The sequence below is a fragment of the Cyprinus carpio genome, chromosome B3 (genome assembly GCF_018340385.1).
Source record: "Cyprinus carpio isolate SPL01 chromosome B3, ASM1834038v1, whole genome shotgun sequence".
Taxonomy (NCBI): domain Eukaryota; kingdom Metazoa; phylum Chordata; class Actinopteri; order Cypriniformes; family Cyprinidae; genus Cyprinus; species Cyprinus carpio.
The window spans coordinates 44743970-44813071 of record NC_056599.1 but is presented as its reverse complement, the minus strand read 5'-3'; the positions used below and the strand labels follow the sequence as shown (position 1 = coordinate 44813071).

At 37.8% G+C, this 69102-nt stretch overlaps 2 protein-coding genes and 1 long non-coding RNA gene across 5 annotated transcripts; 2 read left to right on the top strand and 1 right to left on the bottom strand.

The window, feature by feature from the left end:
• The first annotated feature begins 22617 nt into the window (after positions 1-22617).
• Positions 22618-25393, top strand: LOC109056318. Of its 2 annotated transcripts, XM_019073526.2 has the most exons (5): positions 22618-23015; positions 23275-23595; positions 23739-24056; positions 24286-24579; positions 24661-25393. In XM_019073526.2, the coding sequence occupies exons 2-5, from the start codon at positions 23316-23318 to the stop codon at positions 24819-24821; spliced, it is 1053 nt and encodes a 350-aa protein (XP_018929071.1). In that variant the 5' UTR covers positions 22618-23015; positions 23275-23315; the 3' UTR covers positions 24822-25393. The 2 variants fall into 2 exon arrangements, with proteins under 2 accessions (XP_018929071.1, XP_018929070.1); XM_019073525.2 differs by lacking the exon at positions 22618-23015 and having other exon boundaries at positions 23109-23595.
• Positions 25394-35197: 9804 nt separating this feature from the next.
• On the bottom strand, positions 35198-43301 carry LOC122136661. Its single transcript, XR_006154301.1, has 3 exons — positions 42970-43301; positions 35912-36195; positions 35198-35833 (listed from the first exon to the last, which is right to left on the bottom strand). It is a non-coding gene; the product is annotated as an uncharacterized LOC122136661 (long non-coding RNA).
• A 4130-nt stretch (positions 43302-47431) lies between these two features.
• On the top strand, positions 47432-63904 carry LOC109050119. Of its 2 annotated transcripts, none has more exons than XM_042721053.1 (10): positions 47432-47738; positions 56140-56236; positions 56316-56459; positions 56536-56672; positions 56772-56908; positions 62090-62183; positions 62276-62611; positions 62706-62883; positions 63012-63133; positions 63250-63904. In XM_042721053.1, exons 2-10 carry the CDS (start codon positions 56149-56151, stop codon positions 63562-63564), a joined length of 1551 nt encoding a protein of 516 aa, XP_042576987.1. In that variant the 5' UTR covers positions 47432-47738; positions 56140-56148; the 3' UTR covers positions 63565-63904. The 2 variants fall into 2 exon arrangements, with proteins under 2 accessions (XP_042576987.1, XP_042576986.1); XM_042721052.1 differs by having other exon boundaries at positions 47433-47954.
• Positions 63905-69102: the final 5198 nt, after the last annotated feature.

Genomic DNA, 69102 nt, shown 5'->3' with positions numbered 1-69102 from the left:
GGACGGGCCCGCACTTGATACTATTGGTCACCCCAACCGCGGTGAAGGTCGAGGGTCGAGGAACGTGGGTGCACGCAAGCCACTGCAGAAAGCTGCCCTCTTGCGGCAGCGACCAGCCCTCTCCTTCGACACCAGGCGCCACTGGGGTCCTGACGACGAAGGAAATTTAAGGACGAGACGACTGGACACAGGATGGCCAGTAGCAGAACCAGTAGAAGACACTGTCATGGGTCGCGCAGCACTAGAATGTATGCTACAAGACAAGAGCATAATAGTCATGGGACCCACCATTTAGCAACCTCCATTTTGAGTCTGAATAATGATCACTACAGGTGGAAATCTCTCAAAGAAGAGCCTGTGGTGTGATGAAACTTGTCAGAGGATAAAAGGAGTGGAATGTTAGGGAAAATAAAATATAATCATTTCTGTGTGCAGTATGTGTACAATATAATCAAATGTTTTCTATTCGCAAGAGACGCTTTAAGGCCGACAGCCCTCACTTACAGTAATTCACAATAGCTGTTTTGTTCTAACCATGAGTGAATTGAAAGATCACGACAAGTGAGAGAATGGATAAAAACCCTGCTTAGCAAGCCATGGCAAAATGAGTCATTTGTCTTAGTACAAATGACATGTGTTTCACTAACAGCATTATATTTACTCATGTTGTCTGTACTATTTGCCAAGTTAGCAGAATTGAGAGAAAGATTAGAGTAAATGATGAATGTTTATCCTCTTGTGGTTTCCTCACCTTCTTTGAGAGTGACAGACAGCCCCAATAGGACACTCTACTCAGAAGACCAATAGAGTCAATCACTGATTCTACGAATTAGGGAACATTAAACATAAAATGGCCACGATTCTGCGAAAAGAGATTATTTCTGGACACGAATGTACGTGCAGAGGGGTGGGGATGCCATATAGAGGATGGAATATAATGTTGTGAAATGATGCTGACTTAACTCTCTGCTGTGGTGACACAAGGAGAGTTCCATGCGCATGTTATAATAAACATAGACCAAAGAAACATCTCTCTGACTCTTGTGCATTCCTCATCTGAGTGACTCTGAAATAACTTTTTCCACAACACCCTTTACCTAAATTCATTACTTCAGACTTATGTGCCTTCTAGAAGCTTGCGTTCAGCAAGTGAACGTCGCTTGATTGTGCCATCCCAAAGAAGCACAAACTCACTTTAACGGACTTTTAAATTAAATGTTCCCTCCTGGTGGAATGACCTACCCAACTCAATCCAAGCAGCTGAGTCCTTAGCCATCTTCAAGAATCGGCTTAAAACACATCTCTTCCATCTTTATTTGACCCTCTAACTTTTGCACTCACTATTCTAATTCTATTTAAAAAAAAAAAAATCTAACCTTTCTAATCTTTTTGTATTCTATCTATTTTCTTTTCATTTATTATACAATTATAAAAAAGACATCTAACACTAGCTTGCTCTATTCTTTCTCTATTCTATCTGTTTTTTTTTTATTTATTATTTTATTTAAAAGCCCTTGCTACGTGTACTGCGTTTAAGCTAACTGAGACTTGTTATAGCACTTATATATCATTGCTCTTTTGTTGTTTTTGATTGCTTCCATTGTCCTCATTTGTACGTCGCTTTGGATAAAAGCGTCTGCAAAATGACTAAATGTAATGTAATGTAATTTATATTGTAATAATTTCACATTCAATCTTCAAATGAATGTACAAACAACATAAAGACAGTATATCTTTTTAATATTTATTCAATGGCACCTTTTACTTTTTATGACTAAAGGCCAGTATCAGTGATAAATTAAATGAATCCTTAAAGCTATAAATATTCTTTATTTCCTCTTTTTTTATTTGTCCTTTGATTAATAGACATCACAGCAGCTGGTTACTAGGGTATTTTGGCTGTTATTTCTTTAAAGGGATACTCCACCCCAAAATGAAAATTTTGTCATTAATCACTTACCCCCATGTCATTCCAAACCCGTAAAAGCTTTGTTTGTCTTCGGAACACAATTTATATATTCTGGATATTTAAAAGATATTTCGAATGAAAACCTGGCAGCCTGTGACTGTCCATAAAAAAAAGTTTCAAGGTCCATAAAAGGTATGAAAGTCGTCGTCAGAATACTCCATCTGCCATCAGATGTGCAATCTGGGTTATATGAAGCGACAGGAACACTTTTTGTAAGTGAAGAAAACAAAAATAACGATTTTATTTAACAATTCCTTTGTCAACAGTCTCCTCTGTGTCTCTCCATATCACCATATACTGCGTATGCTCTTCTGTATCATCCAAGCCACAATGATGCACTGTTTTTTACATGTATTTAGCGTTGATTTGAAAGAAAACAGCGTAACAGGTAACCTTATGACTTAACTGACCACGAGATTGCATGCACATAGTTTATTTCGCACTTTGATATGAAAGAATAAAGGCTACAGTGCGAGCTGGCATCTTAAGGCCGTTCCACACTGAATGCGATGCGAAAAGGCGATTCACAGACAAATGGTGCTTTCACACCCAACGTGAAACGATTGTTCGTCTTCTATTAAGTTAGCATCATACAGTTTATGGCGAGCACATGCATTAATTTTTTTCATATATAAAATAAATATATTGGAACGGATCGTTGGTTTAATAATTCTTATCTTCATTTTATGTGTAGAAATGACATCAACAAATGTCACAGCCACCACAAAGGCCAAAAGTATGTATAAATAGCATAAGAAATATATGGAAATACATATTCTACTGTAATTTTAGTTATTTGTTGTCCCACCTATATTCAATCCGTCCGAAATCAACCACAGCTGCAAGGCTCTTTTATGAAGATTTAATCTATTATGGTTTAATCTGTGATTTTAAAAAAAGCACATCTACATCACCAATATCGATTAAAAACTGCTCAGTAAAGTGTTTTATGCTAAGCATGCTGGCTTACCTTAACAAGCAGGGGCAGCTGTGGCCTAATGGCTAGAGAATTGGACTTGTAACCAGAAGATCGCAGGTTCGAGTCTTGGTGCTGGCAGGAGTTGTCGGTGGGTGGGGAGTGAATGAACAGCGCTCTCTTCCACTTGAGCAAGGCATTGAACCCCCAGTTGCTCCCCGGGCGCTGGATATATAGCTGCCGTATATAGCTGCGAGTATAGGTTACTATACTTGGCAAATGTCACGACTTTCACTTTTTTTTCACTTTCAAGACCTTTGAATCCTGGGACATTTCAGTGTTTGAGGTACATCAGAGCTGTTCCAAGTCATCACTTCATAATGTTGACAATGAAAACGGTGTGCTTAAAAATCAGTGGATGGAAAAGTAGGTATTTATTCTCCATGAAAGAAGTCCCAAGACTGTGTGCCTCTGTGCTCCATTTGCAGCAAAGAAAACTAAATTGACTATTCCAAAACTGAGAAACAAACAAATAAATCACTTGTCCAGATCCTTTGTTGGAAATGAGGGCAGAGCAGGGCACAAAGTAACACTTTTTGGTTTTGGCCAAATAATGAACAGAGTAATAGGGTTAGACATTTACATTTACATTTAATCATTTAGCAGACACTTTTATCCAAAGTGACTTACAAATGAGAACAATAGAAGCAATCAGATCAACAAGAGAACAACAACGGTATACAAGTGCTATGACAAGTCAGTTAGTCTAGTACAGAACACGTATTTTTTTTTATAGGAATATGATAGACAAGAAAAGAAAAGGTAAGTACTAGTATTAGTTGGTTAAGTGCAGGCGAAAAAGATGAGTCTTTAGATGTTTTTTGAAAATGAGTAAAGACTCAGCTGTTCGAATTGAGATCGGGAGTGTTTTTTTTTTTTGGTAAAGAGTTTTTTGAAGGAAATTGAATGAGAAGGGTAATGTACTACACCGAACCCGTCTGTAATTTCAAAAGCTGGACCCGGACCCGTGTAGATCCGAGAAATGTCTACCCGGACCCGACCCAGACCCGTCTATTATTTAAAGGCTGGACCCGAACCTGCCGGGAAGACACAGACCCGACTGGACCCAATTGTCACATATTCCACCTTAAATTGCTATTACAAGTCAATAAACCTGTTGCGAAAAATACAACTTTTTGTCTTACCTAATTTAAGGAGCCGTAGTCTCTCTTCCTTGTACCTGACTGCCTGATGCATTACAATCCTCCGACAAGAAAGTTATCCATGTTATTCCTCTCGTTATTCCAAGTCCAAGCTTAATCCACTCATTACTTCAGCTTCAAAAGTCCACTTGATGTCACGGTGACGGATGACAAATGCAACTGTGCACATGTAACGTTACATTCTGACTCGAGTTAACTCGCATAATAAATTCGACTGTTTGCCCTTTTGAACTATAATAATGATTGCTCGTTCAGTGCCATGGCCGCTGACGTTATTTATTTGCTATTATCTCTGTGCTCTCTGCTCTGCGTCGAGTCTGAATCTGACCAATAAAACTTTAAGATTAAACGATTAATTTATATTATAATAAAAATGGGAGAAAATGTAAAGCGCGGTTTGGCGGTGTCCCTCACTGGTTGCCATAGAAACATGACACGCGCTTGAGACTGCACATGCGTGCTAGCTGGATCAACCTAAAATATGCTTTTTAACACAATTTGAGCATCATAGAAAACATTTATGTGACAGTTCACCTCAGATTTTGTTGGTGATTTGAAATATATTAAATATGAGTGTTTCAAGTCTGCAAGCATTATTACCGTGCGAGTCTGCGCGCTCTGTTTCTGATGGCAGAGAGAGAGAGAGAGAGAGAGATCGCCTTTCTTTTCTCACGCTTTTCCTAATTTTACAAGTTGCAAGTTACAAAAAACACAAGCAGTGTCTGATCACGGCCGGGTGTTCTCCGAGTCCGATGACTCCGATTGCACGGGTATTACACACAATGTTAAACAGACCCGGGACCCGAAGTAATAGATTCGGACCCGACCCGGACCCGGCTGGTCATTTAAAATATAGACCCGAACCCGTACGGGTCCCGGGTCGACGGGTCTCGGGTGCACTGTGAAGACCTCTAATCGGGAGGTCATTCCACCAGTTGGGCACAGTCCAGGAAAAGGTCTGTGAGAGTGATTTTGAACCTCTTTGGGATGGCACCCCAAGGCGTCGTTCACTTGCAGAGCACAAACTTCTGGAGGGCACATAAGATTGAACTTATGAGCTTAGGTATGTTGGTGCCGTGCCGGTGGTTGTCTTGTAGGCAAGCATCAGTACCTTGAATTTGATGCAAGCGGCTACTGGTAGCCAGTGTAACCTGATGAGGAGAGGAATAACGTGAGCTGTTTTTAGCTCATTGAAGACAACCCTCGCTGCTGCATTCTGGATCAGTTGCAGAGGCTTGATAGTACATGCAGGTAGGTCCGCCAGGAGAGCATTACAATAGTCCAGTCTGAAGAGAACAAGAGCTTGGACAAGAAGTTGGGTGGCTTGCTCTGACAGGAAGGGTCTAATCTTCCTAATGTTGTATAAGGCAAATCTGCAGGACCGGGTCATTGTAGCAATATGGTGTGTGAAGCTTAACTGATGATCCATCACAACTCCTAGGTTTCTGGCTGTCCTAGAAGGAGTTATGATAGACAAACCCAGCTGTATGGAGAAGTTGTGATGAAACGATGGGTTAGCTGGAACCACCAGCAGTTCAGTCTTAGTAAGGTTGAGCTGAAGGTGATGGTCATTCATCCAGCTAGAAATGTCAGTCAGATAGGCTGAAATGCAAGCAACTACCGTCAGGTCATCTGGTTGGAATGAGAAGTAGAGTTGAGTGTCATCAGCGTATCAGTGATAGGAAAAGCCATGCTTCTGAATGACAGATCCTAATGACGTCATGTAGATGGAGAAGAGACAAGTGGTCCAAGTACTGACCCTTGAGGAACCCTAGTAGCAAGTTGTTGTGACTTAGAAACTTCACCCCTCCAAGACACCATGAAGGATCTATCAGAAAGGTAGGACTTAAACCACTGGAGTGCGGTTCCAGAGATGCCCATCTTTCTGAGGGTGGACAGGAGAATCTGGTGATTAACAGTGTCAAAAGCGGCAGACAGGTCCAGCAAAATGAGTACTGAGGATTTTGAAGCTGCTCTTGGCAGTCGCAGGGCTTCAGTAACCGAGAGCAGGGCAGTCTCAGTTGAGTGGCCGCTTTTGAAGCCAAAGCATATTTTTATACAAACAACATACAAGCCTCTCCTACAAATGAGCACTATTTGTATGTTCATCGGACCTACCGTTTCTGTGCAGCATTGCCAAAAGCGCAAGGAGTAAAATGTTACTACTTACCCCACGGGTGGGGCTAGTTGTATCAGACAGAGGGTTAGTTGTAACACTTGCTGGAAGAGTCAGATTTCACACAAACAATTCAAATTCAGTTTAGTTTAAATTGGAATATAATTCCTCAGTTACTCTATATTTTTTATTCTGCATAGCACAGTATATCCATTTATTAATCTAATAAAACAATACACGAGTGTAGACAAATGGATTTATTTGCAACATTAGCAAACTGGTTCAATAAAATTGATTTTTATTATTACAACAGTAGATAAATAAATTAAAAACATGTCACTCTTAACATTTATCAAGACATTTCAACCTCTTCAACTGTATGATTTAAGGGAGATTAGACAATAAATTATGTCAAGCTTTCTTTTTAAACTTTAAAAACAGACCTGTATATAGGCCTATGTTTCAACTTGAACAGATAGGCTAACATTTCAAAATGATGTAACTTTCTTTTTTCACATTTAAACATTTTCTACTGTTTGCATAAACAACAAGGTAAATATTAAAAATTTAAGACATCTTTTCACTCTGTTTCTGTAGGTATATATAAACTTTTCAGTGTTTAATGTTTATTAACAAATTATAAATCTAACAAATTAACAAATTGTTCATCTCACTGTAAGTGGAAACATTTTCAACATACCACTGCATGCACAACGTGTAGAAACTACTCATTACTACAATTTACTCTTCATTACACACGTGACACACATAATGTTCATATCATTCGGTGCATAACTTATGTGCCCACCCATCATAAAAAACACATTTAACCCATTTCTCTCCAGGTGCAGAGGATGTAAAATCTTCACCACACACAAGACAGTTCTCTGAGTTACTTGCTTTACTTGGCTTTTTCACATCAAGGCTTCCTTTCTTGAGGGCCATTTGTTTGCTCTTTATTTATCTCTTTCTCTGCAACGACTGAAGTCTCTGTGAGGATGGTATTTGTACCCTCTATTTGGAGCTTGGCAACTGCTTTTCATGGAGGAGCCTTAGGGAAGGGCCTGACTAAAGCAGGATTGAACTCAAGCACAGAGGAGCCCTGGTGGAGAGCGGAGGAGCCCTGGTTGAAAGCAGACCCCTGGTGGAGAGGGGAGGAGCCCTGGTGGAGAGTGGAAGAACCTGCAGAGGATGCTGCCTGTGGCAACACTTTCGCAACAATCCCAGGGAGGTCGTATATTGTGGTGTTCTGGCCAGGGTGAGCTTTCATCCAGTGGTCTAGGTGCATGTTGACCCTCCCTTTGAAAGAGCGAAAAACAGTTCTGTCCAGGGGACAGAGCTTATGAGTGCAGTGTGGCAGAAACGTAAGTAGAACGATGCCCCGTTCCCTACAGAAATCCATGGCTGGGACAGATGTGATTGTCCAGCAAGAGAAGTACCTTGGAAAAAGTGGTGAAGGAACTGCAAAACTTCCTCTGCCTGCATCCAACCAGACCCATTTGTTGCTACAGCTGATGCAGGTGGCCCTTCGTGGATGAAGTGAGAGTAAAATAATTTGCGTGAAAAAACAAAAAATGGAGGGATCAAATTCCCCAGGGCATTAATGGCCACTGCAATGGTCAAAAGCTTACCCCTTTGTCCAGAGATCATTACTCCAATCTGGCGAATTCCTTTTGTGGCTTTTATCTTCTCTGGGGCCTGCACTGTGGTCACACCAGTTTCATCCATGTTCCATATGTTATTTGGGTTGAAATTGTGTGTATTGTAGACAGCAGTGGTATAAGTAACTAATTACAACTACTCACGTTAATGTAATTAAGAAGTTTTTTCTTTCGTTACTGTATTTTGAGTATATTTTTTGTAATTAAGAAGTTTTTTCACTTAAGTACAAATTAAGCTAAATAATCTACTTCGTTACTTTTAAATCATAGTTTGTTACTGAGTACGCCCACAATTTGAATTAATATTCAAACCTTTGACTTCATTAGCCAATAAAGATTTCCGATCGTAAATGGACCTATATCAGTCCTGATATCTGAATCGGGAAAAGCCCAGCTGCAGCAGGTGAAGAGCTGATCAGACAGTGATGGAGCTTAGCGTGATTTATGGACTCAAAGTTTGGAGAAACTAACTACATGGTAGTGTTATCAGAAATATCTATATTTTGATACCAATACTGAAATATTATCTGACAAGGTTCCATTACTCATTTTACACCGTATCTACCGAATATACACAGATACAAGCTGCGTCTCTCTCCTCTCCGACATTGAGTTTGAGACGCATCGCCTCCTGTCGATTACAGTCTGAATATCCGTGCAGGATTGCAGGTATTCTGCATAATTTTAATCCTTCCCATGCAAATGTGGAGAGCGCTTAATTGTAACATGAGAACATGAGATTAAACTTTGTCAAAAGTTATCAACCATTCAGAATAGATCCATGCCTGACCAATGAAAATCCTACTGCAAATATTTTTGACTGTAAGTGAAATGCACCAGAAAGTTTTTCAACAATTAAAGATGGAACTTTAATTTCTTTACAATGTAAGTTTATGCTAGAAATGTTTTGGATGGGATATTTGTCTGATTTGTACATATAAGTATCCTACACTGTCTAACTACATCACTACACTGTACAGTGCAGCTGTGGCCTAACGGTTAGAGATTTGGACTTGTAACCAGAAGGTCGCAGGTTCGAGTATAGGTGGTGGGTTTGAGTCTCGGTGCTGGCAGGAGTTGTAGGTGGGGGGGGAGTGAAAGAACAGCGCTCTCTTCCACCCTCAATACTCATGGCTGAAGTGCCCTTGAGCAAGGTGTGCTCCGGGTGTGTGTTCACGGTGTGTTCACTTCTCACTGCTGTGTGTGTGCACTTGGATGGGTTAAATGCAGAGCACCAATTTCGAGTATGGGTTACCATACTTGACAAATGTCACGACTTTCACTTTCACTTTTCACTACAGTCATGACAGGTCAAAGCCGTTCCTTTTAATCTAAATAAATATACCTAACATATATGGCTCTTAAATCACTGCTTATAAAAATTCACTGTTGTTATATTTCGAGTACCTCAACTGAATTGCGGACATTTGTTTTATAATTTTATTACTGATTTGTCTTTTTCCCAACTTTTTTGGAATCGGGTTTGTCATTGTGTGCATGTACATAGCCTATGTGTCTATGTGCACGTAGGCCTATTCACACATTAATTCATGTTAAGCATTCAAACAAACTGACCTACCATTTATAACAGAAACAGACACTTGAATGTATGAACAGAGTAAAAATCCTCCTGATCCTCCTGATCTGATGTAAAGACCTTTCTGTGTGGCCAGCAGCCCACTGGAGGTAGTGGTGAATTTTTACCCTGATGCTGCTCCTGCAGTTTTCGTTTACGAATGATAAAGCAGTGTAGAGTTACATGGCAGATGCCATAAGTATTTGCTACGCTCCATACGGACCTGCCTCTCTCCACCTCCCTGGCTGCTAAACTCAAAGCTTCCCTAGTCACTCACCTAGTTGTGGACCTTCTATGATTTCTCCCCCGTAAATGAAAGAAATGCAACAAGAGTTTTTGCAAAATATTTATCCTCCTGAGACCCGGAAAAATTACATTACATTGTTCAGAGCATAAAAAAAGTAAAAAAAAAAAAAATAATAATTCATAAGTTAAGCTATGTCTCAAGACTCAATTAAAAAAAATTAAAAATACTAATGAAAATGCATAGCCAAAAACAACTGATTTTTTTAAACCAATACATTTTTAGTTTTCAGGATTTTTTTTTTTAGCAAACTTTGTATAACGATGATTATCAACCATGCTGCTGAGGTACGGAGGAGAATGAGCTTGTGAGAATTTCAGGTGGATCTGTCTGAATGATTTAGAGAGGGACTTTCCCTTTCGCGCTCATAATGGCGGCGGACGAGAGAGAGCCTCGGGAGGATGATGTTATATCTTTAACACTTTCTGATACTGAGGTTAGTGCTCTGCTGGGTTTTTACCCAGGAAAAGCAGGAGATATTTGAGGATGATGAAGAAGCTGAGGCTGAGCCTTCTCAATGTTCCTGCCCTGCATATGTATAGCTGTTGGAGGTTATGGATCGCGCCACGGCAAGGTTGGACTTGCCATGACAGTACGCTAACAAGGTGACGCCATGAGGCCGCCTCGATGAGCGTTATCTTTCCGACCATAGGCCTCCAGCTCAGGTGAGCCTTCCATTTCTGCCTGATCTCCATACAGAGATCGAAAGGAAATGAAAGAGGCCGTTTTCTTCTCACATCCATCGGTTTCGGCATAAGAGTTTTGCCAACATCGAGGCGATGCGCGAAAACGGCTATGAGAGGATGCCCCCTATAGAAAGAGCTTTCTTTATGCAGGGGAGACATCCTATCTTAATCTCCCTCCTTGCCATATAAGCCCCTTCAAGAAATACATCTAGCTTAAATGGCAAGGCATATGCAGCAGGAGGTCAGGCTGTGGCTTGCTCCTCCCCCACCTGTGGGCAGGGGTAAGAGGAATTGTGGGTCACAAGGAGGTAAGCAGAACCTAAGGGATGTGATCCAGACGAGGCAGCGTTCTGGTTTGTGTGTGAGCGATACCGAGGTATCTACTCGTTCCCTTTAGGGATTTTTAACTTCTGCCTTTATCCTCCCCTTCCTAATTCCCCTGTAACCACCAGCTCTCCACCTGATCGAGGTTAGGTGGAAACCTCTCGCATAACAGTCTCCTATGCTGGACCTATAATGTTTTTGGCTGGTTCTATGTTTATAGCAACCACCTTACTGATGGTCTGGACTAAAAGGAGGCGCCCCTTGAGCGGGGCTCCAGCGCGGGACAGTGGGAATAACCCTTTCTGTATATACTTATGTGTAAATTGCTGGTGGTTATGTGTCTACTAATAAACTCTGTGAGTTTCCTTTGCAGTGCTCAGTTACAGTGTTTACTAAACACTCATCAGCACCAGCCATCCGGCTTCATGTTCCGGTATTAGGTGGCTGAGATCACAGGTTTCTGCGGGAGCCTTCTTGATCATCAGGCCTGGCACAGCACTGAAGGGAATTTCATGGATGTCCGGCCAGGTCACCCTGAGGGGTCTCCTGGCTGTTTAGCTGTGCTGTCGCATCCAGCGGGAAGTGAAGGTGGCAGTTACAGAAGTCTTCTTGTATATGCTGCCTCAGGTGATGCTCCCCTCGCTAGAGGTTTGTAAAATTTGAGCTTGCCTCTCCCGTGCGGTTCAGCGCCTCTGCAATGATTAGAAACCTTTAGGTACACACGCTAAGCTCTGTGTACTTTCTGAAAACCACATGGTGGTCAGTGTGCATGTGAACACTTTGCGCACTTTCTAAAAATCCACGTATTGGTAAGTGTGCACACAAGACTCTGCACACTTTCTGAAATCCTGTATGGTAAGGGTTACGCGCTCTGCCTCGTTCCCTTTCTTGAGATGATTAGACCTTGGTTCCTTGGGCTCCATTCAGCCAGTGTGTATTCGTTTATACACTTCAAGCATCTCTTCCCTCAAACATGAATGATGGGCTATTTGGGCGATTCTCGTGGTAGTTTAGCAGTGCTCCCCTTTTCCAAGAAGGGTCGCCTATGAGCGCGCTACTCTGGATTCAGAGTTCTCCTCTCATATGAGACTGAGTTCACTGTTTTTCCCCAGAGCGCTCCAGCATTATTTCCACAGAATTACTTTCTGAAATCCATACTGTGGTAAGTTCGCATGCTAGTATTCTGCATTCTTTCTAAAATCCTATATGGTGAGGGCTTCGCGCGGTTGCTTCGTGCCCTTTCTTGATTTGGTAGAAGGTAGTTTCGTCTTGGGCTGTCGCCGGCCAACTCGTTGGTGTTTTTTCAATATATGCTTCAGACCCGGGTCATGACGAGGTGTTCCCCATAGCGACCCCTAGAGGACGCAGTGTCTCGTTCCCTACTCAGGGAACCATGGTTACATTCGTAACCTGAGACGTTTCTTTCCCTATTCATTTGTTGTCTACCAAAATGTGTAATAAACATGCTTTCAGTCCTCATATCATAACACCATGTTACAACTAACCCCTCTGTGTCGTGTTTACCTCAGGACTGGCTAGCAGTCACTGTGTTTTTCACATCTTTTAGCCAAGAAGATGGTAATCACAACAATATAAGATTGGACTAACATGCTTTCACACATTATTCGAAAATCAAAAAACAACTACTATGCCAAAAAATACATACATGCTTCCAAAAGAGTTTCTCCTGTGGTTCTTATCCAAACTTCGCTGAATTTTCTCGAAAGACGGCGGCAAGACGTGTGCAAACAGTGTGGTGAAAAGCCCGGAAGTACGTCATGTTTAACCCTGTGCAACTATCTAAAAAGTCCCAGTACCCCACGTTACTTTGTGCCCCATGCCCGAAAAAGTCCAAAAAAAAAAAAAAAAAACACACACATATATATATATATATATATATATATATATATGTGTGTGTATAACAACCTTTAAATGTAAACAACATATTTGAAGGGTGATGAACTCCAAAAGATGTTATTCTGGCTTGGTGGTGATTGGGAGAGTTTTCTCACAGATGGTGATGAGAGAAGAGCGCAGAGCTCGAGAGACGTCAGCTGAAATCCAAGGATTTTTGGTGAATGTGAACAACATACAATAACAAAGTTTCTTATAGGAGTGATACTGCTTTTATTATTATTTTCCAATCAACAGGACCCAAAATATACATCATAAATAAGCTGTAGACCCCATTGTAACCAACAAGAAAATTGTGTGTTCTGTAGCCGTGCGTAGAGACTCGTGTGTGTGCGGGATGCGGGAGAATAAAATAATTTGTGGGACTCCTGCAAAATAGACATATCTAAATATAAAATATCTAAAAACAAATTAATTATTATTCGTCTGTTGCATAAAAGCTACAAGAACAACTAATATAACCTAAAAACAATTAGCAGGCAGAGTTTCTATTTATAACACGTTTGCAGCGTTGAGCAATGTTGATTTCTGGAACTTAATGGCCAATCAGAGAATCACCGCTCAAAACGCAGGAGCTCCTGTGCAGTGCTGAAATTTGCGTGCTCATGAAACCTCTCATTATAACACACAAATTGTAGAAAGATTATACATTATAAAAGAGCTTTTTGAGACTGTAATAAACTGAGATAAAGGGAGTGCCCTTTGCTGGCATTCTGCCATGCCAAACCATGTACGCAGCAGCCTATGCTTTATATTTAGTTAAAAGTGGTTTGTGAATGTTGATGCTTTAATAACAAATATTTATCAGGAGCGTTTATGTTGGGATGTTGTGGCTGGTTGACACAAAACTTACTTTTTCATGTAAATTTCATGGATAAACAGAAAAAAGAAAAATAACTAGTAATGTAACATTACTTTTTAAATAAAGTAATCAGAAAAGTAACTTGATTACTTTCAAAAGGAATAATCAGTATTTTAATTACATCTGTAATTACATTTTAATTAGTAACTTGCCCAACACTGCTTAAGTGATGTTCTGTTTTGCCTGTGAAAATATATGTAGTGATCAGTGTTTACTTTAAAATAAAATGTTACAAATTAAGTAAATATCTTACATAGTATAATAAATATTTGTACATGTAAATGGTTGTAAACAATTAGGTTGTGTCCTAAAAATGTCTAAAGTAAAGTTTTCCTAATAAAAGGCCTCTTCAATTTAGATTCAATGAATCTTTAAATATTTTCGGTCCCAATTCCACAAAAGGTTCTCCAGTCTGACAGACCCAGTGACTTTTTAAAGTCATTGGACAGATTTAGTCTCCGCTGTAGTTACTGCATGCTACAGCTAGCTGACCAGCCTCCTAGCTAGTTTAAAATGGGTTAATGGTTAAAAGTTTACTGAAAAATAGCTCAAGAATTTTATCTGCCCAACAGGACTAATAGCCTGATTAAAACTTAAGTGACAAAAAAATAACCAGTGAAGCATTGAAGTGTGAGAACGATTCTTTTGATTTTATTACATTCAACATAAACAGCAATTGATGGATAGTGTTTGTGGTATAAAGGTCTGTTTAGGCTCGCACTGCAGGTTTCTTTGTAAGACACTTTTATGGTAGTGATGTTACGTTCCACACCGAAACTTGGAAGCTTGTATCAAAAAAACAACACATTTCACATTTTAGCACTGTATCGGCGCTTGGTTCGTTTTGAGAAAAGCACGTGATCTATGACGTCCGAAGCTTCATTCGCCTGAAAACCATGTGACTGCTTCAGTATCTGGTTCAAACGAAGCGAACCTCAGCGCCGTTTCCTTAACATTATAATGTATTAGCACTGTTTTTTTTTTTTTTTTTATCGTAATTTATATATTGAGCTCAAAAATGAACTTTGGTTGAGTTTAAATAAACAGATCATAGATTTAATTTATGAATTTATGTTTTATTTATTTTATTATTTTAGTGCTAGTACACTGACACAAATGACTTTGACAAGAAACATCATTTATATAAAATATAAAATAAATAAATAAATAAATAAATAAATCAGTTGTAGAACCAGATGTGAAATCACTGGTTATAATGGAACATAACACTTTGGAAGATGTTATTTATTTTTATGACCACTAGATGGCCACAGCACAAACTGTTTTAAAAAGCTTTGAGTAATGAACCTTTTTTCCGTTATAATTGTGATGAAAGCTACACTGGTTCAGAATGCTTCACTTCGCCATCACTATTTTATGGAGAAATCAAATAGAGAAAAGAAACTCACAGAAGAAACATACTGAGATAAAAATTCAGAATGTTGAGTTTTTTTTTTATAACATGATGTAGTTAAGGATCATACAAGGGAGCTCGCCGAATATTCTCACGATTTGCAAATGTTACATTGATTTTAGTTAAATAAACAAGTAAATAATCACGTAATTAAGATAACGTGCACTTTAGACACATTATGGACTGTTTCACCAACTAAAATAGTTGGTGCAGATAGCGTACACTCTTCTGTATCAGCAGCGCCACAATGATACTGAGTTGTACGTGTATTTGCGCTTTGGTTTGAAAGCAAACGATGCATTGGCGCAGCATGGGTGACTCAGAAGAGTGTACGCCATCTGTGTACAGCTCAGAATTGCCAAAATGGCACTACGCTGATTTGGAGATACACAGAGGACATGAATTGTTGAATAAAGTTGTTATTTTTGTTTTCTTCATGTACAAATAGTATTCCCATCGCTTCATAACGTTACGGTTGAACCACTGATGGCAGATGGACTATTCTGACGATGCTTTTCATACTTTTCTGGATCTTGACACTGTTATTTATTTGGCAGTCTATGGGACAGTCACAAGCCTACCAGTTTTTATCAACAATATCTTTAATTGTGTTCCGAAGATAAACGAAGCTTTTACGGGTTTGGAACGACATGAGGGTAAGTGATTAATGACAAAATTTTCATATTGGGATGGAGTAACCCTTTAACCCTTTAGCGCGTACGATCACACCGGTGTGATCAGTCTTGGCTGGTCCCTGAAGCGTACGATCACACCGGTGTGATTAGAACTTTCAGTGCGTCACGTCATCAACTGCTGAATTTAAATCCGCTTACGCGCTCTGGCTGGCGCAGAGCCAGATCAGACGCGCTGAACGCTGGACATATTATCACAAATATTCAGTGTTTTCAACCATATAATGCTTATTTTAGGTTTCAGATATTTAAAAAACACATAGGTTCTAGCAAACCCATACACATTTACAGTTTGTAAAATACACGCTGATGTCTATGGAAACGGCAATAATGACCCTTACAAATATAATTTGACTACATGTTTTTGTTGATATCATATACAGATTGTGTAGGTAACTATAAAGTTTACTCTGCCCTTCTCCGAGTTTACCAGAGACCTACTTTAATGTGTTTCGGGAGGAAAGGATGAATTTGCGTGTTATAAATCCCACAGCTCGGATTCAGCGCGAACTAACATGGCGGCGCCCATCACCCGGTATAGATCAACTAACACGGTCGATATAAAAGTGTTTAAACTACCAAATATATTTACTTGCACATATTTTAGAATCGGAATATCAGATATACCATAATATAGTGAGCATGTTTGTGAATATTTTGAATAAAACAGGAAAAACGAAATAAAAGCGAGCCATGTGTCATATAGATCTATTTTGGCTTTGGTGTGTCACATGACAAGCATGACGCGTCGCCATGGAAACAGTAAGGCGGCACACTCTAAATAACGGTCGCCTGTAAAAGAACTCACGCCGGGGTCTCAGCTTGAATATTTTAAACTCACGTGCGAAAGGGTTAAGGACTCAATCATCAAGTGACTTACTGCCACCTACTGGTGGGTAGGTGGAGGGTATGTATTTTCCCCCAACATTTCTTATTTGTATATACAAAATTGTTTTTGAAAACATTAATCCTATAATATTAATAATTGCAATTGTAATTGTGGTTTTTGAATTTTTTTTATTTTTTTTTTTTTTTTTTGGTTTAGTGTTTATTGTATATTGAATGTGAATTTGATTCATTTTGTATTTTTAATAAGGTTGATTTTATGATTTTATTTAATATAAGGTGGTACTTAATAAGGTGGTCTTAAAAAGTCTTTAATGTAACTTGCTCAAATCTATAGACACCCTGAAAATTTCATGGTGCTTGAAGCGTTTATTGAACTGATTCATTCAAAACAGTTGATTCGTTCATGAACAAGCAAGAATGGGCCACTGAATCATTCAAACGATTCTTTCAAATTCTGGAAACTGATTCATTTTTTACATTTGATTGGTTGATTGGGTGTCTTGATTGTACAAACGATTCTTTCATATGCTTGGTTATAATCTTTAGTTTTGGGATATGCGTTGATGTTGTTAGCTGCGCTGAAAATATTACTAAATATCGTATGTAATAAATATAGTATTGACAACATATCTTGGATTCTGGGTGCAAGAGGAACATCACTAATCGATGAAACACTGTGGTTTCCGTGGTACAATTCCATATTGATTTACAAAAAGGGAGGCTACTTGACACTAAAGCACTGTTTTGAGAGGCAAACACCAACGAATTTAAAGTTTGACGTTGTTAATTACAAACATGAGATTAATAATTTATAATAACTTAAAATTCAGCTTAAGTCTGTCATTAAATTAAAGACCAATGCTGTTTTCAACAAACAAACAAGGTAACATACCTTTCCTTTTTGAAGTGCTGACGTCCTGGAGTTGTAAGCTTAATTTTGTCATTGAATTTTACATTGAGTTTTGAAGTTGTTTTTCAGTTTTATATGTGTTTATTCTATTGTTTCGTGTGATTTCTCTTTGTTCGTGTATTTCGCTGTGTTCCCGTTCTGTTTAAGTTTAGTTATCTTCTGTCACTGGTTCAGTGGGTTGCAATTTGTTCATCAAATTATGTCGCAAAGATTTATAATAATAATTAGAGTTGATATAAAGTCAAGTCCTGCCGAGTCATGAAGCTCAAGTCAAGTCTCAAGTCACTGGATCTCAAGTCCAAGTCAAGTCATTTTCTTTATTTAGTCAAGCAAGTCACAAGTCCTTAAATTTGAGACTCGAGTCAAGTCATGTGACTCGAGTCCTCCACCTCTGGTGATGATTGCTCACTCTCATTGGCAATTGCGGGTATCACATCAGAGGCAGACTGATTACGAGTCCTAAATATCAAACATGTTTGATTTTTACGATTTGAGTTCGGGGACACTCCATCTCAATCTGGATCTGATAGATGATAGTTAATGGTAATGTAAAATAGAAGAATTTTTTTTTTTTTTGGAATAGTTTTAGTTTGAATTTGAATTTTGCATTACATTTTTTAGTTTTTTAATGAATATGCATTGATTTTTATTTATAACAAACATGTACATTCATGCTGCTCACATATTATTGTATAATACTGTTTCTCCAACTTTTGACAGATTGTTGGCTTCCTTTGAGATTATGTTTACATGATTACATGATAAAATGGTATGCATTTGTTATTTTTAAAATGATAGAGCACATTATTTGAAATTGATTAAATGTCTTTCTTTATAGCCTCTTCCAAAACTTTGGGGCAGTTTCTGAAGTTCTGGACTGGCTGGGAAGTACCAACTAAATGCCTAGACACTGTGGTCGAGGGTGATGCCAACTTGCCAAACTCATTACCATGATTTTGTTTTCTGAAGCTGCCCAAAGGATATTATGAATATGAAAGGTTTGCAGAAGACATGACCATGGTTGTAGGCATGACTGATGCAGGATTTGGCCTAAATTAAAGGCACACAATTATTGTGTTCTAATGCAACAAATTCAAACCAATGAACACCTGACAAACTTCCAAAAACATTTAAAGGGGTCACTGGATGAATGCAAAATTCACTTTTATCTGAACATAAATGTGTGTTGGCAGTGTGTACACACCCTCACTATAATGATAAAAATAGACCCAGTGTTTTTTTTAATTCCTATATATAATATCCCTTTTCCTCCTCCATTCTCTGCTTCTTGGCGGTGTGACGTCACACAGACCCAGGCCCCTCCCACGATTGTTGATTGACACTGGTGTTTTACCTTAGACTCTCCCTGAGTGAGCTGTCATCAGTCTGTCATTGTTTCACTGCCGGAACAGATGTAGACAAAAATGTCTCCTAAGAGATTGAGGTGTTTTTGTTGTTGGATGTAATAATGAACATAGCAGTCGTCATTTAATAACTCCTGACATCTTAGCCGCTGAAGACGCAGAGTATTAGCTTTGTTTTTGAAGGGAATGCGCCTGAAAAATTCATGTAGTGACAACCGCATTTACTGAAACTCTATACAGTGTGTGCGAAACCAAACTTATTTACAAGCATTTCCAGCATGAGATACATCTGTGTAGTGCAGCCTGTGCCTACAGAAATTGTCATAAAAACAACACTTTATTGACAGGATTGTTGGTTATTTACAGTAGGATACAAAACATAGAACGTTAGGTAGGCTATTAATAGTGTAAAGAATGTAGTTCTAGGTATAAAGAAGCAGAAAATAAAGCAAATATGTAACAACTATTATTATTAAATTCGATGTTAACAGTTTAAAATAAACTTAAAATTTTAAATACAATTTGTAATATCAAGTACTGTAGATGGCAGTAAGTCACTTAATGATTGAGTCCTTTAAGGGTTACTCCACCCCAATATGAAAATTTTGTCATTATTCACTTCCCCCCATGTCGTTCAAAACCCGTAAAAGCTTGTTCGTCTTCAGAACACAATTTAAGATATTTGCCCACTTCTTTTAATTTAAGTAGGACTGAAACACAAAAATCATTAGTTGTTTAACAGACATGCACTTCTGCATGAATTTCTGATTGTTGGTGTAGTGTTAGATTGAAAAGTACTAACCGAGCTTTCAGTTTCTTTGGACGCTCAATCCTTATTTCGAAACAATCGATGATGCTCATCAGGTGGGGAAACTGGAATCTCATTTCCGATGGTATTGAATCTGGAGTGCACTCTCTATCAGGCCAGCGTATTAGGAATGCTTCCCACTTTGTGAACACACATAAAACAGTTGTTCTATTGAGCCAGCACAGGTGTTGTTGGGTTTTGGCGCAGCTTTAGCATTGTGAAGAATAACTGGTGTTCTGAGGTCAATTTGCAGAGCCGAGTGAATGCTATGAACTGAGCAAGAAATTTATGAATTACAACAAAAATGGTCCAGGAAACACTGGTCATTAACTTGCACTTCTCATCATTCTCTTTCAAACTGCTTGCTTTATACCTCTGTTGTGCTTCATCCCTCTCTCTCCTAAAAGCAACTCTTTCCTATTTTAAAAACTTAATCATTAAGTTAACGACTACTTTTATGTCCTTAACCCTCTGGGCCTCTTCGTTTAGGGGTCACACTTGGCTCCTTCACGGTCAAAACTGACCGAAGCCTTGAAATGAAACTTTTTTTTTTTGTTTGTTTTTTACAAGAAAATCAGTGTAATACATTTTTGTTTAGTAGTATTTTTTGATTAATATTTTGAATTTTGAAGGGATTTTATGATACTATGTAATATATATACAATTTTAATTAGCTATTTATTTCCATTAGAATTAAAATATTTGTATTATTTTTCAATAAATGCAATAATTCATGTTAAAACAGTGAAAACATTTAAAATAATTTTTTTGAAGTGAGAATTGTGCCATCCGGTGGCATAAAAAAAAAACTAAAAACTTGTGTAATGTAATGTGAAATCATTTATAGTTATTTTTTTGAAGTGATAATTGTGCCTTTTTGTTGCGATAATTTTTTTATATGGTGTTTTTTAATTTTATTTGATTTTTTTTTTAGATGTATTTTTATTGTTTTTTAGATACTATTTTTTGTTTTGGTTTAGATATTTTTGATAAGATAAATATCAGGTTTTGCATTATAATTTAATGAATATTTTCAAAATGTGCTCTGTTGTAGCAATTTCTGTGAGTGTGTGCGTGGGTGTCTGTTTTGCACTCAATATTTTAGAGAGTCACCCCATGATTGCTGTGCACTTTTGTTCTGCACAGTGGCTGATTTGTAGTTTGTACCACCAAAAGATTCTCTGAGTTATCGTATTTTTCCGTAATTCACATTCATTTTCTGTCTGTCATTTTTGACCGCGAAGGAGCCAAGTCATGCCATGATTTTTTTGTGTTCACATAGCTAATGTGACAAAAGTCACCATCACAATCGGATGAAGTCAAGATTTTTAACAGATGTCTTGAATGGTGACTACGATCATGAAGATGTTTTCTGAACCATAACATCTTCGAATGTGCTCCAAAAGCTATACAAATAAGAAATCTCTGTCTAAGTATTCCTTTTGTTTTGCAGGAAATAGGTTTGTCAGATCTCATGTCTCTGAGGGTCGCACATCATTTGGTTGGGAGAAGTGTGCCAGGACAATGCACACTGAGTGCTTTAAGAAGTTCCGTAACGTCTGAGGGAGGTGTCTTATCTAATCCATGAGTTCCACACCAGCACACAGTTGTGATGTTTTTTAAATAATTCTACTGTTATGTCTGAGGGAGGTTTCATCAGACTCGCAGCATATGCAGAGGAAGAGTTTGTCGACGAAGCTGCTGAGATGGAGACTCGCTACACACTTGTAAATGATAACAGTGCAACACAAAGCACGTCAGACATTACAGGCGTTCCCAAATGAAACCCAAACAAATAACAATTAAAATAAAAGACTGAACAATATAATGCAAGCACTATTAAAGGTTTACCACAAAGTCAACTTTATACAGATATTGTGAGACCACTTTTCACCTCAAGGAATAATTTTGCAAGATCTCGTGCGCTCCCAAAAGCCAGGTGAAATGGCTGTTTATTTATATCCGACGAGCTGTATCATTAATTTTGTGAGAAAAGATTAGAACTAATTTCATATTATACTGCCCTTTAAAAATTCAAGTACCTTTTCATAAATATGGTTATTCACAAAGTTTTAAAGTCTAATTTAATCTTATATATTACTTCTCAATCTTCTAACCTTGATGACTTTGCTTGTGGAGCAGGCTCTATACCCGGCTCAGGACTTTGTCTTATTTTTCTGTGACATGTCATTAGTAAAGGGGCCCATAATGATCTCCCCCAGGGCCCCCACAATTTCTACTGAAGGACCAATGCAGTACAGGGGGCCCAGAAAACCTAGATATGTTTCCATATTTAGAGACTCTCGTGGCATTTCTCAGTGTTGTCATTTTTATTTCAGATTCATGGGGTTGCTTAGTTTTATTTTTCATATTTCCTGCATTTAACCTGAAAATTAACAGTATAATTTGATTTCGGCAGATCACTTTTAATGAATGCAGTGAACATGATTATTGTCTATGAGCCTATTTACACCTGGTCACTTCATGCGTTTTCTCTGATCGGATCTCTGTCTGATTTGTTAGAACATTTCCATTTGCACTTGGCCACATAAATGTTACTTTGCAAAACTGATATAAATCTGTTTTTCAGGACGTCCACTTACGTCCGCATTTGGTCCTCTTTTTGACGTTCGCTGGTGGATGAAATTCATCCAAAACAGTTTGCAAACATGCCTCTTTTATCCCTCATCTGCCATTTCCATAAAAACACTTGAAAAATCCAGTCTTCCATGTGTGGGCTTTTATCATCAGACCTGACACCTTGCAAAAAAAAAAAAAAAAAAAAAAAAAAACTAAAATGTAAACCCATACTGTATTTTAAAGTGGATATGGTTATTCTTTAAAACAAAATTAATTAATTTAATTAATTTAACTGTGATAAATGGAATGCAAAATAAAAACATTTTTGTTTTGTTTGGTTTTGCAGATGGTATAATTTATTTATTTTTTCATTGTAAAACAAAGTTAATGTTAAAAATGAATAATTTTCATTGCTGGAAAAAGTTTATTGGAGTAACTTCTGTAATTAAAGACGTCATTAAATCACGAGTCTGTTTTCAGCAGTTAGTGCTCATTTGATCGACACTTGCTTATGTCTACACTATTAGATAAGAAAAACTGCTAAATTTGCAGAGCTGTGGGGCACATTAAGAACTACTGATATAAAGGAAGTTGTGTCTTTGCAGGAACTCAGTGTGTTAACATTTAGATCTTATGATATGAGGGATAAAAAGATAAAAAGCCACACGTCACCATCTTAAAGATGTATGGTTGTTTTCACAACACTTTTTTTACAGACCAGCTCTAACATCAACACATCTCGCATTTTATTACTAAACCTGTTTCGAAGAGTTTGTCTTTTCATATTTGACTGAAACTGTTAAAAAAACATGAACATGGTTTCGTTTGTGCTTGTGGTGTCTGGTTGGTGAGTTTTAAATATTTTTTTGAACAGATTTAGGGATTTTTTTCCCCCCTAAATGTCTTTTATGTAACACAATTGAAGCTCAAATACTAGGAGCACTAATTTTCATTGGATACATTGTCATCTGAAGTAAAAGTGTTTTCTGTTTATGATGTTCAGAGCTCAAATGAACTTCAGTGTTGTATTTCAAAGATTTCAAATGCAAACCATTTACATTAGTAAGTTATTCGTAGTTCTTACTCTGTTTCTGTTTGTTCTTCAGGTGCGCTTGGGGATACATACGGGCTGAAGGCAGTGTCAGTGATGGAGGGAGAATCTGTCACTTTACACACTGATAGAGAAATGAGAAACAATGATCTGATTCTGTGGAGGTTTGGACCGGAAAACACTTTAATAGCTGAAATCACTGTGGTGGACGGCAGCATGACTGTAAATGATGATTATGATGGACGTTTCGGTGGCAGAATGAAGATGGATCGTCAAACTGGATGTCTGACCATCTCAGACACCAGAATTGAACATGCTGGACGTTATGAAGTACAGACCAAACCTATGAAGAAGTTCTTCATTCTCACCGTCTATGGTGAGTTAAACATCAGTTTCATCTGTTGTGTCCATGTGGTAGTTTGGGATATTATTCCTTACTTTACTGAATTTAATACTACTATCATGAAGGTATTTGAAAGACTTAATCTGTGACAAACACTGTTTTTGTTTGTTCTGCAGGTGCGGCTGACGATAGAGATGAGATGAAGTCAGTTTCAGTGATGGAGGGAAACTCTGTCACTCTACACACTGATACTGAAATGAAGAACAATGATCCGATTCAGTGGATGTTTGGGAACTATTTAATAGCTGAAATCAAGGACACGGCCAACAGCATCATTATATATGACAATGTTCTTGAAGGGAGATTCAGAGACAGACTGCAGGTCGATGAGGAAACTGGATCTTTGACCTTCACAAATGCCAGACTTGAACACACTGGATTTTATCAACTACAGAGCAACCGTGCAAAGAAGGTTTTCACTCTCAGTGTCTATGGTGAGTAGGTTATACAGTTCTCAAGTGGGTCTAAAGAAGTAGCGTATCATTTACATTTAAATGATGAGATGCTTATTTAGATCCCTAAAATGAAAATGTTATTGATTCCCAAGTTTACATTTACCGGTAACTTTCTATATCAGATTGTTTTTACGCCGTTCTGAATGGTTCTTCCTCATCTACATCTATATCTTCATTCATCCTAGCTTTATTCACTCATGTTTTTTAGCTCCTCTGCCTGTTCCTGTCATCTTCAGCTACTGTCCTCCTTCATCATCATCAGCAGCAGCATCCAAATGTGTGCTGCTGTGCTCAGCGGAGAATATGGGTCAGGTGACTCTCTCTTGGTACAAAGAAAACCAATTATTGTCCAGCATCAGTGTGTCTGATCTCAGCATCAGTCTCTCTCTGCCTCTGGAGGTGGAATATCAGGATCAGAACCCCTACAGATGTGTGCTGAACAATTCATTCAGTGAGCAGACTCAACATCTGGACGTCAATGAACACTGTCACACATGTTCAGGTACGGTAGCGCTGGTATTAGTTAATGTCAGCAGTGATTTTACTATGTATTTAGCATTTATTTCATGTTTTTACTCCCCAGACTCAGGCCACGGTTGTGATACTGTTCAAGCTGTGATCCGATTGGTCGTCACTGCTCTAATGGGCGCGGCTTCTGCGGCTGCTGTTGTTGTTCTGTATTATGACATCAGATCCAGACAAGCTGAACAGAATCAAGCACATTCTTCCATTTCATCAATCTAAATGATTTAGTTATTTCTGATGTAACTTTTTATCATTTATTAATGATCATTTATTTTCAAAGGCTTTGTATTTTTATCTGCTCGCATCGATGTTGATTTATCAGCGCTCACTTTCACCCTAGAAGATGATTTGAGAACAAATAGCAATGTAAATATCAAATACGAGTATTTGTCAAAATAAATACAAAGATCAGGGTGGGGCTTAGGGCAATTGGTAACAGTTAACCAAGCCCAGGCCTGGTTCTAGAGGGTGTTAGAGGGTGATAAGCACTAAACTATCCAGTGCATATTTGCATTGTGATGTAAATAAAAGATTCATTGTGCAGTTTAGAGAGCTTCATTGATTATAATGGGACTTTGAGATCGTGATGAAGTAAGTTGAGTCACGGCTTTTAGTGATTATAAAGGGAGCACACTTTGTCTTTCTTGGCTTCAATCCATTCAGAGTGAAACTTTAGTTTTTCAGAATTTTGTTTTTTCAAACATGACTTTACGGTTGAGATTATATCGCCACCTGTTGGTTTGGCATGCTCTTGACAGTGTATCATAACATGTGTTTGCGTTTTCATGTGGACGGAGATTTTTTTTAAGACGGTAGAAGGAAAAACTCAGTTTATAAAAAGTTACAAACTGAAAGTGACACAGCCAAGTATGATGACCCATACCTGGAATTCGCGCTCTGCATTTAACCCATCCGAATTGCACACACACAGCAAGGAGAGCAGTGAACAAACACGCCACCGTGAACAAACTCAACACTGGGAGCAGTGGACATTAGCCATTTTATGCTGCGGCGCCCGGGGAGCAGTTGGGAGTTTGGTGGCTTTTTATGATTTTTTTGTTTTGTTTGTTTAATATAGCTCTTTATAGCCCTATGTTAGACTGTGTATCTGTAGGCCAGCAATGTGCGATATTACCGTAACATTAATTCAATTAAATTGAATTTAAAAGAAAAAAACATATACACATTTATAACACACAAACAAATGCAAACATTATTCTCTCAAATGTTTAATTTTTTTTGTTTTTGTTTTTAATGTCTTTTTGTTTTTACAAAATGCCATATGGAAACATTAAAATAAATGTTCTTTCAAATATCCGAATTTTTTTCTTTTTACAAAGTGCCACAGAGATTTGTCAGAAATATGCCACAGAAGACACCTAAAAGACAAGACTTAGAGTCAGATTGTAGTTATATATTATTTGAATGAATCAAATGTAAAAAAAAAAAATGTAAATAAACAGCAATATGGATAAATTATCAAGAGTAAAGCATGAACATTTGAAAACTATAATTTTTGACAATAACATTGAGTATATTATGTAACACTCAGTTGAACATAAAAGCATTAACAACCTATAAAAAATTACGTGAAACACATAGTCCAGAAGTCCAAAAAGCACAGTCCAGAATGTTGATCATGAACAAATTACAACAAATAATATCAGTAACAGAGTTGTGTATAATAGTCTTTGTATGTCCGTGCACATCTGGCACAAGTAGATGGTTTGAGCAGTGTACGTGGCTCTTTTGGATTTTATGCAATGCTTTTCGATTTGGTCTGTGGACATACCAGATGTCTTTTTTTCTGAAGGTTGAGGTTCTGTGGAGAGGGGCCTGGAGCTTCAGAGGAATCTTGTGTTGTCTTCAGTAGTGTGACAGAGGCTGGTATTGTCATCTCTTCTTGTGAGGGCACACCAGAGCTTTCCCAGCTGCTCAAGAAAGAGCCTTCTTTGGAAATTCTTTCCTGTCTCCCATGATGGATTCAACTCTTTCCACACCACAAAGGCATTTATAGCAGACACATCAAATATAGTAGGAGAAGACAACCATCGACCAACAAGGTGTTTTCTGCTTGCAACTATAGCTTTGCAACCATCTGAAATATTACTAACACACACACACACACACAATTTGTTTATCTGCTGGCAAAAGAAATTCATGACAATTGAACTCACTCTACCACCAACTTTGAATAAAAATCAGTAAATAATGCATAAAATAAAATTTGTAAATACCTTGTCAAGGTTGTCAACTCTGCCTTTGCATTGATTGCAATCCAATATCAAATCAGGCTTCTTTTCTTCCGTCACTCACTTTGGCCTCCTTGTGGCAACACATTTTTACCCTTAGTAACAGGGGTCTCCAACCTTTTTTACACCATGGACCAGTTATGTTTGGAAATTTTCCCAGCGCTGTTTTCTTTCAAATCAAATGTGTAAATATATGTAGAAAACGTATCCTTGTGGCGCGGCTGACACAGAAGAGCGTAAGCTGCCTGCGTACTGCTCAGATTTGCCCAAATGGCACTACGTTGATGTGGAGTGACACAGAGGAGACAAATTGTTGAATAAAGTAGTCATTTTTGTTTTCTTCGTGTACAAAAAGGATTCTCGTCGTTTCATAACGTTACGTTTGAACCTATGATAGCAAATGGACTGTTCTGATGATGCTTATCATACTTTTCTGGATCTTGACTGTAATTTATTTGGCAGTCTATGGAACAGTCACAAGCCTCCCGGTTTTCATCCAAAATATCTTAAATTGTGTTCCGAAGACAAACAAAGCTTTTACGGGTTTGGAACGACATGGGGGTAAGTGATTAATGACAAAATTTTCATTTTGGGATGGAGTATCCCTTTGATTTTATTTTGTGTGATTTCTGAATGCTTGAGACTATAAAATCAATCAGACAACTGTATTAATAAAATCATAGCCATAGTTAACCGTCTAGAGCAACAGTTGTAATTTATAAATAATACAATTTAATTACAAATTATTTATTTATTTATAAGTTCTATTTTGACCCCTTATAGTAGGTGTTTCATTCCAATATTTCATCCCAATTTATTAGTCTTTTATTATGAGTAAGTCAAGAAAACTGACTTGACAATCAATAGTGAATTTAAGATATTCACTACTATAAAATAGTTTGAATTCAAGTCATTCATTCTTCAAGCAACACCATATAAATACCGTCGCCACAGGTATATGTTAGTTAAAAAATAAAAATAAAAATAACTTTAGGATTCAGTACGCATTCATGTTTAAAGTGACCAACATACAAATTCACATAATAAGGGCTATTGTACTTTCCACAGCTGTTCCTTTAATCGACAATCGTCATACATAAAAAAAATAATTAGTCAATACCAATTTAGTCGATTCATCGAAACAATCAATACAAGGAGTTAATAGCTTGTATACCACCACCATGTGGGATGTTAGCATACAGCGATTCAACACCTAGTATCGCAAGTTATACATTATTGTGAGGCAATTTAACAGACCGTAGTGTTTTAATCATATCCATAGAGTCCTGCACAAAAGAAGGAAGACTTTGAATATAAGATTTAAGAAATTAGTCAATAAACACTAATTTAATAACTTTTAAAAAATTCAAATTAATTTCTCTAAATATGACCTCTGAAAATAGTTTGACCTTTCACCAAACAAGGCGATCAAGACTTTTCTTTTTCTCGATTGAAAATCCTTGGACTAACCTCAAAACTGGCTATAACTGGACACCTGGACAGAGTATACAATTTCAAAGTAAATGTATGCACCATCTGCAACTTCCTTTATAATGTCATTTCTGTTTGTATGGAGGAGTGTCTTGGTATCTTACAACAAAGTGATACCATACTCCACCGCCCAGTTCATCAAGCTAGTAGTCAATATCTTCACAGTCACACACTGTCCAAGAACAAGCCTCTGCTGTGCATTCAGTTTCCTATTTACTGAGTTCACCAGTCCCAGATCTGTCGTCTCACGCAGCAACTCCATCACTACAATCAGCAACATAATCACCACGCTCAGCAATTTTTTTCAGGAAGTTGATGCACTTTCAGCAGGATCAGCTTTTTCATCTGTTGAGACATGTATGTAGAGTGATTCTAGATGTGCCTTCACTGTAGCTGTCGCCTTTCTTTGCAGATATGAGGTCTTAAATGTACTCGGACTAACACTCAGTCATTATGCCCAAGAGGTTGAAAAGACTGTAAAATTGCAAAGATGCCAGACTAGCACCACAAAATGTAAAAACATAAAAATTAAAAATGGCCACATTCGCTATGTAGACAGCTTCATTGAGCTTCAGATGCAATGTGTTGATATGAAGCTCTTTGCACAAGTTATGGGTGATACCACTTTTATTTTCTATCCGACACCAGTACTTTAAAAGAAAATATCACCAATATTGATACACACCGATACAGACACCTCTAAACTAAAATGAACTATTCTAAGAATAAAATCAGTAATTATACTGAATTATATATATGCGTGTATGTATGTATGTGTATGTTTAGTATTTTTCTGTACTGTACCGAAACCATACTGAACCATAACATCAAAACCACGGTACTGAACCGTCATGATTGTGTACCGTTACACCCCTAGCAGTTAATCAGGCTAGCTTTTGTCACATTTGTCATCTCACATATAGCATTTCCTCACAAGTCATAAGGAATTAACAATTTCTAGTCAGACATAATACAAGATGTTTAGTTATTGCTTATCTTTATTTGTATGTTTTGGGTTTAAAATGTAATGGCATGAACTCATGATGCCAGATTGAGAACATATTTTGCAGAATTTTTGGCCAGTGTAATGTTGCGGTAATGAGGTTAGTATATGAAAGGCCACATAGGAAAATACTGTAGTATACTGTATTATTAGATGTAGTAAATTGTAGTTTGCTGCAGTATGTTACTCATCATTACTCTGTATTAATGCATACTGCAGTTTTCTGTAGTATTAGTGAATTGATAAGCCATAGTTTTCTTAAATGTTTACAATGGTAAGGTTCAAAAACACTACTGTATCCAGGAATAATACTACAGTTTACTTTAGTAAATATAGAAGTCTACTACAGTATTTTTCATATGAGAGAGGTGAACGTAATGTTTTCAGGGCGCACATCTTTAATGCTGTTAATCACCAGATTCTCCTGTCCACCCTCAGAAAGATGGGCATCTCTGGAACCACACTCCTGTGGTTTAAGTCCTACCATTCTAATAGATCATTCAGGGTGTCTTTGAGGGGTGAAGTTTCTAATCACAACAACTTGCTACTGGGGTTCCTCAAGGCTTAGTACTTGGACCACTTCTCTTCTCCATCTACATGACGTCATTAGGATCTGTCATTCAGAAGCATGGCTTTTCTTATCACTGCTACGTTGATGACACTCAACTCTACTTCTCATTCCAACCAGATGATCCGATGGTAGTTGCTTGCATTTCAGCCTGTCTGACTGACATTTCTAGCTGGATGAATGACCATCACCTTCAGCTCAACCTTACTAAGACTGCACTGCTGGTGGTTCCAGCTAACCCATCGTTTCATCACAACTTCTCTATACAGCTGGGTTCCTCAACCATAATTCCTTCCAGGAAAGCCAGGCACCTAGGAGTTGTGATGGATCATCAGTTAAGCTTCACAGACAACATTGCTACAACGACCCGGTCCTGCAGATTTGCCTTATACAACATTAGGAAGATTAGACCCTTCCTGTCAGAGCAAGCCACCCAACTTCTTGTCCAAGCTCTTGTTCTCTCCAGACTTGACAACTGTAATGCTCTCCTGGTGGGCCTTCCTGCATGTACTATCAAGCCTCTGCAACTGATCCAGAATGCAGCAGCGAGGGTTGTCTTCAATGAGCCAAAAACAGCTCATGTTACTCCTCTCCTCATCAGGTTACACTGGCTACCAGTAGCCGCTCGCATTAAATTCAAGGTACTGATGTTTGCCTACAAGACGACCACTGGCACGGCACCAACATACCTAAGCTCATTAGTTTAATCTTATGCGCCCTCCAGAAGTTTGCGCTCTGCAAGTGAACGATGCCTTGGGGTGCCATCCCAAAGAGGTTCAAAATCACTCTCACGGACCTTTTCCTGGACTGCGCCCAGCTGGTGGAATGACCTCCCGATCTCAATTCGAAACAGCTGAGTCTTTACTTATTTTCAAAAAACATCTAAAGACTTTTTTTTTAGCACTTAACCAACTAATACTAGCACTTACCTTTTCATTTCTTGTCTAGCATATTCTTTAAAATTTAAAAAAAAAAAAAACCCTGGCTACATGTTCTTTACAAGACTAACTTAGACCTGTCATGGCACTTGTATACCGTTGTTGTTCTCTTGTTGGTCTGATTGCTTCTATTGTTCTCATTTGTAAGTCGCTCTGGATAAAAGCGTCTGCTAAATGATTAAATGTAAATGTAATATAGTAATAATTTAGTACTTTCTCCTGTTTTATTGTTGGCTTCCTCTTTTCTGATCATTTGGAATGAGAATAAAAAGACACACACACACACACACACACAAATTCAATTCAATATCTAATATTTCCAGAATATTATGAAATTTGAGATGGCCGCCCCCTGGTGACGTCATAATATGCAAATTAGATGAGTATATTTACACCCCACATAAACTTTCGTTCATGCCCAACATGCCCTTTAAGCCCTTTCAAGCCACAAGCTTTTGAAATCTTGATGTAAAAATACAGCATTTTTTCCAAAAAACCCTGGCGCCTTAAGGGTTAAAAGTGAATGTAAACAGACAGGCCAAAAAATCAGATATGCTAAAAAGATCAGATCTGTGCATTAAGACTTGCAGTTTAAATGCAGCCTTTTAGCACAGCCACAGAACCAGAAATGAGGGGCGAAGTTATTGACAATGAAAGCATGGCAGAGAGCATGGTATTGTATTGTATTGTAATTTAATGTATTTTCTTATTGAAGCTTGAATTTGTTGTCATACCTTATAGTAGGCCTATAGAACTGTTTTTCTGTGCATGTTTCGATTAATTTTTAATTAAGGTGTAACTCAAAAGGGCTTTGCTGTAAATTTTTGAAGACGTTTACTATTCAGTAATATAAATAGTGTGTTTTACTTTCCTCTGTTATATGCATTGTTTGTTAATTAATGTTACCTTATAGTTTAGTTAATTTAATCCCATTTGTCAACGTTGAGATAATTGTGTGGTGCTTTCATCTCAATGAAATGGCAAAATGAATGTTTGGAAATGTAAACTGATATTTCCTACTGACACTACAGCAAAAAATAATTCTGGCCACCACTGTATCAATCTACACTGAACAAAATTATAAACGCAACACTTTTGTTTTTACCCCCATTTTTCATGAGTTGAACGCAAAGATCTAAGACTTTTTTTATGTACACAAAAAGCCTATTTATCTTAAATATTGTTCTCAAATCTGTCTAAATCTGTGTTAGTGAGCACTTCTCCTTTGCCAAGATAATCCATCCACCTCACAGGTGTGGGATATCAAGATGCTGATTAGACAGCATGATTATTGCACAGGTATGCCTTAGGCTGGCCACAATAAAAAGACACTCTAAAATGTGCAGTTTTATCACACAGCACAATGCCACAGATGTTGCAAGTTTTGAGGGAGCGTGCAATTGGCATACTGACTGCAGGAATGTCCGCCAGAGCTGTTGCCCATGAATTGAATGTTCATTTCTCTGCCCTAAGCCATCTCCAAAGGCGTTTCAGAGAATTTGGCTGTACATCCAACCGGCCTCACAGCTGCAGACCACGTGTAACCACACCAGCCCAGGACCTCCACATCCAGCATCTTCACCTCCAAGATTGTCTGAGACCAGCCACCCGGACAGATGCTGCAATAATCGGTTTGCATAACCAAAGAATTTCTGCACAAACTGTCAGAAACCATCTCAGGGAAGCTCATCTGCATGTTCGTCGTCCTCATCGGGGTCTCCGCCTGATTGCAGTTCATCGTAACTGACTTGAGTGGGCAAATGCTCACATTCAATGGCGTCTGGCACTTTGGAGAGGTGTTCTCTTCACGGATGAATCCCGGTTTTCACTGTACAGGGCAGATGGGATACAGCGTGTATGGCGTCGTGTGGGTGAGCGGTTTGCTTATGTCAATGTTGTGGACTGAGTGGCCCATGGTGGCGGTGGGGTTATGGTATACAGGCGTATGTTATGGACAATGAACACAGGTGCATTTTATTGATGGCATTTTGAATGCACAGAGATACCGTGACGAGATCCTGAGGCCCGTTGTTGTGCCATTCATCCACGACCATCACCTCGTGTTGCAGCATGATAATGCACGGCCCCATATTGCAAGGATCTGTACACAATTCCTGGAAGCTGAAAACATCCCAGTTCTTGAATGGCCAGCATACTCACCGGACATGTCACCCATTGAGCATGTTTGGGATGCTCTGGATCGGTGTATACGACAGCGTGTTCCAGTTCCTGCCAATATCCAGCAACTTTGCACATCCATTGAAGAGGAGTGGACCAACATTCCACAGGCCACAATTAACAACCTGATCAACTCTATGAGAAGGAGATGTGTTGCACTGCATGAGGCAAATTGTCACACCAGATACTGACTGGTTTTTTGACCCTTGAGGACCCCCCAATACAGTAAAACTGCACATTTTAGAGTGGCCTTTTATTGTGGCCAGCCTAAGGCACACCTGTGCAATAATCATGCTGTCTAATCAGCATCTTGATATGCCACACCTGTGAGGTGGCAAAGGAGAAGTGCTCACTAACACAGATTTAGACAGATTTGTGATCAATATTTGAGAAGAATAGGCCTTTTGTGTACATAGAAAAAGTCTTAGATCTTTGAGTTCAGCTCATGAAAAATGGGGGCAAATTGTTTGAGTTGTTTGAGTTCCTTGCTGTACCCATGTTGGATTACTTTCTGCTTCCTGGATTTATTAAACTCCTGGACAAACAATATGACACCCTTCTCTATGGTGACACCTAGTGATAATTTTCAAGTGTTGTTCTTGAAACAGTTAAGCAAATTGAGGAGTTAGAATGTACAGGTGCATCTCAATAAATTAGAATGTCATGGAAAAGTTCATTTATTTCAGTAATTCAACTCAAATTGTGAAACTTGTGTATTAAATAAATTCAATGCACACAGACTGAAGTAGTTTAAGTCTTTGAGCCAAAATCATCACAATTAAAAGAACCACATTTAACAAATACCCATCAATTCATTCTCAACAAATTAGAATATGGTGACATGACAATCAGCTAATCAACTCAAAACACTTGCAAAGGTTTCCTGAGCTTTCAAAATGGTCTCTCAGTTTGGTTCACTAGGCTACACAATCATGGAGAAGACTGTTGATCTGACACTTGTCCAGAAGACAATCATTGACACCCTTCACAAGGAAGGTAAGCAACAAACATTCATTGCCCAAGAAGCTGGCTGTTCACAGAGTGCTGTATCCAAGCATGTTATCAGAAAGTCGAGTGAAGGAAAAAAAGTGTGGAAGAAAAAGATGCACAACCAACCGAGAGAACCGCAGCCTTATGAGGATTGTAAAGCAAAATCGATTCAAGAATTTGAGTGAACTTCACAAGGAATGGACTGAGGCTGGGGTCAAGGCATCAAGAGCCACCACACACAGACGTGTCAAGGAATTTGGCTACAGTTGTCGTATTCCTCTTGTTTAGCCCACTCCTGAACCACAGACAACGTCAGAGGCTCTTACCTGGGCTAAAGAAGGAAGAACTGGACTATTGCCCAGTGGTCCAAAGTCCTCTTATCAGATGAGAGCAAGTTTTGTATTTCATTTGGAAACCAAGGTCCTGGAGTCTGGAGGAAGGGTGGAGAAGCTCATAGCCCAAGTTGCTTGAAGTCCAGTGTTAAGTTTCCACAGTCTGTGATGATTTGGGGTGCAATGTCATCTGCTGGTGTTGGTCCATTGTGTTTTTTGAAAAGTCACTCTACGTTTACCAAGAAATTTTGGAGCACTTCATGCTTCCTTCTGCTGACCAGCTTTTTGAAGATGCTGATTTCATTTTCCAGCAGGATTTGGCACCTGACCACACTGCCAAAAGCACCAAAAGTTGGTTAAATGAGCATGGTGTTGGTGTGTTTGACTGGCCAGCAAACTCACCAGACCTGAACCACACAGAGAATCTATGGGGTATTGTCAAGAGGAAAATGAGAAACAAGAGACCAAAAAATGCAGATGAGCTGAAGCCCACTGTCAAAGAAACCTGGGCTTCCATACCCCCTCAGCAGTGCACCTCAAAAGGAGCCCCTACCAAGTATTAAGTACATGTACAGTAAATTAACATAGTTTCCAGAAGGCCAACAATTCACTAAAAATGTTTTTTTTTTTAATTGGTCTTATGAAGTATTCTAATTTGTTGAGATTTTGTTAAATGTGAGCCTAATCATCACAATTAAAAGAACTAAAGACTTAAACTACTTCAGTCTCTGTGCATTGAATTCATTTAATACACAAGTTTCACAATTTGAGTTTAATTACTGAAATAAATGAACTTTTCCACGACATTCTAATTTATTGAGATGCACCTGTATGTTGTGTAAGTTGATTCACTGAGTGATTTGGGGGAGTGGTTAGTGTTCTTGTCACCTTGGGTTCAAATCCTGAGTGAAGCATTCATATAATTATAATAAACATGTTTTTATTGTTTTGTTCTTGTAATGTGTTGTAACATTTATTCACACAAATTTATTCACAAAGATTTAAGAATTCAGATGTCAGACCAATGTTTTGGTCATGAAAAACATTAATAAAAGACATCAAGCCACAATGTCTGACTTTATTTTATTTGTATTATTTTTATGTACAAATATTAATTTGTTTTGCTGTTGATGGACATAGCCTACTTTTTTTTTTACATATAATTTCTCCAGCCTTTCAAAAAAAAAAAAAAAAATCTCTCACAAGGGACACTTGTCGCTGGCATTCACATATACTTTTGAGCTAAAACGTACGGATTAGGAAAAATTACTGCTCTCTCCTTCCAGTACTTTAGGAGATCATCTGTTCTGGACAAAAATCCATCTGTGAAGTACTTTTTCACTTCCACTGTGGCATCAGCTGTAGCACTGTGTGTTGTGTGGGATTCACAGACAAGATTATGAAAATGGTCCCATAAACAGTCCTGGCTTTCTGCTGGTGTTGTTGTTGATGATAGACCTGATGCTGACAATTGTGGCTCTGATAAAAAAGTGAAAATGGCAATTAGTTATGAAGTTTATAGCTTCATAAAGTCAGATGAAGACTGAAAGTTCTCACCATGAGTTGGTGGGTTTGAACGCATCAGCGGAGCGCACTCCAGTGTGAGGTGGACACACTGTTTTCCTAATTAATGTTGTTCAGTTGCTTTGACACAATCTGTTTTGTTTAAAGCGCTATATAAAAGTGACTTGACTTGAGGTGCTTTTCAGCTTCCTTGGCATTGGCAGGATTTCCAAAAGCCACAATTTTGAATCTTGGGTCCAGCAGTGTAGCCAATGCCAGGGCTCTGAATGACTCATATCCGCCACATCTGGACTGCAGACCTTCTTGCAGGTGTGAGCCTGTGCAAAACAGGAGCAAAAATATTAATTACATTAATGACAACCATGTGACACTTGTGGCCAATGACATTGGTAGTATTGCCATTGTGGCCTACTCAATTGTACAGTTGATTCCTGCTTTGCAAGGCCTTTTTTTCCTCTTCAAGCTTGTGCTGCAACAACCTGTAAAGCGGTTTAAGTTTTGAGGCAGACACTCTCTGTTCCTCTGACAACTCGCCAGCTTTGTTACAGTATGATTGTCAAACTCGGTTTGAGATTAGATCTTCAATGGAAGAGTCACATACCATCTTGCCAAGTGGATTTGACGCCCATCTTCCTCCTGCCTGGTGTCGGTCACTGAATTGTTTCTGTCGGCTGCCCTTCAATTCTCGCTGGAAAAGGCGTCGAAGACGCCGAACTCGAGGTGGCTTTTTTAGTCAAGCTAAAGGCAAGTCTATCCTCGCAGCTGCTGAAGCAAGGTTTTTCCCTGATTAACACTACAAAGGTAAAATGATTGTTCTATTGTTTTGCGCTCTGTGGATTATTAATCAATGGATTATTCCTGTGGTCCCCGGCACCCACGGTGAACTCCCGCTGCTGCGTCTCCCACAACTTTGGTCACAGGGAGTGAACTTCCAAAATCTACATAACCTGCGTCGCAAATTAGGTGAGGTGGAAGTTTCCACAGAGTTAAAATTTGCTCTGATTAACGTGCAGTCACTCTCAAGCAAAATGTAATGATCGGTCAGAAGCATGAGGATCCATTTGCAGCACTTTATTATAAAGCAAGATCAACAACAGGCAATGGTCAAACAACAATGGCAGGAATGTCAGAGGCAAGACGGAGGCAGAAACTATACCAGGCAGGAGTCAGGGAAACAAGTAGACAATCAAAGTTCCAGAAGGCAAGATCACAAGGGTAGGCAGCAGAGAATCAGAGAAGTCAAACAGTCCAGGGTCATACACGGAATCAACTCAGAATGTTGGTGAAACCGCTCAGAAATATGTTTCATAAGGGTAGGTTGTTGTGTATATGAGGAGTTTGATATTTTAGGTTCTACCTGTTCCTTTTTTGTGAATGGTGGGAGAGCAGAGCGTAGGTGGAAGAAGGATTAGTGACAGGTGTCATACAAAATTTTACGGGATGCTTTAGTTATCTGCCAGAATGCGGTGAAAACTGCTAAAATGAACTATTTTGCTGGGTTGATCTCGGTGTATAATGGGAATTCAAAAGTGTTATTTAATACAATCAATTCTGTACTAAATCCTTCTTCCACCTGTTCTGCTTTTCCTGCTAAGGCATGTGATGATTTGTTAAACTTATTTGTTCAGAAAGGTATCGATATTAGAATACGGATTGTGCCTGTTTTTTTTTTAACTCTCTATCTACTAGTTGCATGTCTGTGATATTTTATAAGTTTTATATTTTTTGATTTTTGTTTTTTTTTATGATATTTTACTTCAGTCTTTATCAAAGATAATTGGTCACTTAAAACCTACAAAAAAATTATTAAACAGACTTTTGAGATTATAGGCCCAAGCCTATTGACATTAGTAAATAGAAGTCTTACATTAGGAGTAGTTCCTGCAAGTTTTAAACATGCCATTGTAGAGCCCCACTTGAAAAAATCTACTTGGGATCAGAGTGTTTTATCAAATTACCATCCCATTTCAAAATTTACCTTTGAAGTATGGGAATAGTGAAGGTCGTGACATTTGTCAAGTATGGTGACCCATACTCGAAATTGGTGCTCTGCATTTAACCCATCCAAGTGCACTCACACAGCAGTGAGAAGTGAACAGTTTCTCACCGTGAACACACACCCAGAGCAGTGGGCAGCTATATCCAGCGCCCAAGGGACACACTGGGGGTTCAGTGCCTTGCTCAAGGGCAACTTCAGCCCATGGGTATTGAGGGTGGAAGATAAGCGCTGTTCATTCACTCCCTCCCACCTACAACTCCTGCCAGCACCGAGACTCGAACCTGCGACCTTGTTCTGTTTATAAGTCCAAATCTCTAACCATTTAGGCCACAGCTGCCCCCCAAAAATTACCTTTTTTATCTAAGGTCCTAGAAAAGGCTGTTTTAAATCAGCTACAGGCCTTTCTAGTTCAAAATGATATCTCTGAAAAGTTTCAATCTGGATTTAAAGCAAACCATAGTACAGAGACGGCCCTGCTCAAAGTATCAAATGACATTTTAACTTCAGTTGACTCTGGTGACTCTGTGATTTTAATTTTACTAGATCTAAGTGCAGCATCCAATACTATTGATCACAATATCCTTATTACTCGTTTAGAAAAGACTGTGGGTATCCGAGACATAGCTCTTGAGTGGTTCAGATCATTTCTTTCTAATATGACCTTTCTAAGTTAATATCAGTCAATCTTATTCTAAATCTGCTCCATTGAATTGTGGTGTTCCCCAAGGTTCAATTCTTGGTCCAGTCTTTTTCTTACTGTATATGCTGCCCTTGGGTTCTATTTTTCAAAAGCATGGAGTTTCTTTTCATTGTTTTGCTGATGACACTTAGGTGTATCTACCTTTACGAAAACAGGACAAGAGGAAAATCACTTCTCTACTAAATTGTTTGCATATAGACATAAACTATGGATGTCAGCCTTTTTTTTTTAAATCTAAATGAAAGACCAAGGTAATTTGGTTTGGAAACTCTGAGTTTCAAGTCCTTTCTGATTTGGATTTGAACTTGGCTCCCTTCCGTAAATCGGTAGTTAAAAATCTTGGGGTTCAGTTTGATGTCTCTCTGAAATTTGATAAAAAGATCAATTTGGTGGTTAAATCTTGTTTCTTTCATTTGAGATTACTATCTAAGGGAAAACCATTTCTGTCAACCAGAAATTCTGAAAAGCTTATTCATGCCTTTATTTTCGTAAGACTGGATTACTGTAATTCTCTATATGCAGGTGGGAGCCAATCGCTGTTAACTCGCTTACAACTAGTGCAGAATGCTGCTGCTAGTTTATTGATAGGTGTTCGTAAACACCAGCATATAACACCTATTTTAGCTACTTTACATTGGCTTCCAGTTCACTACAGAGTCGATTTTAAATAGGCATTTTCCCAGGACACGTCCTGGCCAGGATTTCTATATTGCCTAAAATATCCAGGTTTTTGGCTTTGGATTCCTGATTTTCATACTTAATGAATGTAATGATCATTTGACCAATAACATGCAGACATTGTACATAATCGACCAATCATGGTGCGTGAGAAGGTGGGATCTACAGAGAATGGTCAAAGCGATACAAATACGTGTACATATTAGTGTTTGACTTGACGCAGCACTGAGCATACCGATTGGTGTATGACATCAAAGTACCGTGAGAACGATTCAAAAGCACAAGAAGCCGTTTTCTCTCTAGAGCTCTCACGGTACTTTGTCATACAACAATTGGTCTGTGCAGAGCAAACAAAGCCAAAGTGTGGATATTTTAGTCAATATAGAAATCCTGGCCAGGACGTGTCCTGGGAAAATGGCACGTTTGGTCACCCTAATTTTAAACAACTTATCTTAGTATATAAAGTCTTACACAATCTGGCACCCTCTTATTTAACTGATCTTTTACATGTACATAAACCTCAAAGGAATCTAAGGTCATCAAACCAGATGATTTTAGATGTCCCTAGAACAAGATTAAAGCTGAGTGGTGATCGGGCATTTTCAGTTGTGCCCCTAAATGTTGGAATAGCTTGCCTTTATATCTTAGACTTTTACCTACATTGGGTTCTTTAAATAAAAAATGAAATTGTATTTATTGGAGTTAGCCTTTGGTTCCACTTATTGACTTAAAGTGGCTCACCTTTTTTTCTAAGATGTTTGTTTTACTTGCTTTTTATTACTCCTTTTCTTCCTGTGATGTTGGTGATGATGTTGGTTTCTTCCTGTGATGCTATTGTTAAGCACATTGGTCAACCCAGTGTTGTTTTAATTGTGCTCTATAAAAATAAATAAAAGAAAGAATAACGATTCTTGAATAATTATGAATGCAAACGTAAACTGCACTCAATGCAGTTTTTAAATTTACTTCTAAATTATACAATTTTTATCTGTTGTTTAAATTTATTATTAACACAGTGGCTGTCATAAATTGTTTCATAAAAAATTTATTTAATTATAGCCTACAATAAATAAATAAGACACCACTAACAAGTAAAAAATAATGGGTATATACAGTGGCACCCCCAGACAATTTTTATAGGGGTGGCCAGATGAGGCCACAGTTAATCTTGGGGTGGCACACCAAAATAAAGAAATAAAAAATAAAATAATTAAAAGTTCCACTTAATGTGTGTTATACATAATTACTTTTGTTTCTGGTTAATGTAATAATATGGTTTTAATTAGCAATTAATTACTTACTCTTTAAATAGTGTATGTCTTTTAAAGAATTATATGTCAACAAATATATAGACAAAACCAAAAAAAAACACTTTACAGTCCAATTATTTTCTACATACTTTTATTGTACAAAAACAGTACAAGCCATGTCTAAAATGAATAAAGAACAACTGAACAAAATGTATTAATATATAGACAATGAAATTTTAACAGAGCTTATTCACAACCAATCCATATTCCTGTTTTATTAGGCCACAAACTTATCAGTACAGATTTATAGACAAATATAGCATAGAGGCCATGTCTAAAGTGAGTAAAGAAAAACTAAACAAAATTCATTAGTATATAGACAATGTACATTTTAACAGGTCTTACTCATAACCAGTCCATATTCCTTTTTTATTAGGCCACAAACTTATCAATACAGCTTTATTCTTCTATTGCTGTGTCTTTTTGCAAACACATCCACAAAATCATCAAGATTTATGGCCCTTGCCCTTCTTGACTCTACACTTAACACCCCCAAATTGCTCAATCGTTCATCACTCATTGTGTTTCTCAAGACCGTCTTGATCATCTTTAGCACAGAAAAACTGCGCTCACATGCTGCAGTGCTCACAGGTAATTCAAGAGCAATATTGCAAAGTTTAAACATCTCATGGAAAACCTCCCTATATGGCTCAAGAAAGACGGTGAGGTCTACTAAATTGGATGGCATTTCCGCACCGCTGGTTTGCTTCCTTTCAAGAACTCGTTTAAGTTGTGGAATTTCATATTCTACAATCTCAGTGCTACAGTTGTATTGTGAGGCAAACAGAAACAATACATCTTTCTCACAAAACGTGGGGGTTCTTGGATTATTGGATTGTATTGTTTCCATTACGTTACGACTCTATTTTGTTTAGAATTCTTTTTATTTATGTCAGAGGTGTATATACAATTGGAATGAAGGAGCCTGTCTTAAATGATTCCTTATCTGTGCTGATCTGTCTCTGAGCTATTGGTGTAGAAATGTAATACCCTTCAATCCTAGAGCTTGGTGTGACGTGACGGCCTGAAGATACAACACTGACACTACATTACTCAGCTAGAGTCATTGTGTTGTCCCAACTTTCATTGAAGACAAAGCACTCTCTGTATCCATTCAGTGTGTCAACAAGTGAATCAACAAGAGTAACAACTATGCCCAAATTCATTTTTGAGGACTGTAAAATGTCAGACAGATGCTTGATCTCACCAACAATTTTGGTGAGTGTAATAAGAAGGCAAATGAACTTAAGATCTATTTGCGATAAGAGACCTCTTGCTTCAACAGCTCTGAACAGTCAACAGTCTTCAGATACTTAAGTAGTTGTATGATGGCTGGCAGTCTTTCCTTTACTGTTTTGAATGCATTATGCCTACATGCCCAACGTGTCTCTATCAACCTTTGTAATTCTCTTGGCACCCCCTGATACATGTCTCTCTGCACCTCTATCCACCTTTGGTGTAAATAAGACCCTGACATAAAAACGTAGAGCTTCTGTGACAGAGAAAAGAAACAGCTGGCTTCAGGAAGGCACTTCACACTGTCAACCAATACCAAGTTTAAGCAGTGTGCATTACAGTGTATATAGAAGGCTAATGGGGCCTCTGCTTAAATGCGTGCCTGCACACCTGTGTTTTACCACTCATAACAAAGGCCCCATCATATGCTTGTCCTACTAAATGGTTTCTGTAGTCAAGGCCATAGTTCTGCATTGTCTGTATGATTTTCTGAGTGCTGCAGCGTCCTGGCATTCAGCAGCTTCAAATGTTAGAAAACGTTCTACTATAGAGCCATTTTGATAGTATCTTATTACAAAGGACATCTGTTCCTTCTTACTGCTGTCTTTAGTCTCATCAACCATTATGCTGAAGGCTTCACTCTGAGTCACTTCGCTAATTATTGAACGTCGCACCATTTCAGCCAAACAATCAATAATTAATTTTGTGTTCTGTGGCCAAGGTATGTTGCATTTCTCTGACTAGTCATTTTCGTCTTGACTATGTTATCATACTTGGCAAGTAACTCCATAATAGAGAGGAAATTCCCTTTGTTCTCACCATTGGTTTCATTATTTACTCTCTGAGCTATGTTTTGTGTTGCTGTAAGAAGCAGGGGTTCTGCAATTGTTTTAATGTACTCTCTATTTTCCTTTACTAGTTTTTCATATTCTGCACTTAAAGAGGCAGAGAGAGATAGTCATTCCAGGCTAACATAGCATTGGTATGTGATTCTGATTTTGCATGGCAAGCAAATCCTCCATCTCTAAAGGTTGCTTTCTTCCAGTGTCGTAATCCTTCAGATGTAAATGCTGAATCATGTGAAGAAGGCAGACTTAAGTGCCGGCAGGCATAGCAGAAGGCAGCATCATTACTCTGAGAGTATTCCAGCCATTTATGAATACTGTACCACTCTTTCATGAAGCTCTGTCTTCAATCGCCAATGAGGGTCCGAGGGAACACCTTCAGAAGTGCCTGTTTGGGTCTCTTGGCTCTTGACTGGGATATGTCTACAATAAATTAAGAAGAGAACACAAAGCCTGATTTTAAAATGAACTATTAAAACAGTTACTACTAATAACAACAATAATAAAAATAGCCCTTCTCCACAGTAATTATTGATGACATTTGAAATTCAGGTCTGTAGACATTTCTATGTATACTCTTCCAACTCTACTAGCCAAAATAACATCAGAATATGAATATCTTGACTCTTCATTTAATGTAAACAATACATTAATATTAATACATTAACATTAATAGTAGTAGTGGCCCTTTATTGTCACTGGTCACAGGTACCAGCGAAATTAGCCATCAACATGTCCATACATACAATATGACAAGGGGGTAGACAGGACAGGAAGACAGGGAATGCAACATTAATGCATCCATTATTAATTTTTTTTAAATATTTTATGTCATTTGACTTCACTATAAACTTAAATTTAATGTTCATGGTATAGACCTACTATTCTTGTCTATTTAACTTCACCTGCTGGCCCTGGAACCATCACTGATTCTGCCTGTTCCTCGCTCTGCATTATCTTCAAGTCTATTCTCACCTTCCTCAGACCTACACTCCACTGTGCTACATTTTTTCTTGAAAAAATTAGAGATGCTTGTGGTTTTTCTCTTCATCCTTTGCAAATTGACATAGCACAGTGTGACTGGTCAAGTTAACTTTGCAGCTTAGCAGCAGCTCAAGGTAGGATGCAGATGTACATTTTTGTTCATTATCAAAATCAGTAACATCTGTAAAAACTGAAACAAACATTTATATATTGTGAAATTTAATTATTCTAACTGGCTTTATTAAACAGGGTTTCTGCATGCCTTTTAAGCTCAAATTTAAGACCTTTTTAAGACCTGCACAAATAAAATAAATACCATATGAGCAGGGTAAGGCATTGCCTATAATTTCAAATTAAACTGTAACATGACTGTAAAAAGCAAAATTTACAGTTCAGATACAAGTTTTCACATAATAAGTTTTTTTTTATTTATTTATTTTTTTTTTACATTTCAGCCTTTTAATTCATTTTTTTTATTTTGGTTTGTTTTATGTATTTTTTTTTTAATTCAAACAATTACCAATGAATTGTTATATCAATTTAATGACATAAATTAAGGGTTCGCAATATTGACAAAAAATTATATCTCTGTGATTTTCTGTAATTTTATCAAAAACGATAATTAGACAATATTTTTCCCAACTTCAAATTCTACTATTGGGCCCCACAGTTAAGGACTATCATCTTTTACTTTTCAAGCAAAAACAATCCACAAATTATGTCGAAATGGAGTCTCATGATTTAAAATTATCTCTCCCATTATTCATGGATTCTGACACGGCAAAAAACCTACAGAAACAAACTAGAAATCCAATACTTAAAAATAGTCTGATATATTTATGTCCTTTGAAGAGTTACAATCCAAATTTAAACTTGATAAAAAACACTATTTTAAATACCTTCAGTTGAGAAGTTTTTTGAAAGCAAATCATAGTAATCTAAGTAAACCTCCCCTTACATCGCTTGAAAAGTTGTTGGTTAAAAATAAATTGAGAAAAGGCATTATTTCTTTATTATCGCTTGGAGAGCAGGAGTGGGAAAGGGCTTGTGTTAAAACCCATACCATATCTATAAATAGCCGTCTTAGAATGCTACAATATAAATGGCTCATGCGCGTATATATTACACCTGTACAACTAAATAAATATAATAATAATATACCGGATGTATGCATAAAGTGTGGCTCTAAAGGGACTCTAATACATTGCATGTGGGAATGCAGGCAAATAAAAATCTTATGGGAGGAGGTAAAAAATTTAATTGAAAAAATTACTTCCAAACAGATAGTTTTGGACCCAAATTTTTTTTATTAGCTTTATACCCAGACAAACATAATTATAGCAAAACTGAATGTACTTTTATAAATATAAGTTTGTTGTCTGCAAAGAAATGTATAGCTTTGTCTTGGAAGAATGTGAACAGACCCAGCGCCACCCAGTGGTTAAAGCAGATGATGTCCAGCCTCCCCCTAGAGAGAAAAACATGCGTTAGGAAATCTAAACAACATTTATTCGATAGGATTTGGGGACCTTTCATAGACTTTATTAAGGACTTAGATTTGACAGATGATTTTTTGGACTTTTGAGACAAGGAAACCGGTAGTTCCACAATTTAAGCTTAAGTTTAAATTAATGTACACTTTGAGATAAGAGTATATGTTATACTATGTTTTTTATTTTCTATGATTAATGACATATGTTGAAGAGAGAAGCGTTGTTCACTGTATTAGTTCTTAATTGCTTATTTCTTGCCTTTTATTGGGTTTAAATTCATGTAATGCAGTCATTATGTTCACATGGACAAATTTGTATTAACAAGATTGTGATTGTATTTACATGAAGAAAATCTTAATAAAAATATTTTGGGAAAAAAATAAAAGCGTCTGCTAAATGCATAAATGTAAATGTACTTTTTTTTTATTGAGCTCTACATAAATAATAACTTTAATGTTTATGTAATTTTTTTTTTTTGGGTTATTTATAATTAATTAATTTATTCGTTTTTCTAATGATCAGTTACAAAAACAGAGCTTAATGACAAGTAATTTATATAAAGCATATTGACAGCTTCTATAAGAAAAGGACATGGAGATTATGACACACACTGAGCTATAACTTGGTTCATAGCACATATCTGGGAAAGCGCTTATGGGTAAAAGTATGTATTATAAAAAAAAAAAAGGTATAAACAGCATGTTTTATATTTGAATGTGACCTAATAAAATAACAAAGTTCATAATTTGTATCGTTGTCTAATTTATACATTTTTTTTTTTTTTTTTTACATTTTACGGAACTCTGAAAAGGCCTACGAAGCAGTATTATTGTTGTTGTTGTTATTATTATCATAAAAAAGGGTCAATAGTTATTTAAACGTTTTAATTAATACAAAGGAATGAATCATAAAAAGTGATCTGTTTCATAATTGATGGACATAATTTTTGTCATGTTTCTGTATACGGGAATGTGTTAAAAAAAGGCCAGATAACAAATTAGTATGTGCGACCTGCTGAAATACATCAGTGAATAATTAATGCAGATGGTGCCAGTTGGATTTCTTGCTTGACTATCTTGTGTCTGTTATGTGCAAGCCATAGACTGTCTGGGCTCTACACTTCTGAGCTCCACCTTTTGTGTTCAACATTACTGCTCTAAATAAACACCTGCCTTGCACCCAGAGTGCGTTTTTGAGTGAGCAATATATTGTTTTTCACAAAATTATGGATATTTACCATGTCCAAGAAGTGGGCCAACTGGTTCACATCTTCTAGCTCACATATAATGCAACAATGTCCTCTACTTGAATGTCTGAAGTGGCCACTAGGGTACCTGGGGACTTCTGGAAAATCCATGAAATACTATGAAAACTGTCATGGCTACTGCATAAAACATCACTCTTCCAAACAGACAAATTGTCAGTTTCATTTAACACTTTAAAAAAAAAAAAAATTTAAAAAAAAAAAAAAAAAAAAACCCTTGATCCCTCACCTTGACACTTGATCTCAATGCTTGTTTGCAGCATTGTTCATTGCTAGTTTTTATATAGTTTATAGTTTATAGTTTGAATTTAGTTACATCATGTACATGAAAAGGTTCCCCAAAAATAAAAATACTCCATAATCCTGGTCCTGGAGACTCCCCACTCTTTGTCCTGATTTAAGAATCTGATACAAAGACTTTTTGCATCTTATATCTTTACAGACATGTGGTGGTCCTTGATGATAAAATATTCAATCACCTAATCCACTAGATCACAAATTGTTGTCTTATCCTCCCCTTTCCTAAACAGCTTGCTCTCATTGTTTAGTTTGTCTCTTCCTGCCCCTCTCAGCTTCTTAATTCTGCCAGTAGGAAACTGCTTTAAAGTATAATATAAATTAATATTTCAATCAAAAACAATTAAAAGAAACATTCCATTGTCACAGTTCACACAACTGTATACAATACAGTGAATAAAAATAAATGTAAGAAGTATTGTACTAAAAATGGCATTGGCAAGCTTCTTATCCAAGGAAGGTTTCTCCCTTTCTGATGCAGAACAACTAAAGTTTTGTAGGTCTCTGATGGTTGCTTTGCATAAACTTTAATTAACTGTAACACCATCAGTTCACATACTAGGCATAATTTGTGGGTTGGATATGTATTTTTATTTGGTTGTTTATTTGTGTTTGTGTGTAAGTGTGGTGTGGGGAGAAGTCTCAGTGGAATTAATGGTGAAATTATTGGTGAAAATATTTATATTAATTATTATATATTAACTTATATCAATAATAACACTTTCTTTTTAATTTGTCCAAAAAAATAAAATGACTAAATCCATCACAATGCTGAACACAAAATACACAAAAATGATGAAGTACCAAACCTTCCAATTTTGACAGTTTTTATGAACCTGCCTGATAAACCTAATAGGAGTACATGGGTAAATTTGAGTTTGCAAAAAAAAAAGTAAATAAATATATTTTAGCAGTTCACTGAGAGGAGTGCCGCTAGAGAGATGAGATGAGAAACACTTGGACCTCCTCACACTACAACAGACATGCTAATAGCAATAGCTACAAAAAATGAGAGGAGTGCAGCTGGAGAGAGAGATGAGGAGCCACCAGACTGGTGAGAAACACGCTAACGCTAATTATAACAACCACACTAACACTCAGTGAAAAACAGCTCCTACAGAAGAGAGGAGGGGTGCAGCTGGAGAGAGTGAGAAACACAAGCTTCTCACACTACAACAGACATGTTATTGCTAATGCTAACAGACAAAGAGTAACAGTTATTATAGAAGAAAGGAGTGAAGCTGGAGAGAGATTAGGAGCTGCCAGACAGGTAAGAGAAACACTAACCTCCTCACACGACAACATACATGTTAATGCTAATGCTAACAAACAAAGAGCTACTATAGAGGAGTGGAGCTGCCAGAGAAACACTAACCTCCTCACACAACAACAGGCATGTTATGCTAATGCTAACAGAGAAAGAGCAACAGCTACTATAGAGGAGAGGAGCTGCCAGAGAAACCACACTAACCTCCTCAACACAACAACAGGCATGTTAATGCTAATGCTAACAGAGAAAAAGCAACAGCTACTATAGAGGAGTGGAGCTGCCAGAGAAACACTAACCTCCTCACACAACAACAGGCATGTTAATGCTAATGCTAACAGACAAAGAGTAACAGCTACTATAGAGGAGAGGAGCTGCCAGAGAAACACACTAACCTCCTCACACAACAACAGGCATGTTAATGCTAATGCTAACAGAGAAAAAGCAACAGCTACTATAGAGGAGTGGAGCTGCCAGAGAAACACTAACCTCCTCACACAACAACAGGCATGTTAATGCTAATGCTAACAGAGAAAAAGCAACAGCTACTATAGAGGAGTGGAGCTGCCAGAGAAACACTAACCTCCTCATACTACAACAGGCATGTTAATGCTAATGCTAACAGGCAAAGAGTAACAGCTACTATAGAGGAGAGGAGCTGCCAGAGAAACACACTAACCTCCTCACACAACAACAGGCATGTTAACGCTTAATGCTAACAGACAAAGAGTAACAGCTACTATAGAGGAGAGGAGCTGCCAGAGAAACACACTAACCTCCTCACACAACAACAGGCATGTTAATGCTAATGCTAACAGGCAAAGAGTAACAGCTACTATAGAGGAGAGGAGCTGCCAGAGAAACACACTAAAGTCCTCACACAACAACAGGCATGTTAATGCTAATGTTAACAGGCAAAGAGTAACAGCTACTATAGAGGAGAGGAGCTGCCAGAGAAACACACTAACCTCCTCATACTACAACAGGCATGTTAATGCTAATGCTAATGCTAACAGGCAAAGAGTAACAGCTACTATAGAGGAGAGGAGCTGCCAGAGCTTCGAGAGAAACACTAACCTCCTCACACAACAACAGGCATGTTAATGCTAATGCTAACAGACAAAGAGTAACAGCTACTATAGAGGAGAGGAGCTGCCAGAGAAACACACTAAACCTCCTAACACAACAACAGGCATGTTAACGCTAATGCTAACAGACAAAGAGTAACAGCTACTATAGAGGAGGAGGAGCTGCCAGAGAAACACACTAACCTCCTCACACAACAACAGGCATGTTACTGCTAATGCTAACCCAGACAGGTAAGAGGATAATTTAGATGATAGGAGTGAAGCTGGAGTGTTGATGTTAATGATAAAAAACATTATTATAGTCTTATACAACAGGCATGTTTGTTATTGTTATTGTTATAAGGCAAAGAGTAACAGCTACTATAGAGGAGAGGAGCTGCCAGAGAAACACACTAACCTCCTCATACTACAACAGGCATGTTAATGCTAATGTTAACAGGCAAAGAGTAACAGCTACTATAGAGAGGAGAGGAGCTGCCAGAGAAACACACTAACCTCCTCATACTACAACAGGCATGTTAATGCTAATGCTAATGCTAACAGGCAAAGAGTAACAGCTACTATAGAGGAGAGGAGCTGCCAGAGAAACACACTAAAGTCCTCTCACAAACAACAGGCATGTTAATGCTAATGCTAACAGGCAAAGAGTAAAACAGCTACTATAGAGGAGAGGAGCTGCCAGAAAAACACACTAACCTCCTCTCACAACAACAGGCATGCTAATGCTAATGCTAACAGGCAAAGAGTAACAGCTACTATAGAGGAGAGGAGTGAAGCTGGAGAGAGGAGCTGCCAGAGAAACACACTAACCTCCTCATACTACAACAGGCATGTTAATGCTAATGCTAACACACTAACCTGTAACAGCTACTATAGAGGAGAGGAGGGCTGCCAGAGAAACAACACTAACCTCCTAACACAAACAACAGGCATGTTAATGCTAATGCTAACCTAATGCTAACAAACATGCTAACAGTCTAGACAAAGAGTAGCTGGTGATATGATGTTACAGAGAAACACACTAACCTCCTCACACAACAACAGCATGTTAATGCTAATGCTAACAGGCAAAGGAGTAACAGCTACTATAGAGGAGAGGAGCTGCCAGAGAAAACACACTAACCTCCTCTCACACCTCATAGTACAACAGTGTTGTTGATGATGTTGATAGTGATAGAGTGAAAGGTGTTATAGATGATATGGAGGAGAGGAGAAACACACTAACCTCCTTTCACAACAACAGGCATGTTAATGCTAATGCTAACAGACAAAGAGTAACAGCTACTATAGAGGAGAGGAGCTGCCAGAGAAACACACTAACCTCCTCACACAACAACAGGCATGTTAATGCTAATGCTAACAGGCAAAGAGTAACAGCTACTATAGAGGAGTGGAGCTGCCAGAGAAACACTAACCTCCTCACACAACAACAAGCAAATGCTAATGCTAATATACAGTAACAGCTATTATAGAGGAAGGGAATGTTCTTTCACAAGAGATTCCCACTGAAACATTTCCTTGGATAAGTCTGCTTGTAGTTTGCAACCTTTTTTCAATCAAGTATCCATTTGCCAAATTAAGTTAATGTCACTAGACACTTAAGTTAAATTATATTGCATCATGCCTCAATAATTCTGGAAAATCTGTTTTATCTCAAGCAATAGAGGTAATTCAGCCTTGAAAATGAATAAAGTACATCCTACAGTTTGGTTCAAAAACACTATAGTAAAGTACTTTAATGAATTTGTTGTGGTAATAACAACTATAGTAATATAAACAATACTTAATCTAATACTGTACATCTTATGACTATAGGGTATATTTAACTACAATACACTACAGTTTACTGTAGTAAAAATTAAAGTTATAGGTACTACAGTATTTATTACACTTAAGTTCACTATAGTTAATACCTACAGTATGCAGTAGCATTCTTTAACAAAGTGTTGTAAATACTACAATAGTTGTGCTCATAAGTTTACATACCACTTGCAGAATGTGTAAAATGTTAATAACTGAAGCAATATATATGATAAGAGGGATCATGAAAATTGCATGTTATTTTTTTATTTAGCACTGTACTAAATAAGCTATTTAATATAACAGATGTGTACATATTAGCAGTATGTGTTAATCATTTTGGAGACGCTTTTATCCAAAGCGACTTACAAATGAGAACAGTAGAAAAAATCAGATCAACGCGAGAGAACAACAACGGTTATACAAGTGCTATGACAAGTCTTAGTTAGTCTAGTACAGAACACGTAGCCAGAGTTTTTTTTTTTTTTTTTTTTTAATATGATAGACAAGAAAAAGAAAAGGTAAGTGCTAGTATTAGTTGGTTAAGTGCAGGCGAAAAAGACGAGTCTTTAGATGTTTTTTGAAAATGAGTAAAGACTCAGCTGTTCGAATTGAGATCGGGAGGTCATTCCACCAGTGGGAACAGGTCCAGGGAAAAAAGTCAGTGAGATTGATTTTGAACCTCTTTGGGATTGGCACCACAAGGCGCCGTTCACTTGCAGAGAGAGCAAACTTCTGGAGGGTGCATAAGATTGAACTAATGAGCTTAGGTATATTGGTGCCGTGCCAGTGGTCGTCTTGTAGGCAAGCATCAGTACCTTGAATTTAATGCAAACGGCTACTGGTAGCCAGTGTATCCTGATGAGGAGAGGAGTAACATGAGCTGTTTTGGCTCATTGAAGACAACCCTCGCTGCTGCATTCTGGATCAGTTGTAGAGGCTTGATAGTACATGTCAGGAAGGCCCGCGAGGAGAGCATTACAATAGTCCAGTCTGGAGAGAACAAGAGTTTGGACAAGAAGTTTGGGTGGCTTGCTCTGACAGGAATGGTCTAATCTTCCTAATGTTGTTTAAGGCAAATCTGCAGGTGACCCGGTCGTCGTTGTAGCAATATGGTTGGGTGAAGCTTAATATACTCCACAAGTCCCTCAGTTGTCCTCAGTGTGAAGATCTCAAAATCATACAGTCACTTTTTGGAAAAGGTTCAAATATGCAGAAAATGCTGGAAAACCAAAGATTGTGCAGGAGCTGGAGGAACTGCTCAGGACCAACAAGGGACTCAGGAACAACTATCATAAAATATATAAACAGTCTTGGATCACCCAGGAAATGACACACAGTACTAAGATTCATGGGCATGTAAATTTTTGAATGGGGTCATTTTTAAAAAATTCAGTTATTATTTTGTCTTGTGAAGTGTATGTAAACAGCTGTTATGTGAAATAGCTTATCCAGGACAGTACTAAGTTCTATTCAGGTTTATTTGTACAGTGCTTTTCACGATACAAATTGTTGTAAATCAACTTTATTAAAAAAAATTCTACATTATTTAGTACTATCTTATCAGTGGTGACTAGTTTCCAAGTTGATGTCCATATGGCAGAAATGTACAGTAAAAGTCATGGTTAAACATACAATAAACACTATTTACAGCATTAACAGCAGTTGCGATCAAACTTATAGCAAAAATTTGTTTTATTTTTGTGTTGTTGTTGTCCTGTGGGGTTTTTGTATTATCTTTTCTGGTGTTTTTGTTATTTTGTGTTTTTGTGGGGTGTGTATAAATTTTAGACTGTGTAATTGCTAGTTACCTCGGGATTTAAATCATGTGGCAGAAATAGAGACAAAATTAGCATAGCAGCTGAATCAAGCAAAAATTGTGTGTTCAACCCAAGCAAAAGAATGATGATGTGCAATTGATCAGATATAACTGCAGTACGGGGTCATCAAATATATTATGTAAATGCTTGGCTAAAGAGATGCGTCTTTAATTTAGATTTAAACAGAGAGAGCGTGTCAGAACCCTGAACGTTATCAGGAAGCCTTTTCCAGAGTTTGGGAGCCAAATGTGAAAAAGCTCTACCTCCTTTAGTGATCTTTGCTATCCTATGTACTACTAATCCTCCTAGGTACTACTCTTCCTGTATCTCTGGATGTTTGATGAATAGCACAGGCTCAATCCGCTCAATCTCCGCGCACACATCGCCGATAACGCCAGCGGCATCAGTTGCAGGGGACGGTGCCTCACCATCTTTGAGCAGTTGAATGCAGTCCCTTTTGTTCCACTTGGCTTTTGGATGGTGTTTCTCATCCAAGTATGTTATGCACGGGAAGTATTTGTACTCCTGCATACCCTCAAACAAACACAGGGAGACATCATGCCCCATGGATTGTGCCAATTCAGCCGCCCTCCCGAAAGTCAAAGGATGGTTGAAAGCTTTTCATTCCGGCAGTTCTTTGCAAAACTGCTGCTTGGTCCTGGATCCAACTAGTTTTGCCATGAATGGAGGAGTCTGGTCTTTGAACGATTGCATATTTATTCTGTCATTCCTTTCATTAATGTCTGCCAAGAGCACTTTAAGAAGGTCCTCACCCACCACTGCCGGGGACGCCTTCAAAGTGTCAGTCAGAGGAAATAGCCTCTCAATGCTTTGTATCTGAATGGGATCACTGACCCATAGTTTAAGTGGTGGCGGAGATTCACCGACGCTTGCACTTCCAACAGGTGACAGGCCCAGGAAGCCTCTTTGTCAGGCTGTTGGCATCACTTGAGTTTGTCCCCAGGCTGATGGAGTACGGTGCAGACTGAGGACATAGGACCTTTCCGTAGAATAGCTCCTCGAGTGCTATTTCGCACTGTAGAGAGGTCAAACTTTGGGTGAACCCACCTTTTCCCCGATTTTTCCTGAAAAGTGACTGAAGGGTGTCAGTCAGGCGGCTTGCAACCGGCCTCACCACTTGCCGAAGGCCCAGCTGGTGTTCGTTGTCCCTAAATGGGATGAGCAAGGGGGTCTCCTCAAGGAGGTGTTGTATTGCTGCTGTACAGAAGAACTCATTCGCTCTGAGTGTGAATCAACGTCTTCAGACATTAACCTTCATCAGCTGTCTTGGGCACATCCAGAATGGAGATTATGTGTCCATTGCACAGCTTGGTGCTCTCATGGGTGAGATGCCCCTAAGCCAGAACGAGCTGCAAAGAATGAAGATTTTATCTCCTTTAATACTGCTCCACTCACCTTCTGTTAAAAGACTTCATGAAACGGTACCACACAAGATGCCCCGACAGCAGCCAAAACCTCCACCTAAACCAGAAACACAGGAGGCTCCAAAAAGGCACCCTCTCCACAAAGGTCAGACCCAGAAGTCCAGAAGGAAGAAGCAGACCAAATCGTTAACTGGGTGGAGAAAAAATGGTACCTAGTAACCTTAATACATAGTGGTTGCCAGAAGAAATTCAACTTGCAATGGAAAACCTCCACTTGAGCCATGCGCAGGCATACAAAAAGTACCTACAAAGGTGCCAGGAGCTTGGGAGGCCATTGAGAACATTCCGGACGTTCAGGAGCAAAAGACAAAGAACAAGCTGAATTTGCTTTTTACAAACGCTATATGGTAAGGGTTGACTCTTTGTGTGAAAGGAGATTGGGAGGCCATTGAGAATGCCCTGTTAATTTGGGTTACTTGTTTGGTTTACATTATTGATAGGAATGTTGTTTTTATTATTTGTATATAAATTTAATTTTGTGGTTTATTTTTCTTGTCTAAGGTGCACATTAGGTCAAGGAAAAGAGACACCCTTCATTTCTGTATTTATTTATTCAGAGTTTATCAGTTTTATTTCCTTACCTTTTTTTCCTTCTTGGCTCTGACTGCAGCAGTGGTTTTAAGAGGAAGTGCGGTTCCTGTTTCCCTTTGGGCATCCTGGGAGGAGGCATAGTCACTGGCTACTTTAATGTCGCCATCGTTTATGTTATTGGGAATGTGTGTATATAAATGTATTGTTCAGTTTTTGAATGTGTTTTTGTAATGTTGATCTTATTTAATTTTGGACTGCAATGTAGATGTTTATGTGTCTATGATTTTCCTTTTTTGTGGTTTTTCCTGTGGTTGGGATGGTTTGACCCTTGAGTGTAAAAGGGGCATACTTGGCCTCTCAGGAGTTAGTTCTTCTTTGGGCCTCCGTGAGGAGGGTCAACTTTAATGTCGCCAATGTAATTTGTGAGTCAATAAACTCTCTTTTGACTGCAAGCAAGTGTCTCTCACCCCGCCTTAGGTACGCAGGAGCTAAACCAATAAGGGCCTTAACTAAAAAAACAACATGCAATTTTTTCTTATTTTTTTCAATTATTTACATTTTGCACATTCTGCAAGGGGTATGTAAGTTTATGAGCATACTGAACTGCATATACGATATATTACAATTTACTATAGTTTACATATGGGAATAAATATATAATGAGAAAAAAAAATTATTCTGTACAAATTTGTAAAATCGTTTTAATTTTCAAAATTGTTCGTTATATTTTTTGCGTCCGAACTGCGCTTTGTTTGTGTCATCAAACCAGAAGCTGTTTACTCCGTTGCTTAGTAATGATGGCGCAGCATGGCAAAAAACAGCGCTGCTCTCCTCAATTTTATTTTTTTGATTTTGAACCGTCGGTTTTGTTTCCAACGCTTTGTAACATAAGGCACTTGTGTCTATCTGCCATGAATATACTGCAAATGCTCCAAAAAATGCAGAAGGCCTGAAGAAATTAGATATACAGCTCTCTGCTTGAAGTGCGTCAGCCACACTCAGTGAGTGAGTGAAACACACACACAAGCACACATTTTTATCAAATAATACGCCATTAATAAAGATTAATTTCAACAATTTGGTACGTTTACATTTATTTCAGCAGCAAACCGTACCAGAGTTCACTTGAACTGTTGTACAGAAGACCACCTTTTTAAGCGGACTTGGTTAAGTTTTTGTGTGTGCACACAAGTTTTGAGGAGAGAGTTTTCATATTATCAAAATATACCAAACTTTGATTGACGTCAATCAAACCCGGGTGTGCACCAAAAGTGCCAGTCTAAAAGCAATCTTACATACTGCACCTTTAATCATTCAATTTAATTTCACAATTGTTGGAATATCTTCCAAAATTATGCATAAGTAATGTCAAAAGCATTTAGAAAATTTGCATAGAGTTGTGTTGTCATTTTTTAGCAAACCTATCTAAATGACAGGTTTATGCAATGTTTATTTTTATAGTCTTTAATGACTAATGATTTAATAAATTTTTTTGCATTCTCAGATTTAAAACATGCTGCTGATCAAAGTTAGATATCAGGACTGCAGGAAATTTATCAGACTTCAGGATGGATTCACTTTTGCAGATTTTGTTAATGAAGGTGGGTTTTTTTTTGTTGTTATTTGTTTTTACTTCATTTGTTGTTTCTTTTTCATACATAAAATGCTGTCTATGTTTAGTCCACTATAGGTTTGGCTTACCACCTGAGACAAATCTACACATTTATGACGACACTGAAACTGAGATAGACGAGGACATTTTACAAGATGTGCTCATTGCGAGACCTGATACATCGCTTATTATTGTTAGAAGAGAGAATGAAGGTACAGTGTGGCATTACATTCCTGTTGTGTAACACATAAATTATTATTCATGTTTTAATTGGTTCTTGTGTTTCAGAAATGTTTTCAGATGCAACAAGCAGCTCTTGGACCGACATTTTGTCACTTAGTCATTCATCATATGAACTTGACCAAATGCCAGAACACCCTTACAAGAAATCTAAGACAAATGATGCAGCAGCTGAGGCAAAAGAGGTTACTTGGTCATTTACATTTAGTATGTTTTATTTAAAAAAATTTTTTTTTACAATTTTGATGTATAATGTTTTTTTTTTGTTGTTTTGTTTTTTGAAGATGGTTCGTAGTGCCCTAAAGCAGACAAGTGGAGGAGATGCTGTCCTTGCTGAATACAGTTCCAAAAATACACTTTCAAGTGAAATGAGACGAGTCCTAGTCAACATTTTGGTTGGACATATGGTGGAAATGCATGGGTAAAACTGCTTTTATTTGTTCTTAAATACTCATAGGCATGACAGTTTTAACACAAAAGCTACAAAGTGAAGCCAGCATCACAATAGAGTTAGCTTCTGATAGAATGAAGCAAGCCGCTCCCAGGCACACAGGAAATATGGCAAAGGGTAGAGGCATTACAGTCATACCCCAAGACGTTCCCTTTCAAGGAACTCTGTTATGTTGTATGACAACACTTTGTGAAACTAAATACCCACTACACCATAATGGCAAAATATCTGTCCTAATGCAACCCTCTACGGACATCTTAGCAATTGAATCGCCATTGGCTAGTAATTTTTTTTAGTTTACTCGCCAGACTGATGTACTATATATACACAGTGGTTTGAAAAAGTGTTGGCCCCCTTCCTGATTCTTATTTTTTTGCATGTTTGTCATACTTTAATGTTTCAGATAATCAAACAAATTTAAATATTAGTAAAAGATAACACAAGTGAACACATCATGCAATTTTTAAATGAAGGTTTTTATTATTAAGGGAAAACAAAATCCAAAACTACATGGCCCTGTGTGAAAAAGTGTTTGCCCCCTAAACCTTTTAACTGGTTGGGCCACCCTTAGGAGCAACAACTGCAATCAAGCATTTACGATAACTTGCAATGAGTCTGTTACAGCGCTGTGGAGGAATTTTGGTCCACTCATCTATGCAGAATTGTTGTAATTCAGCCGCATTGGAGGGTTTTTGAGCATGAATCGCCTTTTTAAGGTCATGCCACATCATCTCAACAGGATTCAGGTAAGGACTTTGACTAGGCCACTCCAAAGTCTTGCTTGTGTGTTTTAGGTCATTGTCCTGCTGCAGAACCCACGTTGGCTTGAGCTTGAGGTCACAAACAGACGGCCAGACATTCTCCTTCAGGATTTTTTGGTAAACAGCAGAATTCATGGTTCCATTTATCACAGCAAGTGTTCCAGGTCCTGAAGCAGCAAAACAGCCCCAGACCATCACAATACCACCACCATATTTTACTGTTTGTATGATGTTCTTTTTCTGAAATGTGGTGTTACTTTTACACCAGATGTAATGGGACACACACCTTCCAAAAAGTTCAACTTTTGTCTCGTCAGCCTACAGAGTATTTACCCAAAAGTCTTGGGGATCATCAAGATGTTTTCTGGCAAAACTGAGACGAATCTTTATGTTCTTTTTGCTCAGCAGCAGTTTTCGTCTTGGAACTCTGTCATGCAGACCATTTTTGCCCAGTCTCTTTCTTATGGTGGAGTCATGAACACTGAGCTTAACTGAGGTAGGTGAGGCCTGCAGTTCTTTGGATGTTGTTGTGGGGTCTTTTGTGGCCTCTTGGATGAGTCGTCGCTGTGCTCTTGGGGTAATTTTGGTCAGCTGGTGACTCCTGGGAAGGTTCTCCACTGTTCCATGTTTTCTCCATTTGTGAATAATGGCTTTCACTGTGGTTCGCAGGAGTCCCAAAGCTTTAGAAATGGCTTTATAACCGTTTCCAGGCTGATAGATCTCAATTACTTTCTTTCTCATTTGTTTCTGAATTTCCTTGTATCTCGGCATGATGTCTTGCTTTTGAGGAACTTTTGGTCTACTTCACTTTGTCAGGCAGGTCCTATTTAAGAAATTTCTTTACTGCGAACAGGTTTGGCAGTAATCAGGCTTGGGTGTGGCTAGAGAAATTGAACTCAGGTGTGATAAACCACAGTTTTAACAGGGGGGAAAACACTTCTTCACAAAGGGCCATTTAGTTTTGGATTTTGTTTTCCCTTAATATTAAATACCTTCATTTAAAAACTGCATATTGTGTTTACTTGTGTTATCTTTGACTAATATTTAAATTTGTTTGATCTGAAACATTAAAGTGTGACAAACATGCAAAAAAATAAGAAATCAGGAAGGAGGCCAACATTTTCACACCACTGTGTGTGTGTGTGTGTGTGTGTGTGTGTGTGTATGTATATATATATTTTCACACCACTAGTATATATATATATATATATATATATATATATATATATATATATATATACACCCTACTGTGCAAAAGTCTTAGGCACGTTAGTATTTTCACCTCAAAGAATGGTGTTCGGCCAGTTATTTATATCTTTTGCTGTAGTGTGTCAGTAGGAAATATCAGTTTACATTTCCAAACATTCCTTCTGCCATTAATTGTAATAATCCAATCTGGATTGAGTCTGTCTCAGTTTGTTCTGTTTCTTCATGTCATTCCAGACAGACTGGATGATGTTGAGATCAGACCTCTGCGTGGAGCACTGGCTGTTGTCAGAGTCCTTGTGCATGCAAAAATTTCACTGGATTATTAAAATTAATGGCAAAAGAATGTTATTTCCTACTGACACACTACAGCAAAAGATAGAAATAACAGGATTAAAACCAGTTGGGTGTTTGGGTGTTTTTTTGTTGGTGAAAATACTAATGGACTAACACTTTTGTACAGTTCTGTATATATACATAAACACACACTGTGTATGTTTGTAAAATGGTACAGCTTTTTAAATATCTGAAAGTACACTCTTAACATCAGTCAGTCAAGCATTATAATATTATATTATGATAATCAGATATTATTTAATGAACTTTAGTAATTAGAATTAAAATGCAGAGACATTGTAACTGAATTTAGGACTGGTGGTGGTGTAAAAAAAAAAAAAAGGGAAAAACTAATACTGATAAGTGTCACACGTGCTGGTGTGCTAACTAAAGCATCCAAACACAAATCCAAATACTCTAAAATCAATAGCGGACAAAGGAATAAAGGAGAACACAGATTTTAAACAGTGGGAAACAGAAACAGGTGTGGGGCTAATTAATTAACTAAACAAGAAAAGGAACATGACCAAATAAGGAAACTAAGTGATAACAGAAGTCCATAACTGTGACAATAAGATGATAATAATAATAATACGAATTCTACTAATAACAACAGTAAAAAAGTATTAACGAGCTGCTGGATTCATGAATATTAATCAGGTTGTGTGCGCTTGCACAAATTCATTCACTGAAATCAAAATAGGGACGATAATAAGTGAGCGCCAGCCAATGAGATTGCCGTTTGCGCATTAGTTCCGCCCACTACCAGAAAACATGGCAGTTCTTAAAAGCTGAAAAAATCCAAAGGAACTTTGTTATTTTGACAGGAAAATACAACAAATAATATGGTTTACATGTAGCGCGTCAATTCTGCATGTATGTAAGCTTGCTCTCACCAAAGCGACGGCGAGTCGTGCGCCGTTACACTAGAGTTCATGGTACATCAAATACAGGTACTCTGTGCATCCATTGAGATGATTCAATTCAAGTTTATTTGTATAGTGCTTTTTACGATGCAAATCATTGCACAGCAACTTTACAGAAAATTAACTTTCTACAATATTTAGTAGTAGCTTATCAGTGGTGACTGTCAGTTTATTGCATATGGCAGAAATGTACGGAAAAATAAATAAAAGACGTAATCAAACATACAATGAACACAATTTACAGCAATTATTATATTAAATAAAACTTATAGCAACATTTGGTAGTTCTGTATGTTGTCTCAGGGTTAGCATCATCTGAGGTCCTCTGAGGGGTTGGCATCATCTCTTCTCAGGTGTTCTGGATCCAGACTGGAGCTTGTGTAAATCCCGTGGCAAAACAGAGAAGCAAATAGAGACATAATTAGCGTAGCTGCAGTTTCAACTGAATAAAATTAATTAGTTTAACCCAAGCTAAAGAATAATTAAGTGCATTTGATCAGATATAAATGCAGTCCAAAATTATGAGATTAATTATTTGAATGCTTGGCCAAAGAGGTGTGTTTTTAATCTAGATTTAAACAGAGAAAGTCTGTCTGAATCCCAAACATTATCAGGAAGGCTATTCCAGAGTTCGGGAGCCAAATGCAAAAAAGCTCTACCTCCTTTAGTGGACTTTGTTATCCTAGGTACTACCAAAAGTCCAGCATTTTGTGACCTTAGGGAACTGAAAAAAAAGCATAGATCGCTTGACAGAGAGTGAAACTCTGAAGCGCTCATTTTAGTGTGTTCGGCGAGTGAAAATATATCTGTGCTAAACTTATACTTAGCCTCCAACTCACACACTGGGGAGAATTTATTAACCATTGGCTAATATTAGACATCATTTAGTTGCCCAGAGTGAAGATTTAGTCGCATATGCGAGTGATTTACTCGCAATATAGAGGGCTGTTATGTGAAGCTGCTTGGGCACAACTCGGGACATGAGCACCTGAGACCCAGTAACTAGGAGGTCCAGGCTAAAAAATCTTATAGAAGTATGCGGGGAGAACCCACTTGCCGCATCATAAATGTCTTAGAGGAATGCCCCTGAAAATAAGCCTTAGATGATGCTATTCCCTGTGTGGAATGTGCTCGGACCTGGAGAGGCAAAGGCAGATCATGCTCCTCATAAGCCATAGAAACTACCTCCACAATCCACTAATAGATTGTTTGGGGACCCAAACAAATCTGCAACTGGTGAGTCTTTCTACAAGTAGAGGTCATCTGAACATAAACTTCAAGGTACATAATGTGTAGCTTCTCAACCCATGAGGAGGAGGATGAAAGGCCTGAAGGACCCTAAACCGGGTCACATTAGTGTGTACTTTAGATACATAACCCAGTCTTGGGTAAAGAATAGCTTTCACCCTTCAACTCCAAGCAGAAAGGAGGAACCGGGTCACATTAGTGTGTACTTTAGATACATAACCCAGGTGATTGCCAACAAGAGTCTAATCTTAAAAGTGATGCACTTAGCAGATGCAGCATCCACAGGCTTGGAGGGTGCTAGGGACAGCCCTTCCAAGACAGTAGCTTGGGAAAAAAACCCTGGTGCTGAGTCAGCACTGCAGAGGTTTAATGTACAGCAGGCGAAAAAGTATCACATTGGACATGGCTGCCATGAGCCCTAGCAGTCTCTGAAATCTAATGAAGTAATCAGCCTATTGATGCTGACCTCCGGAACATTTTGAGAAATAGATTCTGTATCCTGTATCCAATACTTCTACAGGGAGGGTGAACCTCTCATGACTGCAATGATATTAGGTGGACATTGTGGTTTAGCAGCCTAATATTCCTGCTTCTGTTTGTATACCTACAGTCATGTTTGTACACGTGATTGTTGTGTTTTTGCTTATGTATAGTCTATGTCTTTGCTTTTTAAGGAGAATTCCTACAAGGAACCAGAAGGAGAAGTATGCTCTAGGTGTTGTGTCTCTTTTCCCATCACTTAAGGATCCATTTTCAAAAAAAGGCCATGTGAGTATCCTTAACTTGTGTATTGTATATTGTATCTGTCTAGATTGTCCCTGTGAATAATGAACCTTGTAATGTTCTTTGAAATGCCTTAGGAACATTTTTATGATGCAGACAGTGGGACTGGATACATTGCATGGCGACTTAAGACTGTTCAGAGGAACGCCAAGAAGCGAAATAAGCCTAGCATCTCCAAAAGAAGTGAGATTGGTTTGAGTGGACCCTCTAGGAACAGATGTTCCAGCTCTGGGCAGCAGGATGAGGATACTTTAAGAGAGGCAATTGCCTTTCTTACTCATTCCACAAATGAATCACAGATCTTACTCAAAATGAGGGAGACTTTTCACTATAGGCATAGACTTGTTCATGACCCAAACAAGACGGCAGATATTCTGAAGACATTTCCTACATTTCTAAACACTAAGGGACTTGTAAGTTTGGAGATTCAAACAGCTTATTCAAAGAATAACAGGCAACATTCTGAATTTTTATTTATTGTTTTGATTATTATTATTATTATTAAAGGTGAATCAAGACTTCTCACTACTCTTCAGTCCTGAAACATCGTCCAAGTTGCTTGAAATGTGGGATACCACTTTTAAGGCAAGAATCATTGAAGAAGCCATAGGCTTAACTTCAACTGCTGTTGTGCGCTCACTTCTTCTGTCAGCAAATAACCAGAGAGATAGTGAACATTGTTCTGGTAAGATGTTATTTTCTCAACTTCATTTATTTGTGTATTCCTTTAAATTGGTAGCCTCGAAGCATAAGTGATGCCTTCACAAAAACATTATCTGGATAAAGTACTTGTCAATTATATCTGAATTTTAGACTGGGACAGTGACATGGCAACATTGCTTTTGCTGCTCCATCTACTTCCACCGTCACCTGGAAAGAAGGTCTCAAAAATCAGTGCATCAGATGCCATAAACAGACTTGTGGTGCATCAGAAGGTAATGAGACTAGGAATGTGACTGCTTTAAATCTTCCTGAATTTACTGTTCTTAAGTTTTTCTTTTTCATTATGTGACTGCATCTTGTAGAATGTTTTTCATCTGTCTCTTTGTAGTCTCGTACCAGCCTTGAACAACATCTTCAGCAACGAGAAGGAAGAGAGCCATACCTCCTTGCTGTTGGCAGGAACCGCAACCAGATTGAGCACTTCTACATAGCTCTGGATAAGAACATCATCCCCTGTCAGTCGAATACTTCCCTCGGTGCATTTGATGAGCTATTTAAAGCACACTTTGTTTTTAATTTAGCATATGATGAGGCACTCCTTCATTTTTACACTTTCATTCAGACAACAATCTACATGGTTGATGTAGGAAAAACCAAGGAGTCACCAAGAGTTAAGGAGCTGAGAGCAAAATTACTGAATTAGCCGTATATGTTTAAATGCAAATCATCTTTTGTGACTGCAACAGTTTGGGTCTGAATTATATTCAAACTTTGTCTTGTTAAGAATACCCCATTATTTTTTGGTGATGTGGTGCCACAAGACAATAGAAACTGGAATTTGTTGCGAATAATCAACGTTGTCTTTTCTCCAGGGGTTTCTGATGTCATGACTGTATCTCTTAGACAACGAATCAAAGAGCACCACCAGCTTTTTTTAAATGTTTGTACACCAATCAACATGCAAAACCTTAACACCATTTCATGGTCCAAAACACAAGCTTTTCAAAAAATGTTAATGAGTCAAACTGACATACAGTGGACATTGGATCGCTTTTTTTAATAAAAGTTGGGTAATTTTACCAAGTTTCTTGCCAGGAAACATCCAGTGTCCACTGTATGTCAGTTTGACTCATTAACATTTCACCACAAAGAGTATGGGCCAATGTGTTTTATACTGAAAACCAAGATGGTTGTAAAGAATTGTGATCACTTAAAATTTCTGTGTATACAAATATATATTAGGTTAGAATTGTTTCCATTGAATACAAAGTTGGGCTAATTGTTTATAATGAGTAAAAGAATGAAATTTCTGTATTGTCCAAAATTGATTGACGAGTGTATATTATTTGTAGTCGTTCAGCTTGTGACTTATTTCAGTGAACACCACCATGCCTTTATAGTATGTAGTGGTGAGGACCATTGAAAATTATGCAATGGTGAGCCATCCTAGATGTATGTGACCATCTTCTTTCAGACAAACACAATCAGAGTTAATTAATTGTTGTTTGTGACCATCTTCTTTCAGACAAACATATATATAATATATTATATATATACACACACACACACATTATATATATTCACACACACACAGACAAACACAATCAGAGTTAATTAAATATATATACACACACACCCTGGCTTTTACAAGCATTATAATGGCAATGAATGGCTGCCATGAATTTGAAGCAGACAAATACAATTGGCTCCAGGGGGGTTGGTGGGGGCTTTATGAAGGAGTTCTGTTTGTTATCTTTTTGTTTTTGTGTTCAATTTTTAGTTCTTTTTTTAATGATTTCTGTTATTGGATTACTGTGTTCAGTTGGATGTTATTATAGTATAAATAGGATGACTGACATTTTATGTTGATTTTCTGAGTGGCCATGCTTTATAAGTTAAAATCAACTCCAAGCCACAGTTTTGTTCAGTGCTGCACAATCTGGGGCCTGTTTCATAAAACAAGTTTACCAAATAAGCCAGGATTATTTCAGTTAGTCTGATTTATTGTCAGCTGATTTGGTTTAAGACTAACTGAAATAAGCCTGGCTTATTTGGTAAACTTGTGTTATGAAACATGTCTCTCATTATAACAAGCAGTGTAACATGATGTAAATAAGAGATTCACTGAGCAGTGTAGAGGTTCACTGATTATATCGGATTTTTGTGGGATTGCGATAAACTGAAATGAATGACAGCTTTATAATTATTATAGGGAGTGCAGAGCACTTTTGCGCGCTTTCTTTCCATTCAGAATTTGAAAAAGTTTTGTTTTTCATGATGCTATTGGACCAGTGACAGCTGCACGTTGCAAAGTTTCGGGAGTGACATCCACATATAAATGCGGCATTAATTACTCTGTTGGTTTTTTTTTTGATTGTGATATTGGTATAGTTGCGGCTTTAATTACTCTCTATATTCTTTTTTTTCCCTCAGTTCAGAAGCACACTCAGTGATATGATTCAGGAACTGGGGCCTGCCTGTATCTAGAGATTATAACTTTATATATATACTTATATATATAATATATATAATATATATATATATATATATATATATATATAGGATATCACTATCAAGGTGCAGTCGGCTCTTCGTCTCCATTGCTTTTTTTTTATTATGCAAGTAAAGAATGTGACTATGTTTACATATGGCAAATACAGAATCCTATGGACCAAACATATAACATATAAGTAAAAAAACACAGGCTAAGTAAAGAAAGTGACAATATTTACATGTGCCAAACATTGAATCTCTTGGACAAACAAACATATATACTGATTGCCAACATTACAAGTTCATTCTGATTAGCTCCTGTATTTGCATTCATGTCTGTGGCCAACATTACTTGAGTGGGTGGAGCCAGCCATCGCCATCTTGGCAGCGTGTCACACCAACTCCCAGATAATTGAAAATGGGCAAAGAGGCGGGAGCTGGTTATTGAAACCATGTCCACCTACAGTAGGTGGCCAACCAGAATGAGCTTTTTACTGTCGTGGGTGCCACTGTGTCTGCAAAGTGCATGCGGGATATTTTTATTTGGGCAATGTCCGCTTTAACCACAAGTTATCAGGCAAACACAGTAGGTGGCCAACCAGAATGAGCTTTTTACTGTCGTGGGTGCCACTGTGTCTGCAAAGTGCATCAAAGGGGGTTTTCTCGAGTATCACTTGAATTTTTTCCTGATAACTTAAATTTGGGGTGCCTCACATACATGAGAAATATATAGGCCTATACAGAAAGCTTAAAAAATGTCTACTTTTAAATGAACCAATTCTAAACGAAAGCAAATACTCCCTGATTATGTAATCTGTGAAGGTTGCATTTCTCTCTAAAGGTGTGTCCAGTACTGTGGAGATGAGAGTTAGCACCATGAATTTCATCTTGCAGCCGACAAGAAAACATTATTTTATTGATAAATAAATTAAATGTCTCCTTTTTCACAATTATTGGGCTACTTCTGCCTGTGCTTTGTGGCAAACTTAATGCATGTGCTTGAGCGCGGAATTTATAAAGGCTCATATGGATTAGATTGTATTAATTTAATATAAACATGCAATTAGTTGAATAATGACTTAAATGAATGACTATTAGTAACTAGAAAAATCTTACGTGGGGGGCAGCCCTATTAAATGCTCTCTAGACATCTCTATTAAAGTTTTTTTAATATAAACATGCAATTAGTTGAACATTCTGCTTTCAGAACGGTCCATTACGGAGAGATGACACATCCTAAAACACTGATTTGTCCTCTGAAACACAAAAAACAAATGCTCTCTAGACATCTCTATTAAAGTTTTGAAAACTGAAATAAAATTGATATTTTATGTTTTGTGAATGGTCAACCCTTCCCCATTCTGCAGATATTGTTTGTTCTTTTTTTGTCATGTCCTTAACGCATGTGTATTTCCCAAATCTAAAAATAGCATATAAAACACGTTTATAGACGGATACTTTTCTGATGTCTGGACTCTGGGATTTAGAAAAACATTAAGAGATGGTTCAATATATTAGTAATGAATACATTCTGTGAGAATTTATATTTCAGGTTTTGACTAAATAAACTGTTAAAAAAGACCAGATAACGAATAAGTACGTGTGACTTGCTGAAATCCATCAGTGAATTATTAAATGTAAGTTTCAAGCCTTTCATAATTTTTGACATTAATGTGACTAGTGCCAAAATATGGGTTAGAACTAGGCCTAGCCACCTTTTCAGTCGTTTTTTTTTTTACACCTCCTTATATCCTACGTTTTGTTTTTTTTTTTTTTTTTTTACATCTCCTAAGCCTATTAATCTTTATTTCTCAAAAACTTTTTTCTTTTTCTTTTTTTCTTTTTGATTGGTTGTGACGTCAGAGTAAATATTGCAGACGCAAATAGAGTCTCCTGAACGTGCACGCCCTTTACAGAGGACCAACGGCAAAGGTAAGGATTTTTGACAGCTCTTCGGGAGATTGTGACCACACCACTTCCTCCCCCGTCAGCTCTTCGGGAGATTGGCCAGCAGTACCCAAAGTTTAAAAAAGAGCTGTTTCCACTATCTCTGACACAGGAGACATTGCGTCACACTATACCTTGCCATCCTCATCCCCCTCTTCTATCGCCAGCAGGCAGCAGGACCCGGTTCGAGAGCGCTATGCCCGCGTTTTGGGGAGTGCTGTTCGCGTTCGTGGTGATCAGCGTTTCTCCTGTGTGCTGAGGGGAGTTGTTACTGTATGAAGGGGTGAACTTCAGGATAAGAACCAGTCCCTCCAGCCGATATGAGATCAGGGTTTTACAGAGGCCAGCTTACGGCCAATCTTGACCCAAGGCGAGGCCAATCTTGGACCTGCGAGTTTTGAATCGGGCTTCAATGTGTTGGCTCAGATTTAAGTTTTTGAAGTGAGTATTACATTTTGATTTGTTTGTGGCGCATGGAGTTTGTTTGATTGTGATGTGGTTTGAGTTTTATTAAGTTAAAGAAAATAATTTATAAAACACGCAAGCCTAGCTCACAATAGGTTATCACTTTTAATGTCTGGCTGCAAAGTAAAACCACATTTTCTTTTTAATAATAAAACACATAATTCATATTATATAAATAATACTGCACACTCATTTAAATGCATCTAATCTAAAATATGGTGTAGAGAAAATATAAGCACAGGCCTGTTAGGCTTGACATTTATCCTAGTTTTGAATTCGCTCGTAAGAAACGCATATATATCTTCATAAGGACTAAACTTTCATCTGTGAATATTAAATATTTTTTTTCTTCAAATCAAATATAACACTTCGGGTGAGGCAAAGCTGACGCTCATTTTATGTAAAAAATGTGCTTTGATGCGCCTTTGTTTGAAAATCCTTAGATTGCCGCTACCACTCAGCGGGTCAAAAGCTGCAAATGCATTCTTGCAGACGCCAAGCGCAGTAACGAGCAGGCTGCGGCGGCAGTACGAGCGGCGGTAGAAACAACGTTTTGGATGTCCACCTACTGTATATCACACACACCTGCCGATACATAGGAAAATGGCTTTTTTTTTTTGATATTAATTAATTTATATTAATGTTATTTCTTTAATTCATAGCTTGAATTATAGGGAAATTCTAACAGCTCTCTTAATAGGCTTCATTATGCAGCAGTGAATACTTTTGGACTCCGGAGATGTGTTTTTTTTTTTTTTTTTTTTTTGCAAAGTCAGTGACATACTGGATAATGTCAACTCGCATGGGATTGGATTTTTTTTTTTTTTTTTCTCTCTCTTAGAATGGAACACATCTCTCATGTGAGGCTGTTGTCAGTTTGACAGTCTAACTTCTATCGCTGCAAACAAATCTTGGGGGCAGATGCATTTGAAAATGTATTTCAAGGCCAACATCTTGAATGGGGAGCCAGCAAGATTAATAATTTTTGCACAAACACTTGAATATAAATAATAATTCACATTTTCACATGGATGGATTAATAAAACGTCCTCACTTATCAACAAAGTGCACACGATGTAAAAAAAACAAAAAACAAAAGTGCTTCATTAATTGACACCTTCAGTGATTTTAAATGGAGTCTTCTTTGCTTGCTTTCATATAATTTAATAAAAGTAAAAATAAATAAATAAAATAAATAAATAAATTGCAGCCGCATTTAAATGCAGGTTTGTATAATATTCCGTAAAATGTCAGTGCAAGATTTGCTTGGCGCGCATGATGCTGAGTGCACGCAGCATTTATTCTTATTTGTCTACATATTTTATCTTCATTACAA

Bases quoted from the DNA above. Each gene is read 5' to 3' on its own strand.
- LOC109050119 (XM_042721053.1), top strand. From the start codon at position 56,149: ATGCTGCTGATCAAAGTTAGATATCAGGACTGCAGGAAATTTATCAGA. The intron at 56,460-56,535 runs GTACAGTGTGGC...CTTGTGTTTCAG, and splicing joins TGTTAGAAGAGAGAATGAAG to AAATGTTTTCAGATGCAACA. The intron at 56,673-56,771 runs GTTACTTGGTCA...TGTTTTTTGAAG, and splicing joins CAGCAGCTGAGGCAAAAGAG to ATGGTTCGTAGTGCCCTAAA.
- LOC109056318 (XM_019073526.2), top strand. From the start codon at position 23,316: ATGGAGGGAGAATCTGTCACTTTACACACTGATAGAGAAATGAGAAAC. The intron at 24,057-24,285 runs GTGAGTAGGTTA...CATGTTTTTTAG, and splicing joins TTTCACTCTCAGTGTCTATG to CTCCTCTGCCTGTTCCTGTC. The intron at 24,580-24,660 runs GTACGGTAGCGC...TTTACTCCCCAG, and splicing joins ACACTGTCACACATGTTCAG to ACTCAGGCCACGGTTGTGAT.